The 72,089-nt window shown below is 34.0% G+C and overlaps 1 protein-coding gene across 1 annotated transcript; it reads right to left on the reverse strand.

Annotated features, from left to right (window-relative positions):
- Positions 1–11,558: 11,558 nt before the first annotated feature.
- Positions 11,559–38,120, reverse strand: LOC149417785 (pfs47 receptor-like). The gene is made up of 4 exons (XM_089639421.1): positions 34,146–38,120; positions 21,983–22,182; positions 18,644–18,787; positions 11,559–12,001 (listed from the first exon to the last, which is right to left on the reverse strand). Exons 1-4 carry the CDS (start codon positions 34,150–34,152, stop codon positions 11,915–11,917), a joined length of 438 nt encoding a protein of 145 aa, XP_089495547.1. The 5' UTR covers positions 34,153–38,120; the 3' UTR covers positions 11,559–11,914.
- Between the last annotated feature and the right edge of the window lie 33,969 nt (positions 38,121–72,089).

Below are 72,089 nucleotides of genomic sequence, written 5' to 3' on the forward strand. Positions count from 1 at the left end.
TCCCTTGAACACTTTAAGTATCTAAGTTCTTAAAAAAATATATGCTATTTTTCAAGATATTATCTGAATACATTTAGGGCCGAAACGTTAATTACATAAAATTCCCTCGATAGAAAAAAATTGCAAAGTATGCTCCAAAAAATATTATTTACACATTTGTTTCTGTTATATTTCAAGTTACAGGTATGAAAAAATTCACATTGCTTCTTTAAATGCTACTTAAGATGTGTTTAAAGAAAGTTTTGCTCTATTGTAAATAAGTCGTGTTTAATTAAATATTTTCACAACTGTCGCTTACGCCTATTGCTTTAAATCATATTTATTATTGCCCGCTCGCTCTGACTTGAAGATTAACCTATCTTTCTTTGAATACTTCATTCTAGAGGTGTGAATAACGGTTCTTTTCCGATACCTAATATAACAAATAACACCCCAACCCAATAACATAATATCATACCTGTTATTTAATAACATAGTATTCCAAGAATTTGGATAAGCTTGTAGATACGTAATAACGAACGGCATCGTTATTCGTTGCTGTGGCCGAGCGGCTGAGTCGATAATGAAATGTTATAATATGTTATATTCATATTAGGGCAGGAGAGGAGCATTAAATAAATAATGTTTAAAATTTGATGATTTGTATTGCTTTGCACTTTTCTAGTGACGGTTAGTTTGCATATACATTATGAAGTACATAAAATTGTTGAATTAATTTTGAATAAATACCTCAAATAAAAAAATATATTTTTACCACTGGAGCGATTACAGAAATAAAAAATATTCTCCTTGATTGCTTGACATTCCTACGCGAAAAAAGTTCATTCCACATTAAAAATATCTTACCGCCGAATTTGAATATGGAGACACACAAAACTGATTAAATTGATATCTAGGCAATGAATCTAACTATATTTTATCATATATTTTTATCACATATTTTTAGGATTTAGCTATTAAAAAATAATAAACTTTTTATTTTTTTTACAGAATTTATTCTCAAAGCCACAAATCAATCCGAGACATTTAAAATAGTATATAATAAGTAAATAATGCCACTAACGAAAGGAACGGAATAACAAAATTATCAAACAATACTTCGTATATCTTCGGTGATCGGGAATTACCCGAATTACGTTCTTATCTTCTTAGAACTTGGAACTTCCAAGTTCCAAGAAGTTAACATTATTTCATAATTTTGTTATTCCGTTCCGTTCGTTATTCGTTATTCGAATTATTTAGTTATTCAGTTATTTTACAAGTCACCCGTTCCATGTCAGAACGGTCGACTAGTCGACTTATAAAATAACGGGAAGTTATTCAATACTATGTTATGCGGTACTAGAGTAACAGGTATGCCATTATTTGAAGATACTATGTTATCCATACCTGTTAACGTTATATTAGGCACACCTCTACTTCATTCGCCGACTCGAGGGCTTTGGGGGCAGACGTGTCGTTCAACGTTTTATGATCTACAGACATGCGATTACCTGCAAATATTTGAATCTATAAAGATGATTTTTACGCGTGTAAAGTTTATCAGTTAATAAATATTGTTTTTTCAAAGATGGGAAATACACGAAAGACATCCCGTATTTCAAGGAAAAAATGATATCTCATAAAATTATATCCTATCTAATAGGTGAGAAGAAAAAAATACAATATTTGATTTATAAGCTTATATTTATTATAAACGATAATTTACTATAAAAATTAATAATTCATATTTTATTTATGTATTGTGTAGTAAAAAGTTATTATTTTATTTTTTTCAGAATAGGTACTTTGGGAAATAAAACTAATTCCAATGCATTAGAAATTACGGGGTAAATTTTTATTAATTTATTTTTCTTGTTGAGGAATACCTATACAATTGTGATTTATTTGTGAATTAACTTTCTACGTACAAAAACACACGCGTCACTTCACAACTGCTCTAATGATGGACACTGTAACGATGTCCGAAACATAATATAATATGTAATAATAATATATGAGCCATCTATTCCAATACTCGACGGTGCAAGCAATTATTATTATTACTCCAAGAAGCCGCCAGAAGAAATAACGAACGTGCGAGCGAAAACAGCCATTGAAAGTACTGAAACTGTGGGGAGTTTAATTTAATTCAGTGATGTTATTTTTTTATATCGGAGGGAGGCCCTCAAGAAAATAATTTCCCTCAGAGCCTGTGTCATCTTTGAGAATGCTGTGTAGAGGGTCTCTTTTGAGGACGAGGGAGTGAACCTGTCCTGAATGTCAACTGTACAATTTCTACCCAGCATTAACTTTATTGTACGTTTTTTAACTAACCGTACCTAGGTGTTCTATTTTCAATAAACTCTTTAATTATGTTTCAGATGTGAAATCTATACTCCGCTACAGAATCTTTTGCCCGAGTCTTGTAAAGATGTTAAAGCGCGGAGGTAATAATAAAATCATTTGAGCCCTTTACTGTTATTTAAAAGGTCACTTGAAGTGCAGTTATAATCAATGTTTTTATTTTTTTCTAGCTTCCACGAACAATCTGAAAAGGCATCACCTAAGGATTATACTCTTAAGGAGAATATAGAAAATGAAGAAAGGTGAAACGGATTTAAGATTTTCGATGAAATTATTGTGTTGTGAAATATTTATTTTGTTATTTATTACTTTATTTTTTTTTACAGTTTATCTGATGTACGTGTCTACGTAAACAAGAATGTACAATTGAAATCCATATCGGACCATCCTCCTTTTGGATGCGGATTTGGAAATCTTATTGTCATATCTGAGAAAAGATTTGGCCTTATGTTCAAAATACTGTTTGAATGTAACATGGGTCGCGCCAAATTTACAGTCAACAAATGCGACCCAAAACCTAAACATACCATGGACGTCAATGTAGCAGCAGTATCGGGGATGAATCCTGCAGGAATTGGACTTGCTGAACTGAACTGTCCGAACTTTTGACGTCTGTTAACATACCCCCGATGTCCCAAAAATTGTTCAACAAGAAAAATGTGTTAGTGTCAAGGGAGTGGGAGAAATGCGCGTTAGTCGCCATGACTGTAAATTTGACGCGACACATGTCACACTCCAACAGTTTTTTTGACGTTAGGCCAACTCTTTGCTCAGATTGATGATAAGGTTTCCAGATCCGCATTTCGCTCGAAGCATGTTTAGGGTAATAAGTTTATAGTTTAGGGTTCGTTCACCGTATTTATGGGAACATTTCGGAACCACCAATCCTTCATTTTGAGTGAATCTTGTTTTTGTGATTAAATTATATTTGACAATTTAAACATATAATATTTAGAGAAGTTAAAAATAAAATTGAAAGTTCACTGAAAGCTCAAACTATTAAAAGTAGTAATTTCATAAAAATGTAAATAAATAAAGCCCCTTTCACATTTTAGAAAATAATTTTATGTTGCATACATGTTTTATTACTCTTTATAATTATTGAATTGTTTAAATGAATAAATAATTACGAAAAGGTCTTCTGATTTGTAAGTCCTTAGGAGGCACTAAGAGTCTTTCTATCTATTTTTATAATATAATAAATTTGATAAGCATAAAAATGTAAGCGTGTATATAATTTATATAAATGTACAGAAGTAGATATTACATGTGTATAAATATTATACACATGTGACCGGTCAGTGGTTGAGTGAGCATAGCGCTTGGGTCTCACCCGAGCGTCGCGTGTTCGATTCCTCGGCTGGCTAAGTCCTCCATCACAACACAAGCAACATTTTCGGCTTTCTGTGGTGGTAGTAGGAGATTTTCAAACATTGTTGGGTTATTCGTAACCCGGGAATGTTTGTCTTTCTTTTAAAAAAAATAAATTATATTACGCATATTATACAAGATGATGGGGGTAAAGTGCATAAACTTCGGGAGGTGATTTTACTTGATAGTACAAGTAAAAAAGAAAAAAACTTTTTTGGAATTTCAACGTTTTAAGATAGTTTTCGGGTAAAAAAGTTTATTTTTTTGTAAAGAAAAAAAATAATTTCTTCTACGGAAAATAAATTTTTGTGGAAAAAATTTGGAAATTGGAAAAATTTCCATTTCTTTTTTACTTCTACTAGCATTTAGAATTACCTCCTGAAGTTTGAGCACTTTACCCCCGGACACCCTGTAAAGATAACCATGTAAGAAAAACCTTATTGATATATAAATATTAATAGATTTTATAAAAGTTATAAATTTACTTTTTTAAAAGTATTTTATGAAGTATTTTAGTAAAGTAAAGTAATTTTTTATACGTTACCAAATTACTTTTTTGTGAAATTTAAAAAAAAATTTAATTAATTAAATCCGTAATAAACCCATATTTTGAGAACCATCTTCATTTCAACATTCGTTCTAATTTGCTCGGTGCTAACTAAAAATGGGTTTGTTTTTCTAAAATGGCAATAGATGTCGGTAATTTAATTCCGTCATTTAAATTATTATCTCCAAAACTATTCCTAATACGAATTCAGATAGTGACACCTCTGTCGGATTCTTTTAAAACTAAATATTGTTTTTTTTGTGGATCCAAATTCTTTACACAGAAGGCGCCCTCTTAATACACAATGACAAATTATTTTTCATAATATTGTCTATTTTTCAAAATGTAGAATAGAATCATTATTATAACTAAACATTTTTTCAATGTTCCTCCAGCGCCTAGTGTCAATTGTTGAAAACTGCACAGTGTTCTTTGCCGTACCAAATTAGTCGTACACAAAGAAAAATGAAGCTTATGCGCGACGCTGAAGACTGGATTACGCTGTCAAAAAGAGCCGCAAAAGCCCAAAAAACAAGCGCAGGTATTACATTAATTTATTATTATTTTATAATTATTATAAAGATAGCGTAAAAATAAATATGTTATAGTTATATGTAAATACACTTTTCAAATAAAAAACAAAAAAAAAATTGTAAAATTTGTGCATCAATTTAACACCTATACATTTTATCTATTGCACCAACAATTATAACGGGATTGTAATTACTGATTATCTCCGCGTGATAAACAGATTGGTTTTAAATTAAAGTAAATTGGTTTAGACATGGTCATTGATCATTTTTACGATTAAACAATGTAAAAATATGTTTATGATTCATTACAAGAAATGCATTGGAAAATTTTATTTGCCTTGAATGTTAGGCAATTTATTTTGTTTTTTTGTTGTATTCTAAACGCACTCGAATTAGGTTAGTAATCAATGTCCGTAGCGTATTAGTAGATTGTGGATACTAATAAGAAGACTACACACATTCTTATAAATGACGTAGCGTTTATTTATGAAACAACAGATTGAAAAACTAGCCCTCTGGCGGCGAAATTTGAAAACTTATGTTAAAAATAATGCACACGTTAGAGTAATTTAAAAATTTTTTCGCCCTAGATATTCTTTAATCGTTAGAGATTATTTTCTGGACACTTTTACGATAGAAGATTACGATAAGGGACAACGTACCTGTTTTGGCGAAGCAAATTCAACAATCACAAAATTAACTTTAAGTCATTTTCCTTGTGTTGAGCCGTTATATAGCACTATTAGATCATAAAACAAGGTTGCCACACTAATAAAAATATTTATTTAAAATTAAAGTATTTTAATTGTATTTCATAGAAATCTATAAAATATAGTGAACGATTACCTACTAAACGATCATCGCTACACGTCCAAAACTAGTTTTTCAGTTGACCAAAAACGCCTTTGATCATCAAAATAAGTTGACTATATACGAGTACATATTTTTAATCATTAATCGTATTAGATGTACGTTGCTTTAATTATGAGTCTTATCACCTTACGTATACCTACGCGTGACACTCGACTGACTATATGATTACTCTATATAAAACTCCAAAGTCTGCTAATAATTATTTCGAAGATTCGCCAATTCAAAGGCAACACAGATAGTCATGCACACCTTTTATCACTGTATTAATTTAGCTATTTTCTGTAAAACATACATTCTGTAAATACAGCGAGGGGGAGAGGTACTTCTCGCTGTCCGCAAACCGCTTGCATCGATGCGTAGTTGTTAAATCTAACTTTACCGTACTCATATGTGTTACGTATTTTTATTGCTCAGACGGTACTGAAATTAGACGTAACTTCTATAAGTTTTTTGTAGCAATTTGTTTCGCTAAATGGACATAATTCGAAAAAAATCCCAGTGAAATCTGGAATTCCTCAAGGGTCTAACCTCGGACCGCTGTTGTTTCCAATACTAATAAATGACATCCAAAACTATGTTAAGAATAGTAAATGTCTACTGTTTGCAGATAACTTGTATTTTACGTGCTTGTACTCGTATATTTCAAACTCAGATTTTTTTTTAAATTTGTTATGTACTACACTTATTATTGTACTCCTGAACAACTAACCTCTAGCAATGTATACATGTAAAAACATGGAACAAATAAATAATTGCCTAAAATGTTTTGGACGTTTAAAAACACTTTTCAATCATTTGATTTACAGTAGGTACAGATCTTCTCACTATGCACAACTTGTTCTGAAAAGGGTGTAGACACCCGCGATGAGTACCGAACTCTATCCGCCAACTGCTAATGGAGTGTCCTTCCTACAACTGGGCTGTCGAACACCTCATATATGATGTACATTTTTTTGCATAATTTAGTGTAAAGGTGGTACTGTAAAGTGAGGTAGCAGTTATTTCTAACAACAAACCTGTGCCATTATTTACACAATTACATGGCAATTTTGGTAAATTTACATATTTTTAAACGTTTTTTGTTATAAGGAAGTTATGAGAAAAGAGGAATCGAATAAAGTTGGAAAAGTCATATTTAAGTCAACAGAAATTACTACTTGAGGAGAATAATTTCCTTCAGGCCCTGTGTCATTTTGGGGATGCTGTGTGGAAGGTATTTTTAAAGAAAAGAAAAAGAAGAAGTTCTGGGCAGTAAAAAGGTATGAGGGGTGGGTACGATTCTAGGGATGACTGTTTCCAGGAGTGACGGAAGTGTGAATATATCCCTACCGCTGCGGCGCAAGGCGATAGGCCGAGGGACCAGTTGGAGAGGTCAAAGAGTCTCCCCAAACCAGCCTCTCTCGATCTGGCACACCACACAGCTGGTGGGCAAGCACGTCCTGAACACACCTCACCCGATGAACCCGGGCACCCCTGCTGAATCACCAAATCCAACAAATAGTTCCCGGGGCGGCGATACCCAAACCCGCCTCCCAAATTGACAAAACAAGACAATTCCAACCCTGCTTTCAAGTTATTAATAACAATTTCGGCACAATAATATTATTCCCCTCAGGTCTTTTTAGGCAATCAAATCATAGAACAGAACAGATTAATCAATAAATAGAGTCATCCATTATCAGTTTCATGAAAACGTATTTCGATGTAAATATAAATACTATCTCTTTCTGGGCGAATGATGAATGCACGACATCGTGATTACGATCACGTAGCGTTAATTTTTACCTACCACATGAATTTGTTTTACTTTGTAAATATGATTAAAAAAATCTATTTCTTCCTATTTAAAACTATTAAAATCTTAGTTTTCCCATAAATCCTTAATAATACCATGCCTTCTTCCTACTGTAATTTGGGAGGTGTATTATTGTACAACCAACACCTTTGCCGTAGGTCACCTCAAGTGACAAGCTAAGTTTGCTGAATTAGCAGGAGTGCTCGGTTTCATAGGGTGAATCGGAAAAAGCCGGTCGATGGAGACCTCTACAGCCGGGCTCTCTCGACCCATTGCCTTGCACCGCAGCGGTAGAGATGGGTCCGAGAAACGTCCGCCACTCCTTTACACAGATTCCTGCCCACTCTTAATACCGTTTCCTTTTCAAAACGTCCTAATTACTTTACTTAAAATACCATCCACGCCACATTCCTAAAGGCATGGACGGAGCTATTCGACAACAAATTTTAAGCCGCGGGGTCAGGGGGAAGAAGTATGAAAATTGTTGAAACCTACTTTTTTTAATTACATAACCCATTCCTTGTCTCATCAAATACCAATCATAAACCGTTATAACTGCATTAACAACACAAAAATAAAATTACAATAGTTCATTAAATCATTTCAAAAGTTTGTCATACAAAATGACTGCCAGGCATTTCCCCTTACCGTAGATTTGGCTTCAATGCCATTCATGCAAAATCGCACGTACGCCCTCTCCAGAGCTTTTTAGGTCTACGCCCGAAAGTGACCTATGCACGAAGGTGACCTAGGCCCTGAAGGAAATTAAGTCTATGCCCGAAGGTGACCTCGGGCCTGAAGGAAATGATAATTATTAATTGGAAAACCACATGTTGAAATAATCTTTATTTTTTACAGTTATGATTACATGTTATTTCGCATTCTTGGAATAATGCTATCTGCATTGTAAATATAATTAAAAATTCAGAAAATTCATGAATCTTATTAATTTAATATTTACTACAGATATTAAATATTTCAAGGTGTGTACCTATGATATGTTTCTTTGTAATGTCTTACAAAGAAATATATGTGTATGCGTGAGTGTGTGTGTTTATGTATACGCATTGAACATCTTATATCATTGATGCTCCTTTTAATTTTGGGCTGGAACGACTGTTTTTTTTGTTTCCGGCAGGTTCACCATTTTACACGTAAATCTTCCAACTCATATTTTTATCAAGAAATTCTAAGACCTCATCAATTGCCACAATTTCAAAATAGGAGTGTTTAGATAAGAAAAACAATCAGGTATTTTTTTTTATGAATATGTGATGAGTCACTGAAAAGATAGATTTGAGACATTTGAAGAGGGTTACGAAATAATCAATAAAATTGAAAGAAAAATAAAACAGACAGTTTTCTTTTCTATGCGTTAGTTCTACATGAAATCTTTATCAATAAACTCAAATTTAATTGTCATTTTCAAAATTGAAACTGAGTGTGAGAACTGATTCAGAGAAGCAATAATGTACCTACTTGTATTTTAAAGAAATATTTTAACAGAAAATTATTTTAATTATATATAAATTAATTACTTTTTATACACCACTTTCAATCAATATAAATCTACATGTTTCAACGCCAATGGCTTCTTCGTCAGAACAATTAAAATTAATTCGTAATACGGGCATGTGCCTTGTATGGTGGCTGTAGAAACAAAAAACTGTAATCATTTAAATTTTTATGAATAAAGAAACACTAAAAAAAAGTATTAATTTTTATTATCCTGACGAGAAACATTGAAAACAAAACAAAAAACAAACATTGAAACATTTTGAAACATTTTTATTGAAGGAAGTGAAAAAGAAAACAAACAAGTATTTTGGTTTTTCATCGTGAAACGATTCATTTATTATAATTATAATGTACACAAAAAATCTTACAAATTAAAAATTCTAAGTTTTTCTTTTATACATCAAATAAGTAATATTATTATTAAATTTCCAAAAAAAAACAGATTATTTATAAAAAAATTCTGCTGTGTAATTATTATTACGTATGACAACAGTTTAGCCTTCTGAAATATAGACAGGCATTAAGGCGAAACAGCTGTCATGCGTAATAATAACTACAGAATAGATCTATTACCAATTTACTGAGAATAGAAGCGAATATACCGCACAGAGTTTTGGCGGCCGGGCGGAAAGAGCCGACGAGTCGCTAGCGTCGTTCCGTACAAGAGCGTTTTCGCGTAGGAGCGTCGTCCCGTCTTGCCACCCTTGCTATGCGTCGGTTTTACCCCCAGCCTAAAAGCCGGCAGGGCAGTTTGACAACATATCCTTTTTTGTTTTCTCTTGTTATTTTGTTTTACTTAACCTCGCTTTTTTATTTTTGTACTGTATTTTATTTGAAACTATATTTTTGATTTAACAAAAATCTATGTAAAATTGTATTTATTCCATTATGAATTGTAATTAACTCGGGTTCTAAACTGAGTTTTATAACTCATCGGGATTTCTATGTAGTAAAAAATAAAAACAATTTTAATAAATCGACGAAATTGTAGCCCAATAATTAAAATTGACGAAATTGTAGCCTAATAATAAAAATTGATGAAATTGTAGCCTAAGAATAAAAATTGATGAAATCGTAGCCCAATTATTAAAGTTGATGAAATTGTAGCCTAATAATAAAAATTGATGAAATTATAGCCTAACAATAAATAATGATGTGTTTCATGTTTGCAAGGATGTCGTTAACCATTTTCCGATTCAGTTGGACCTTCGCTGGAGAAACTATCCTTATACTTACAAACGGAGGGGCCGTTCTAACCTTTTTCATCCCTAAGTTTGAATTTTTTTGTCTACCAGGTGGTAGTTTGGTTCGAATTGGAGTTTTCTTTATCTACCGGGTTGTCGATCGTGGAGTGTTAACTCGTAGACATGGCGTAGACCCCGTAATGATAAATTCAAAGTACCTACTTAAAAATAAAATCAAAAATAATATCATCGCGCGTTTTAGGGATTGTCTAATTTCATTTTAGAGATTTGTTTTTTTTTCATTATACCTGGATGGTGAATCTGTTATAAAAAGACATGAGTCATCGAAACTTAAGCTACATTCAACTTTAATAATTTATTACTACTCTAACTAAAAATGATTTTTTAATTAAACCAAGTTAAATTGTTATATTTATAAAAAGGCTTTAGTTTTATATGTACTGTTTAAAGTTGAGATACATTTATACAAATAAATGTTTATTATAATACTTCTACAAGAGTCTTCTCCTTCTTTTGTGTGGTGGGGGGTCAGAGGGGGACACCTAGGTCTGTGAGCCAGTCTAAGGCATCAGGCATTGCCCTGTAGACCTCATAAATCCCTGTGTGATTCCTTTAACGCCTAAATAAATTTGAAGTTATAATGAATATTACACCTTAACAAAAATAATGGCGTCGTTTCGCTTTAAATTCTTTTCTTTCAAAATTAAATTCGTATTTCTACTTCTTTTCTTCTGCCTTGGTATAATAACGTAATATATATATTTAAAATTTATAATTTATTATTAGATATGTGTTAAATAACAAAAAATAAAGCTATTAGTTTCTTAGAACAGGCACTGCCTAATAAGAAATTAATGTTGACTAGGCCATACTGTATTCACGCCTGCATTGCAGCTTATCCTCAACGTTCCTTGTACCTCTCATTTTATTAATGTCTTTGTTCAGATATCCAATATCCTATAGTTTTATTTGATCTAATATGTTACTTATAAATTTTCAATTTTTCTTATAAGTTTAAAAATGTATAATATTAATTTTTTAAGTAACACCGGTTTTTTGATACAATAAAAACACATACTTTTGTTTTTTTTTTATTTATTATTGAATTTTTTTATACATACGTGGTTAGTTACATAAAATATTGAAAACTGTATAAAAAATATTGTTACAAATGTACGTAATTAAAAAAAATCCCACGAAGGCGAAGCCTGGGTGTGGGTATTATAAGTATTTTTATCTTATTTCCATTGTTTAAGTGGAGATACAATATCAAATATAAATTTAAGTTATTTTAAAAGAGTTACTGTAGAGATGCAATACAAGAAACTTAGGCATGAAATATGTAAGAGTTTTAAAATAACACAAAAAATAAGGTAAATACTAGTTTTTAAAGAAGACATCTTAAAAAGTGAATTAGCTGACAAAGCATTACAAACAATAAAATATATCCGCTGTTTTGTATGTATGTGAAATAATAAAAAATAATCTCTCGATGGATATAAATGTTTTAGCTTTGCTAAAACTTATAAGAAAAAAATATCTAGTTCAGTGTTTTTTAGCCAAGATTTGATGTGCTTTTAAAAGATTGAAGATTTACACACGTTGTCCTTTTATAGGTTGTACGTAAAGAATAATAATTAGTTAGTTCAGTTAATTATTTATTCGTGTCATACAGGGGCTTAGATTAAAATATGTATTAGCAAGGAATGGGTGGTGATATGATAGCTTATTGCTGAACGAGGACTTCGTAGGCGGTGGATTTCTTCTCTTCTCCGTCGAAGGGGAAGTAGCAGCAGCCGTGACTGGGGTGAACCTGGAAAATATTCAATAAACATATTTATTTCTATTTTCGCAGTTTACATGAAGAGTACCAGTTATACAACAAACATTTACAATCATTATCTATATGGGTTAAAATAAGTGTTTTGTGAACACCTCACAAGGCCATTTCAATTTGAACAATTCATCAAATTTTAAAGTTAATTTTCAAGCTCTGTGAAAGTTCTTTTCAAATTCTGATATCATTTTACTATGGTCCAGTTTCTTCACAAAACTCAAATAATAACAAAACTTTATAGTTTACATATTTTATAATTTTATAATCAAAACAACTCATTCTAAGAGAAAAGGGTCTCAGGTGTTCTCATGTATTATTTATTTATTAATTGTTATCTAACATTTACAGACTATTAATATGGAAAACACATTATGAAAAAAAAAATATGAAAAGGGGTAGATATCAACAGTCCACTTAAAAATGTTCACATCATGCACAGTTTAAGTATCATTATACACTATGTATTAACAAAAAATATAAACAGCAAAACGTGAACAAAGGCAAAAAAAATAGATATCGAAACAAAACATGCAGTTCAATGTATGATCCAAAAAACAAAAGCAAAAAAAAAACAAGAAGAGTAAGTAAAAATAACAAACAAACATTCACAATCTATTGCTTATTTGCTTTTTAAAATAAGCCAGACTATTTGCATGTATATTTATGTGGTTAAATTCAATAGAATTGTACAGACGACACGTTCGAGACAATGGATTGAAGTATGCTATATTGTTCTTAAATCATTCTAGATGGAATATATTCTGACTCCTTAGATAACGTCTATTAGGAATTTTAATAAGAATATTGCTCAGACAATGAGTTGTTTCAATCTTGTCATGAATAATTTTGTGTAGACATATTAAGTCAGCAAATTGACTTCTTTTATCCAGGGTCGTAAAGTTTAAGTATTGGAGACGTTCCTCTTAAGACTGGTTTATGGCATTTAGTCCATGTTTAAATGATAACAATCTTAGAATTTTTTTGTACAGATTCAATAGTTTTTGAATATTTTAAGTAGTGTGGGTTCCAGATAACACTACCATATTCCAATTTGCTTCTGACCAATGAGTGGTACAAGGTTATGGATTGGGGATTTTTGAATGGTTTCGATATGCTATGTATAAATCCCGTCATTTTCAAGTTTTTACTCGTGATATCACTGATAACATTAAATTTTGAATCAAGAGTAATTTCTAGATCTCTAATAGTGGCGACTGCATTTAATTGAACATTATTAATGAAATATGCACGTTCATTTCATCTTCTGTTACGATCGAAAGTTATGATGTAACATTTATCAATATTTAGAAACATATCATTTTGAGTACACCAGCTATGTAGTGTGTAAAGATCTTGAAGCATAAATTGATCAAAATCAGAGGAAAATTTGGAGATCATCAGCAAATAAAACAAAATCACAGTATAGTAATAATGATTAAAAAAGCAGAAGGCCAAGATTGGATCCCTGGGGTACACCTGAGGTTACAGTTATGGGAGGTGACTCATACCCATTTATAAGTACTAGCTGTGTTCTGTTTTCCAAGTAAGATTTAAGCCTATCTTAATAGATCACAGTGATTACCTATACGATCAAGCTTCTGTAGTAGAATAGAATGGTTTACTTTATCAAATGCCTTTTTAAAATCTGTGTGTATGGCATCTACTTGAGTTCTTTCGTTAAAATCATCGCAAACGTAATCACAAAAGTCGAGAAGATTAGAATTAGTGGATCTGTTGGGAATAAATCCATGTTGATTATTGCATAATTGTGGATTATAATGCATAAGTGTGTGAATATGGAATTATACATTATAGATTCAAAAACTTTTGTAAAACATGATAAAATACTGATTGGTCGATAATTTATCACAAAAGATTAATCACCAGATTTATGTATTGGAACAAAATGTGCATTTTTCCATAAATCTGGGAAAGTTTCTGTAGATATTGATTCGTTAAACATAATGAAAAGTGGCTTAATCAACGCGCTAGAGCAACATCTTACAAACAAGGGAGGTATTTTATCTGGTCCTGGGCCTATATTTACTCATATATCTATTCTTTCTAAACAATATTTGATAGATCCCATGTTTACATTAAGTTTACTAAAATTAAATTGGTTGAATAGAGGAACATTCAGTCCGGAAGTATTTGATGTGGGATTCGGCTGAGTATAAACTGATCCAAAATAGTAAGAGAAGATGTTAGCAATCTGCTGTCCATTATTTGCAGACATAGAATCCATATACATTATTTTTGGAATAGAATTTGTACTACGCAATGATTTAGAATAAGCCCAGAAAGTCTTTGCGTTATCTTTTATCCCTTGCTCAACTAGGTAAATGTAACGTATCGTTGTTTTATAGGATAGAATACTGGGCCCTTAATCTCCAGTATTCTAACGAGGATAGGATCTGGTAATATATTGAATAGTCGTAGATTCTTATATACGGACGTTGTTCAATTCGGAATATAATAAACTGACAATACAAGTAACAAGTTGCCTAAAGGCCGTCTAGCGAGAGAAAGAGCTCCTCGCGAGCCGACAATGTAATCGGAGGCCGTTGGTAGCGTTTGGTTATGTTCGGTAGAACTCGAACCTGCCCGAACCTAAATCACCAAACACTACAGTAAATATAGGATGTGTAGCATTCTTTAAGTATTTTTTTATATATTTTTCTCAGAGTAGCAAACTCGGCATGGTCTCTTAAGTTATAGTGTTTTTTAGCCCGTAATCTAACTTTATTTTTCTCTTTGAGGAGCATTTTTAGAGATTCGCTAAACCAATTGGGATAGTGATTTCTTATGTGAGTTTTTTTTTGGAATGTGTTTATCTATAATATCCCATAGTGTATTGTAGAATAACTGTACCTAATTGTTGAGATGACAGTTGCTGAAAAGTGAGATCCAATTTACATTTCTTAAATCCTGACAACATCCTTCATAACACCTTTCTTGAAGTTGTATTTAACGGGATGGTGATTTTCTTGTAAGTGTTGCATTTTTTTCTAAATTTACATTTATTTCCAAACAGGGATGATGGTGATCGATTTTGATAAGTTTGTTGTCGCTGAAATATTAATATTGGTTTTATCGGATAGAACAAAGCCAAGAATATTTCAATTTTTGTTAGGTAAATGATTAAATTGGTGAAGTTTGTACACTGAGACTAAATTGACATGGCAATGAGCTAGTATTTTGTTATTATATGCTATGTCAGGTGTCCATTTAATTCCAGGTTGATTAAAATCAACGATGATTATAAATTGAGATTTGGGATTAATATGTTGCAAATAAATTTCCTTTTTGATTCGATTACAGTAATCATCAACAGATAAGTTAGGGGAATTTAAAGTACACATATGTAGATGAATGAGTTATTATGATATTAGTTCGTCACGCATACGAGGGCTGGGTAGAGCTAGAATAATATTCTTAGGTCGAGAACCCGGAACGGCATTTGGATGATGAGGTGTACGGTTGAAGGATTTAATATCATCTTCCTTTAATGTGTAGTTGACAGCAGTACAAAATTTTAGCACTGACGTTTTAATAACTTCAACCCTCTTATCAGGAACCATCTGGATCTCAACATTGCAATTCCTGTTCGTCTGTTCGATATCATTTAATTTGTTGAATGATATTGATGTAACATTTAATCAAAAATAGACTAACAAAATATCTCACAACTAATAATATTCTCACGCCTCAACAATATGGGTTCAGAAAATTCTCCAACACGAAATGTGCTGCCTTTGATTTTATACTTACTCTTCAAAAACACTTAGATCAAGGAAAATATGCAGCGGGCATTTTCATAGACCTCAAAAAAGCGTTCGATACGGTTGATCATAAGATTCTGTTAGAAAAGCTTGAATATCTGGGCATCGTGGGGAGCAATCTAAAACTTGTATCTAGTTATCTTAAGGGTAGGTGCTCTTCGGTTGTTATTGGAAAAGAATCAAGTGATCATAGAAATATAACATGTGGTGTACCACAGGGCTCGATTCTCGGGCCTTTATTATTTTTGATTTAAATAAATGATATTGCAAAATGGGGGTTGAAAGGTACCCTTCAACTTTATGCTGATGACACAATATTATTCTATCATAATACTAATTTAAACTAAATGGAAAAAGACATGGAAAGGAATTTGGCTCATCTAGCCGAGTGGTTGAGAATCAATAAACTTAGCCTTAACATTAAAAAGACTCACTATGTGCTATTCGGGAATAGGAAAGAACAACGCCTAAACATTTCCCTGGGAATAAACAAACTGGAACAAACAGATGTCACGAAGTATCTAGGACTTGTAATTGACTCACGGCTTACATGGAAAAACCATTTTGACCATGTTAAATCAAAGATTGCTCCGGTGACCGGTGTAATGTACAGACTACGTAGATTGCTTCCCACAGTCATACTGCGATCATTGTACTATGCTATGATTCACTCCCACTTGGCATATATTTCGAGTATCTGGGGCTTTGCTACCAAAAAAATGATATCGAAGGTGCAAATAATCCAAAATAGAGCCATGCGTAACATTTTTGGCTTGCCTTGGGATATACCTGTTAAATATATTTACCGTTACGCACTTGTTTTGCCATTTAAGATGGTTCCTAGCTTTGAGATAACAAACACCATTTTAAATATTATTCAGTGTAACACCCACACAAATATAAAACTGAACTATAACATCGATGTTCACCAATATAATACACGACAACACAACAAACTACATATATCAAAAATACACTCAACAAAGTTCGGACTGAAATCATTAGAATATATTGCCTACACTAACTTTAACAAATTGCCTGAAGAATTAAGACAGGCCTCTAACAAATCTCGAAACGATATATTGAAATCCTATTTTTTCAAAAGCTATTCTGAAAACGAGCCATAAGTAGGTACAAACTCTGTTCTGATAGCCATCCTAATTATCTCTAAATACCAAACTTTGTACATCCAGAGATGATGGGCTTTTTAATGTATTTTCCTGATTTTATTTTTATGCATTTCATGTCCATCATTGAGGACACTTTTTTTAACTTTTTGACACCAACAGTACATAAATCAAATGAGTGATTATAATAATTCATAAAGTCTTATAAGACAATTTTTTTTGTGACATATCTGTAAAGTGATTCTTCATATGTTGTGTCTGTATGTTGCTTCTGTGAAATGTTTTGTAAATGTTTTCTTCTTACATTGTGTTTGCACATTGGGTTGGGTTGGGTCTAATTTTTCTGTACAAAACTCTTTTTTTTTTTTTTACTCTTCTATTTTCAAAACTGCCAATTGGCGATCCCTTAATGAGTTTGATAACTCATGGGAGTGCAACATCGTTTATTGTATGTTTATAAAAAATAAAAAAAGTAATTATCCTTCGTTGTTCCCAGACATTGGAAATGATAGCTCAGCGAGCATTGACAGCATGGCATTACTTCATTATTTTTTGCTTGTAGCTTGCATCCTTTACAATTTTACATTATACGTGGTTTTTTATGACGATTGAATAATAATACAATTCAATATTTTTATTTATTTATGTTTAGTTGATAAGTTGATGAGTTGCGCCTGTCAGCTGTCAAGTAGGTAATAGGGCTAACTTGCCACAGTAAGTAGGTTGTAAATCAGCGTCTTGATTTGGATGATCTGCTTAACTCGTATATCTTGTTTCACAATTATTTAAATAATGTTGCGGGAAAAAAAAAAGAAAAAACTTAGTATTACTAGTAATCGAACCGAGGACCTTCGGATCTATGTGCGGATTCGTTCACCATTAGGCTAGCGGCCGCTTATGGCTGACTGGAAATTAATACAAAATTGTCTTCGCACAGGTATGTTTACATTGTTTACGGTGACTAGAATAAAAGGTTATTATTTCGACAATAACACTCTGATACTCCACAGTTGAATTAAACACTTGTAAACTCTGTAAAATTAGAGCGTTAAGATTTTACAAACTTCGATTATTCTCTTTACTGATCTTCGGGGACCTGTTTATAGATAAATTTTATGGATATCAGCTTTTGAAGACTTTAAATGTTGTATTTTTTAGTGGAGTGATTTTTGACATGCACTCTGTTGATAAAATGAAAAAATATGATGAAAAATATAATTTACAAATTAAAGTAAAGTAAAAACCTATAACATTTAGGGTGCCTCCAACATGTTGCATAACCTCACTTTCAATAATCGCTGTTTTTGTTTTTGTTTACACAGGAGTCACCCTATGTAATCTATAGGATGCGCGTGGAGGAACTTTTTAAGGAAACGAAGGAGAGGAAGTTCTGGGAAGGAAAAAGGTATGAGGGGTGGGTAGGTTTCTAGGGATCAGTGTGTCCAGAAGTGACGGACGATCAAATATATCGGCGCAAGGCGATTGGTCAAGATAGACCAGTTGGAGAGGTCAAAGGGTCTCCCCAAACCAGCCTATCCCGATCTGGCACGGCACACAGCTGGTGGGTAGGCGCATCATGAACACATCTCACTCGATGAACCCGAGCACCCCTGCCAACCTATGGCAGAGGTGTTGGTTATCCAATAAATGGTACCCGGAGCAGTGGTACCCACAACCGCCCCGCCCGATATAATGAAATAGGATCATACCTTTCCAGGAGTGAGGGCACCATCGCTTTGCACGCGGCCTAGGTACAGGACCTCTCCATTTTCAGTGTGTCCAACCTCAATAGCTCCATTGGGCACGTTTCCGTTGGACGCTGCCTGCCAGCAGATTTTCTTCTGGACCATTACCTTCAAATTAACACATCTTTAGCTTTAGGCTTCAATAGCAACACTTTTACATGGTTATGTTGGTGAGAACTCTTATTAACCAATTTTTTTTATGAGAAAGTGGGAGAGGTTACGAAAGATCTCTCAGCGGTATGTCCTTAAATGCCTGGATACTAATTCCTAATAATAATTCCTCGAATACAGCGAATATTAAATTTTGTGGTTTTTCATGACATTTTATAATTTTTTATTGCTGTGGTAATGAATTCGGGAAATTGTGTTGGTAAATATTCGGAATAGCTGGCCACGGATAAAACGAAATATTTTTAATTGAATACTTTTGATTCACCTTAATTACTATAAAAGGAAACTGACTGCATTTGAGAAATTTTTAATTACGTAAATTTTAAATACACTTTTGTTGTATGGGATGACAGCTGAAATAATTTCTGTTGATGACATTTTCGTTTGTTGGTATTCCTGAGTAGCTAGAATTTTTACCATTTACTCTATGCAAATACTAGGTAGGTACTATTTTAGCCGAACTCGAAAAATAAAATAAAGGTATTTAGGTATGCTTTACAAATAAAGAAATATAAAACAGGTAAGGTTAATAAAGGTTAGGTTAGGTTAGGTTAGGTTGGGTTATTATAACAATGTTTCGAACATCTGTCTATATTGCCAATTTGATAAGGTTCGAAAAACGTATTTAACATATATAAATTTTTCGCCCATTATTGTAATGAAATATCATGCAAATCCAAAAACATGCATATTTTTAGACTGGGTGAGAATAAGAGGCATCGGCATATAGGTTCCGACGCGTATTTATGCGCGTAAGCAACTACATGTATGAAAATATGTAATGAACAATATAACACACATTAACAATTAGTAGACATTCAAGGACAACGGGACAACCCGTATATGGGGCATACAAATGAAAACCAGCATCCAAGACAATCAAAGCAATTAAAGTGATTATGTGCGAATTTATTTATTAACGCCTTTTTTCGGGGCTTTTACATGAGAATATTATGAAATATACATTATTTTTTGTACATAACTGAATAGCTTCATTAACAACATTTGTTTAAAGATTAATTGAAGATGTCCACTGACTTGGTATAATTGTTTCCCTCCATTAGTATTCTGGGCAAAGAGGAATACATATTGTAGTTAGTCCCAGAATTTCTGCACTAAAATAAATTTTGATTTCTAGTATTACGTTGTGGAATCCGAAAGCTTATCAATTCTAGCAATACCGAACTATCAACTTAATCACTTAGAATTTTATATAGAAATACCAAGTCAGTAAAAATTCTTCTGTCTGGCAATTTGAGCATATTCATATAATTTAACAGAATGATGTAGTTCAACATAATTGCTGGAATACCTATTTTAAAATTTATAAAACGTAAGAATTTGTTTTGTATTTTTTCAACAGCTTGTACATGTATATTATAATGTGGGTTTCAGACAGGAGAATTGTACTCAAGTTCACTTCTTACATAGGCAAAATATAACAATTTAATACACTTTATATTGCTAAAATTTCTGGTTAGCCTAGTTATAAATCTCAACATTTTTAAACCCTTATTAGAGACTTCTGTTGTGTGATTAACAAATGAAAGATTTATTTGAAAAGTGATGCATAAGTCTTTAATTTGTGTTAATGTCTCAAAAGCATTTTTATCAATGTTTTAATCAAAAATCACTGGAATTTTTATTCGATAAAATCTAACTGTTTTACATTTTGAGATATTTAAATGAAGTCTATTTTCACTACACCAAATTAATAATTTGTTGATATTTTCTTGAAGAATGTTGCAATGGTAAATATTTTGAATAGTTCTATAAATTTTGAAGTCATCAGCAAAAAGTAAGATAGATACATCATGAAATATTTTTGTAAGATCATTTATAAACAAGATAAATAATATTGGGCCAAGGTGTGAACCCTGTGGAACTCCACCTGTTGCATTATTTTTTTCCGACAGGAAGGATTTTATTCTAACAATTTGTTGTCTTCCAGTAAGATAGCTTTTAAACAAGGCTAATATATTGCCACGTATACCAAGCTTTCCTAATTACCAAATGAGAATTTTATGGGAAATTGTATCAAAGGCTTTACTCAAGTCAGTCTATTATAAAGATATTAATATGTACCCCGAAACTGCAGCAACAAGATGAAGGTTTTAGTTCATCATCAAAAAGTACCTGTATCATCGAAAATGTATTCTAGAATCACTTTAACTGCTTTGGATTATGCTCTAATTCCAAAAATCACAATAATCATTATATTTTTATTGCGCAAAAGTATGATGTATAAGTATGTCTTGTATAAGTTTTTTAGAGAAGACGTGTTCGTGTAGACAACACAAAATAAGATCACAAACAAGAACAAAAATATTTTCTGCATAAATATTCTTCAATATTCGAGATAGTAAAATTGAATAGAACTACTGTAAATCTGAGTTTTTTTTCTTTAAATACAAACAACCGAACCGAACAAAACAGTAGAAAATATTCATACGAAAAAAAAAAGATAGTAGAAGAAGGACAGAAAAGAAACTTGCTAAAGTTTCTCCGTAGAATATAGTGTTAGAAGAAAATGATACAGAAAGAAATGAAACCTGAAACAGTGTGTTCCCGAGTACATAAAACCGTGATTCAATTTGTATGGTATAAAATAAATAGGGTAAGTCTTTAGAAACCCCAAAAATGTGAAATGAAACTAATTAATATAAACGCTTGAAAACTCTACAGGCTGAGCCAATATTTGTTCATATTTCAATTTTCATTTGTGTTCTGTGGTCTTGGTGTTTAAGTACATTCATAATTATGAAGTGAAAAATTAGTAATTTTGTAAAAAATATATATCAAGTTGTTTGACCTGTTTCGTTTGTAAATACAACTCTAAGTTTTGAACAAAAGGACCACCAAAACAACCTATTATTATTATTTGCTTATTTACAGGGTCAGACATGAATATCTTTGTTATGTAATGTATCTCCTAAAACTACTGGATTATTATTTTTACAGTTTGTCAAGCGTTCATTTTCGAGAAATCTTCAATTCGTCAAACTGTCTTTCTTTCTGGCGTCCATTAACTCACTTATTAGAGGTTAGGAGAGAAATAGGTCACTTTGTTTGATTATGTTAAGATAGGTTAACGAACTTATATTATAAAAAATCATAAAGAAGGGTTTGTACCTCGAAATTGTCCTTGACGATTTCCAGACTGCCGAAAGCGACGTAGGCTTTGCACTTGGAGGGAATGACCTTAGCGGGGAGGACTTCTCCCCTATGGTTGGCCCTGCCGGCGTAGATGGGAGACCCATCCTTGTCGTGTCCAGCTTCGATGGCTCCGGGGAAGTTGCAGTTGGAGCCGGAGGCTTTGACCCAATGATAATCTGAGAAACCAAAACTCCAACAATCATTTGATGTTTCCTTGAATAGCATTTATACCTTCGACACACTGTAATAATATACATAATCTATCCAGGTTCAAACAAAATTTAGAGGAAAAATAAATAAACTTAAGTTTCCGTTCACATATCGGTTGAATCTCATCAGTTTTTACTTTAATGTTTGCAAATGTATCACATATTTGTAAAAATATATTAACATTGATATGAAACCCAACGATATTTTTTTATTAAACGACAATAGCAAAAATTGTTTCATACATAATAATAATTTCTTATTGAAGTGAAACTTCTTTAGGCGCGTAATGGATTTTCGGGGACGGAGTAAAACCGAGTCAGGATCGACACGAAAATGCGGGTACCCCCACCACCGCTCACCGTTCACTGTCCCTCTCTCACCATATGCGCTTGTTGAGGTGGGGGAGCCGCTCACGAACGTTCTCTCTCTTCTCTTCTTTCCTCTCTCTCAGACACCAGCGAACTGCGCCACGCCAAGCATCAGCTGCTTGGTTAGTATACTGCGTCGTGAGTGTAATACGAGTGAAATACGTAATTGATTGTGGTTCATACGGTTTGGTACAGAATTTCAGTGTTAAAAATGAGTAGTGACGAGATAGAGGTGATGAACACATCAGTGGCACAAGAGGAAATATCCTATCAAATCCATGCTTCGTCGTTGAATTATTTAACCTCTAATTTTCAAACTAACCTAAGAGAGAAAATAGAGATGATGAAATGAAAATAGAGAGAGAGGAATACTAGAAGTTTCACTTCTGTCTTGCGTAGGCTTGACACACCCACTTTTTTTTTTTAATTAAGATAACATCTATGTGAAGTGAAATCTGGCAAATTTTATAAAAGCTCGGGTGTCACGTGCACAATGATGTAGGGTAAAAATGCTAGTGGAAGGTGTGCCGCAACAAAAGAGCCTGAAAATACAGCCGAACCTTCTACTCTACGACCCGGAATATTGTTCGTATGAAATATTCGTATTTAACGTCTTCGCTACTGTTAGGGAGTTCAGTGTACGTACATTCCTAAGAGAAAACTGCCACTGAACCTTGATCACTTATGGTCTTGGGTGAATGAAGGCGGATATTTTATCATTTTTCCAGCCCCATACACAACGGTGTAACCAAATAACAAAACCCGTTAACAAAATCCTCAAATACGTACTGATCATAAAACACATTACTGACTAATGAAAGTGTATTTAGGTAGACTTTCTTTTAATAATAGGTTTTTTTTCTCATTATTTCTGGCTTTCACCCCTCAAGGGTGTTTTTGCCCATCATTTAAAATTATTGAGAAATGAAAGGTGAATTTAAATATTAATTTTATTTAAATAGGCAAATTTCAAAAGTATAATGAAAATTGGAGTCGAGTTCAGACATAGAAGAGATGAGATTTTGAATGGAGGGGAGGCAATTTTAGATAAGGCTTGATAGAAGAGAGGATATTTGTTTAGAGAGGGACAACCAAAAAAAATTTTTTTTTTTTGTAATTATTATTTTTTTTTAATAATATGTTTACATGGTACATAATTCATTTTACATCTTGGGTCTTTTTACTACTCTTCCATTGAAAGCATTTGCTTGTGTATAGAAGGGGAGTGTACATAAATGTTGTTGTTAGTTAGTACTTAAATAATAAATTGTACATAAATGTATGTTTGCAGTAGTATTTTTTTTGATAGTAGTGAAGGAATATATATTCATATAATAAATTTTAAAAAAGAAAGGAAGTTATGGAAAACTAAGGATATTTGTGAGATTAATTAAGTGACAGTAGTTTTTTTTTTCAGAATATTTTTAAAGTGTCTCTTGATAGAAAACAGTATTCGGGTTTTATCATTAATGCTTCTGATTTCTTCTGGTAGACGATTGAAAAAAGTTCTTCCCTGGTAAGTAAAATGATGTTGTGCAAAAGACGTATTTAGTTTTGGGCATAGAAAAACATGTCTAAGTCGCGTTCTGTTTTCATTTAAAATTTGATATTTATCTTTTTCTTTATAATTTGGATTAATGAGTTTTTAATATATAGGTCCTTAAATGTAGGTGCTTGAAATTCTTCAAACAGGCGTTCTGTTGTGTAGTCAAAGGATTTTTTTAATATATTTTTAATAATTGTTCTTTGTATAATTTCAATTGGAAGAAGGTTACATTTATACGCGGATCCCCAACTAATAATAGCGTATTATAAAGTGGATTGAACTAATGCATAATAAATTAAATATAGATTTTTTACCGACAAAAGTTTCGAATTCTTAAAAATATATACATTAATTTTCTAATTTTGTTTACTACTTGACATATTTGTTCCTTCCATTTCAGATTTTTATCAATAATTACTCCTAGATATTTAATTTTATTTGTTGTTTTTAGTACTGTACAGTTTGATTTGAAATAGTTTTGGCTGTGAATTTTAGTATTATTTAGTATGACAATGTTAAAATTTTTAGGAGTATCATTTGTATGGATTGCAAATGGAATTACAAATGTCTTTTCATTATTAAGTGACAATAAATTAGTGTCGAAAAAATTCTTGAGCGTATTGATGTCTTCTGTGGCCCTTAATTCTACTTTTTCCCCAAGTCTTATCACTTATTGTTAATACTGTATCATCGGCGTATGACGTGATTTGACCATGTAAAGGTTGAAAAAAAATATCGTTTACATATATAGTAAATAGAATTGGTCCAAGCACTGTACCTTGGGGGATTCTAAAGCTTGTAATCTCTTGATCACTATTAACACGATTGATTTTTACCACTTGAGGACGGTTTTTTAAGTAGTCGGTGATCCATTTAATCACGTTGCCTTTTATGCCGATATTATTCAATTTTTTTAATAGCATCTCATGGTAATATGTGATCAATATGTGATCTAAAGTTCCCACTTCTAGACCACAGAATGTACAATCTGGGGAGTCAACGACGTGAATTTTAAAAAGATGGGAAGGAACGGAACAATGTCCGATCCTCATTCGAATGAGTGAAGAAATTTATTTTATGGAAAAATGAGGGAATTGCTGAAACCACGGTTTTGATGGAATAGTCCTTTGTATTGAGCATAGCAGGCTACCTTGGATTGACTAGCAATGTGCCAATACTCCGACCAAACATTGCGGGATCTATCTTTGATGATGGAAAATATGTCAGATAGGGGAATGTGGTTTACGAGGGTAACAACAGGGTTGGACGCTCCTTGTTTTGCCAAGGCATCCGCAATATCATCCTGGACATGTTGGTATCATTACCCATGATACCAACATGTGCAGGAATCCAAATCAGAGTTACAGTTTTACCAGAGTTTTGAATGGAGGCTATCATCACTCGAATAAGGCATACAAAGTGATCATCAGGATGAAGAAGAGGACTGGATTTAAGTTTTTGGAGGGAACTAGAGAGTCAGAGTGAACGAGGGAATGTTCAAATGTATCTCTCAAATATATAATGAATTATTTTTGAAAATATAATTATGATTATATTAAATAATTGATTATATCTCTCAAATATATAATCAATTATTTTTGATTATATATTTGAGAGATTCTATTATTGCAATGCACTCGGCTGAAAATATTGAAAATTGATTTGAAATTGAATGAAATATTCTGTCATTGGAATTATTGTGGTAAAAGTTAATACCTATACCACAGTTAGGAGAGTCGGGAGATTTGGATCCATCAGTAAATAAAAGAGAAAAGTTGGGCCATTAAGATGAAATAATGTCATTGAACATATTATTGACAGTTCGGGCCGGGAGATTGAAATGACTTATAAGGATTCCGATCCCTTCTAATATTGTTGGGGATAGGGTGACGTGACTATATTTTAATTTGTATAAGGGAAGTAGATCATTTCGGATGATGTGAAGCTCTGAGAGAGAGATAAATTTTTTACAGATTTCAGGAAGAGGTTTAGTTGAATCTCTGATTGTAGATGAATGGGTTGAGTCAATGAACAACGAGACGCTGGGGATAACCTGATGACATTTAGAATTTAAACACTTAAGAACAAATTTGTCAGCAAATAATTGACGCCTTAAATAAAGAGGAGGATCAGAACATTCTACTGGAATTGAATTGATGGGTGACGATAGCATCGTTATTATTCGCAAAGAATTAGATTAATTTTTTTCTAATTTATAATAATAATAAAAAGTACATTTTTTGAGGCAGTACTTAAAAGTGGGCAGGCATAGTCGAGATTGTTTCGAATAAGTGCGTTGTAAAGCAACTTAATGCAAGTAGGGTGAGCTCTCCACCAAACGCCAGATAATGATCTGATGATATTTAAAAATTTTCGCATTTAGTAACTAAATTATTAATATGGGAAGACCATTTAAGTTTCCTATCAAATGTTACTCCCAAAAATTTTACTTCAGAAGTGTTGGAGATTTTTAAATAAAATTTGAACGGGGGGGGGGGGGGTTTATGGCGGTTTGAGAAGGTGACAGACTGAGTCTTTTGGATTGAAATTTCAAGACCATTTAACGTTAGCCATGGCTTCGTTTAGATATTTGACGGCGGTAGGGATGATTTTGGATGATAAGAAGAAAGCTATGTCATCTGCGAACTCAGTAACTTTTACTTGTGGGGGAATAGTGACATGCATATTGCATATCATATGTGTATATATTATACCGTAAGGGGGACAATACATCGCCTTGTTGTAAACCCTTCCAAATAGACCTACTTTGAGGAGAAATATCTGGAAATTCAATGAAATTTTTTTTATCTTTAATAGATTAAGGCGACGCACTACGTCGTGTAATATATTAAATTCAGCCGCTATCAATAACAACCCATACGTAGATGGCGATAAGGTTTAAATTCCCGCTTAACACCATCCGCCTGTTTTGATTTATGCAAGAAAAAAACATGGCCAAAAAGTGCCTTTTATTTTATTTTGTGGATGTTCAGGCAAAAATATTTAATTTGTTAACGATCATTTTATAAATAACTTAATTTTTCATATTATACAATAAAATTATAACCGAAAATGGGTTCGTAAGTATGAGATTTTGAACTTTTAAGCAGTTTTCATAGGCCTTATACATTATTTTTTTCTGGGCTTATAAAAAGACTTATCTAAAAAATACTCGATTGTTTCAAAGTCCAAAATATATTCTATTCGCAGTATTTAATTAAAGCATCTGAAACATTTCTAGGCGACCAAATTTTCAAACCAAAAACACATTATTTTGCATTACTACGTATGGCATCGCCTTGATAATAGCCAAATCTTAATAATCTGAAATAAAATTCAATAATCTGAATAGCCAGGTACTTCCCCACCTTCCTCTTCCCCATCTCCCTCCCCTCCCCAATACCCTCAGCCTCACAACATACCCCAATTGGGGATGCCATAGTCTCACTGGCTCCAGACGGGAGCAGTTGGGACTCTTGTGCGGTAATACTGTAAAAAAAAAAAAAAAAAAAATAGATTCGACAATCATGGGGGGAAGGCCAAGGCCTAGAAGTTCATTTTCAGGATTGGGATGGAAATATTGTCAAAGGCGCCTTCTATATCTATAAATAACGTCCGGCGTACCTCAAGGAGCACATCTAGCACCGCTTCTTTTTAACTTGTTTATAAACGACATTATTAGTATTTTTTCTCATACACGCTTTTGGTTTTTTGCGGACGACAATAAGATTCTAAATATAATAAAAAATCACGATGACTGCCTACTTTTCCAATCGAACATCGACTCTTTCAATGATTGGTGTAAAATTAATTGCTTGAAACTAAATGTCGATAAATGCAAAATTATGTCCTTCGGGAAAGAAATGACCTCATTTGCTTCTTCAAAATTATAAATGGTATTATTTATTTATTTTATTTATTTATTTATTTATTTAACGCCCAGGGGGCTTTTACATGGTTGGTAGTATAATTTTAATTTGACAAATACTTTCAAACATAAAAAATAAGAATAAAATTACATTTGATAAAAGCTATACAACAAGTCATACAAACACAAGAAACAAAAACAGAAAATTACAGCTATTTGTTGGTTTACATGATTTGTTTAGGAGTATTGTTGAAATAAATGTTTTAAATGATCCACAAAACTTGCCAAGTTGGTATTGAATATGTCAACATCACCCAAGTAATGATTTCCCATGGTGTGAAGTCGTTGTATCGGAGAGTGGGCAATGTAGTTACGCTTATGTGTGCTGCTGTAGAATATTGTATTTTGTCGTGTTGTTACTGTGGGTGTATGTATGTTTATAAGTTGCAGGAGTTCACAACAGTCGAATTTAGAGTTAAGTGATTTGAATAAGAACGTTAAATCGTTTATTTTACGTCTATCTTCTAATGTATGTATTTTTAGAGTATTTAGTAAGAAATTGTATTTTAAGTCTTCGACAGGGATATTTAATTTAAAATTTATAAAACGTAGAAATTTTTTTTGTATTCGCTCAATGTTGTTAATGTGAATTTTATAAGATGGAGACCAAACTACTGAGTTATATTCAATTAGACTTCTTACTAGAGATACGTATAATAGTTATTATTATTATTATTGATTCACCTACGCTACTGCAACTCATTCCCTTCAATATCCGCTCGCAAAGACTCAGAAATAATGAACTGCTCTTTCTCAACCATCATTCGACAAATTATGGATATTATTCACCATTTTCCAGAATGTGTTGACTGGTCAACTCAAGTCAAAACCTTAACTTTTTTGGGATAAATCTAAATAATTTTTGCCAGTCGCTAAACAAGTGACGGAATATTATAAGTGTCCTGTGGTCCTGACCCACGGAGTATTCTTGACTTGATTCGACTTGTCACTTTATTTTCTTATATTATATCTACCATATGTCTTTGCTTTCATGTACCTTTGTCTACTCCTATATTTTTCATTTTACTTTATTCGTGTTATTATTTTGTAATTTGGACGATGTTCGTTAATAAATAAATAAATAAATAAATACGGCAAGACAAACTTCCTGTTTAGAAATTGATAAATTAATATCAGTGCTGATGATGCAAGGTTATCTTGAGTGGATTTTTTTTCCTAAATCCAAATTGAGATGGAGAGAGAAGTTGTTTACTCTCGAAAAAAAATTAAATCGGTTTTTAATTATTTTTTCATAAAGTTTACTGAGGGTGGATGAAAGATCGATTGGCCTGTAGTTGGATCCAGAATTTGGTGACTTGTTTGTTTTAAAATAGGGTTGATTATTTGAGAACTCCAGTCATCAGGCATTATACCAGTCTGGAAAATTTTATTTTATTTTATTTTTATTTTTTTATTTATTCTTTAATATATTTGTTAAACAATGGTATAGTATATTGTCCTCCACGCTAGGAGTTCACCTGTGTTGTAGATGCTTTAGAAGTGGTTTAGAACGACGGCCGGCATAGTCCAGTGGTAACGCATTGGACTGTCATTCCGAAGGTCGCGGGTTCGAACCCGGCGTGCGCAAATAAATTTTATTTGATTAATTTGTGTTATTTCACAATTAATTAATTAAAATAATATATAGTATATTTGCGGCACGTTCCAGAGTGGAAGATACTACCAGTATCGCCCTGGTGTAAGACCACCATTCAGAATCGAAACGTTGCTCCAAATGGCTTTAGCCGTGTTTAGTGACTAGATCTGAATAGCCAGGTACTTCCCCACCTTCCTCTTTCCCTTCCCCACTTACCTTCAGCCTCACAACATCCCCCAATTGGGGATGCCATAGTCTCACTGGCTCCAGACGGGAGCAGTTGGGACTCTTGTGAGGTATTCACTATAAAAATAAAAAAAAAGAACATTATCATTACTATTTTTGATTATGCTGTAAGGTATACCATCTCTGCCTGCAAATGAGTCCTTGACTGTTGATAACCAATTTTTTAGCTCAATTAAGGTGAATGGAGAGTCTAGCCCAAGGCTGCCCAACCTTTTTAGCAGTCGAAATTGACGATTTTGAATCACTGGCGGGCCACTGAATACCTGACGGTTCCTATTTCCATGGGGGGGGGGGGTTGTTAGAGAATTTCTATAAAACATAATTCCCCACAAACAAAAATCTAAATAAGTGCTCCCCACAAAATATTTGAAATCCATGGGGGGGGGGGGTTGTTACGGAACTTCGCTGAGATATGTGATACCCCACAGCAATTTTTCGAATTCCATGGGGGGGGAGGGGGGGGGGTGGCTACAGGATTCCATTTCGACACAAAAAATATTATGTCGAAAACCCGTGTATTTTTGTTTCAAAAGTAAGTTCAACAGGTTAGATTTATTCGTCGCTGATTCTCGTTCTGAGTAGCTTAAATAGCGACACTTTGTCAAATTGGCGGGTTTTTTGAAAATGTTTCACGCGGGCCACTTATAATTCGTTCGCGGGCCACATTGTGGCCCGCGGGCCTGGGGTTGGGCAGCCTTGGTCTAGCCAATGATTAGACATATGAGTATAGATGTAGACATATGAGTATAGATGTAGACATATGAGTATAGAGTATAGATGGGCGTTATTTCATCTAATTTAGGTACAGAAGGGGGGTAATTTTGTCCAAGAATTCATCTATCCATTTAGAATGAGACGCTCGAGGAGATGGTGAACTGAAGGAGGATCTAAATCTTCGGATCATAGACCAAACTTCCGAAATTGGAGTGTTCGGAGATACTGAACTGCAGAAGTTGTACCACCCGTAACTTTTTTTTGACCTCAATACGCTTTTGGCATTGGATTCAGCGTTTTTGTATTGTTCTCCATAGTCATATTGTAACGATAGGAAAGAGATTTAGCTTTCCGAATTCTTACTACTTTGGAACATTCCTCATCCCACCAGGGAGTTTGGAGGGAGTTTTTTTAAAAGAGATTTGATTTGATTTATTTATTGCAGTTATGAGCATTGATTTGAAGTTATTATAGTCATCTTTGACGGAAAATATATCGGTGGCGGGTAAATTTAGTAGGAACTTGTCCATATGAGAGTAAAATTCATCCCATTTGGTGTGATTCGTTTTAATCTTTGTCGAAATATGAGACTTGTCTGATTGGAAAGAAGTTTGATAAGTAATGGTGATCGGGAAATGATCACTGGAGCAAGGGTCGGAGGACACCACCCACGAGGAGAAAGAAGCCAGACTAGTAGAGTATATCGAGAGATTCACTGCACTGGGGTTTGTGCTGGAGCGTGAGATCCTAGTAGGAGATCTGTCATTCATAAGGAAAATGTTGGATTGATCTAGGAAATCCATCACACTTCAACCATCTCGGTCGGAGAAAGCAGAACCCCAGACGGGGGAATGGGCATTAAAATCGCCTAATATAAAGAAAGGAGGGCTTTTATTTATTTAATTATTATTTATTTATTGTTTGAAACATTTACAGAGTGTTAACAATTATTACATTTATATTATTTGGGTGGGAATGTGCACAGATATTAACACCCCATTAAAAATGTTCACAGCATGCGTAAACAAGGTTTAGTTGATATTAGGCGGAGATGCTAGTAGTGAAAGAAAAATAATACATATATAATAATAATTAAAAAGAAATATAAAACATGAATATTAAATATGAAATATAAAATATAGTAAATGTACAGAGAAAGGATAAGGAAGAAAGGTAAAAAAAATAATAAAGCAATTATATCTCTTAACTGTTCTCTATAACATATCATGGTAGAATATTGTTAATTTGTTTTTTAAAATATGCGAGACTGTTTGCGAATATATCTATAAGGTCGCATTCAACTGTATTGTACAGACGACACATTCTAGATAGTGGATTGAAATATGCAATATTTTTATTAAGGCTGGCCGCATACATACGTTTTCCGTATTCGATATCCGAATTCGTTTTCCGTATTCGGAATTCCGTGAGACTAGCGCAAACGTTCGTTTTTCTTCATTCGGAATGTATAAACGTCAGAACCAGTGTTGCCAACAAGGGCGATATATCGCCATTTAGGCTACTCAGAGCGAGAATCGGCGCCGAAAAAATCTAAAAGGCGACTGGTCCCCAATTAAGCTACTTCAAAAAAAAAAACAAAAACATTTCCCGAAATTCTCTAGCCACCCCCCCTTTTTGTATTATTCAAGGGCACTGTTTGGCGATGAACCGGAGCCAATATTTTAAAGGATTTAAGATTTTTAATGAGCTACCGACAGATGTTAAAGAAGGTAAAAGCCTTTCTACTTTTCGTGAGTTATGCCTAAGTACTATAAAAAATATGTTTTAGATGTATTGTAAAGTGTCCTTAATATCATAGAAATAAATTGTCAAATGTTTATACTAGTTATAAAAATGAAATTTTTAATAACTAAATAAAAACATACAAAAAATAGTCAATAAATGTTGATGATTCTCTTCCTGAATTCATTCTAAGAAAACGTTGATTATTTTCCTATTAATTATTATATGGTTCCCTGAAATATTTAATAATTTTTTCGAGAAAAATACGCTGTGGATCCCAGATTTATTGCTATTAGACTAATTATTGCTATTGAGGTTTCCGCCTGTTGGATAAATTAATTTATTAAGGCACAGTAAATAATCTTTAGTATAAAGCAGAAAATTTGTTTGTTTGTCCCACAAAACAATTAAACTGAAAGCACGAACAAAAATTGAAAAATTTTATTCTTCTTTTTGAAATTTGAATGCCAATATTTTCAGCAGAAAAAAACGTATTTTTTACAATTGTGCTTCAACGAAAATTACATATATATTAATAAACCGTTGAATTCGGAAGTCTTCTTGTAATATAATGCATTTTAAATTCTCTCTTAAATGGGAATGGACCAAAATGAATAATATTATTAATCAAGAGAAAAAATATTCAAAATAAAAATAATATTAAATAAAATTAACATGTATTCTTAAAAAAAAATCCCTGCAAAACCCGGCTAAGAAAAAAATGTATTTAATAATCCGTAATCATCAATCAACATTATTAACTGAATTATAAATGAAAGATCGAAGTCCATACAAACGAATTGACTGTAAGCATACAGTAATACTAAAGATTAAAAATTCTGTTGAGCATTTGAATCAAACCCACATAACATCATTTTTTTATTTTTTATTTTTTTATTTTTTATTTATTTATTAAATTTAATATAGTTACATTTTATACAATATAAGATATGGGTAGTCCCACAAAGCTGTGACAATCAGCTTGTCTGTAGGTTCTACCATTTAATGTTATAACATAATACACATTAGCTTAAGTTTAAATATAAATACCAAATATAATGTTTAGGATAGATAAACGTTTTGTTCATTTATTAACCACTTTTTTGTCAGTTTAGGGCAAGGTTCCTCATTATTTTTCAAGTTAAATTTTTCGTTAAATTTGTTATAAATCACAGGTATCAAATAGTCAAGTGTTCTGCTACCATACTTATTTGATATTAGTGGAATTTTTAGGCCTTTTTTTTCAGTAAATCTTGTTTTGTGACTATGCACCAATGGCTTTTTGTACGCATTTTCTCCCGCATTATCCATAATTATAATAAACCAGAGAAGCCCTTTAATTGGGAGTAGGCCCTCAGAGCCATACAGTAATTTTAAGTTGTTTCTTCATGAAACATGCAGCAACCTACTTTAAACTCATATTTTAATTGCTGTATTCTAATAAATAAATATCTACAAACACTATATTAATCTCGAGAAAGAAAGAACAGATTTATTTGCACAGCTGAAGTACAAACGTTAATACATAATTAACGTTATAGGTCTGCTATCGATTACGCGTTATGTAATACCAAGTACAATTTTTTTTTTTGTATTAGGCAATTCACCCTAAAGAGAGTGCTTTGTAAGTACAAATTTCAATCAAATTTAAAAGTTTTATATTACAAAAGTAACCTATCTTTTTATTCTAGAAAATTAGATATTTTACATCAAGTTCAGTTTTTACAGTTAGTTTGCAGAAAATGATGGAAATGAGACAGTAAAAATAAATAATTTTGAAAACTCACCAGCCATTTTGCTTTTTTCTGTTTTATCTCAGGCACTGATGACTTGAAACGAAAATGTAATACTGAACTGTGGCAGTTTGAGTTAGGCTTATATTGGATGGTTTTATCAGATCTCTTTATCACCTTTTAGTACATAGGTTCAGTCGTGTCATCATTTCACCCACAAGACTTACAATGTTCTGGAAATATGAAAAACAAGGAAAATTTTGATGCGTGGAAAATTGCATACCTTGTAAATCGGGGGTGTACGGCTAAAGAAAATTGATCAGATTTTATCTTAGTTAATCAAGGAGATTAAATAGTATATACTTTTCACCTTTTAAACACTTTTTATTTTTTCCTAAATCAATCTATTTAAATTTCACTTATGTTTTCGGGAATGAGTGACTGCAAATCTAGGAAGCAGAAATTAACCCACTTCTCGACATCCGATCAAGCTGAAACTCGACGGATAGACTTGTTGTCAATGACAATGCATTCTAACAACTTCCTGAAATAAAGCATTATTATTATTATTTATTATTATTTGGTGACTACGACACGCGGACATATACGCATTTCTCTGAAATCGATAACATTACAGCATTTAATATTTTATTTTATTAAAACATGATTTAGAGGGTACATATGGTTTTTGTGATATTTCACCCTACATGCTAGGGATGACCCTGTGTTATGGCGGGTGAATTTAACAGTTTGTACAGAATCTTTACATTACTATAATATGAAAAAGAAAAATGATGTAAAGCTAGTTTGGGTTGCAAGAAGAGAATGGAGAAGTTAGAGAATTATAAGAAGGTGAAAAATTTATGAAATTATTAGCAAATAGACCACAGTAATTAATTATGTACATACTATACCGCTAAGTTAGGGAATAAGGATATATTATGTTTTGTCTGAAATGTGATTAAATCGACATAGTGTGGAATGAATCTTAATATAATACAATATACGAAATAAATGTCGGTCCTACCCGATCGGAGACTTGGCGAGGTTGCTAGAGTTGTGGACTCCAGTTTCTAGATAAGAAGGTTCAATACTACAGCCCAAAAAAAAATTTTTAAAATAGATGTATAATAGTAAAACAAAACTATGTTTTATCTAACTATCGATTAATAGTTTAAGATTTCTTATTTTAACATTCTTAAAATTTAGGAAGATTGGTATACAATCAGGTTTTAGGAAGATTGGTATACAATCAGGTTTTAGGAAGATTGGTATACAATCAGGTTTTAGGAAGATTGGTATACAATCAGGTTTTAAGGTTGTTTAAAAAGTAATTAAATACGAGCACATAAAACCCGCTGCCGCGGTTTGAACCTAACCTGACCTACCCATCAAGCCGTTTCACTGCAGGGGTGGGCAGAGAAGACGGACCGCCAAAACAACTCGGTCTTGGCACACACTTCTTGCCTCATTCACATTCATACATCTTCTCATACATAATCTTGACATGGCCCGACTCAAGTATCTGACTCACTTGATCGTGCCATGTCTTCCTCAGGTGTCTCCGATTTCTGCTACCATTCACATTTACATCATATGTTCTTCTTGCACTCTGTACGGGACGTGTTTGCCTGCACAAGAAAAGACTGTAAATAATAAGCACCGGCACACATCAGTCCTCAACCTGGGTAATGATTTAAGTAAAACACCGTGAGGTGTTCTATCCAAACCATCATAAAAGAAAGACCATTCGAATCAAAATTCACATTTTAATTACAAGTATTGTATTGGTATACAGAACGTACAAAGGGGTGTAGCTTATAGGTACTTCCTATTTTTTACAGCCAGCCCAATTCACAAGAAATAGTTATATGTATTTCAATACAACTGGGATTTAAAACACAGATAGAAAACTGATACAACCGGAATCCTTTCAGCGATAATTTCAGATTGGGGCACATTGTGCATCACCGCGCCATACGATACAGTAAATGGCGTGGGCGACTGCTGCAGCAGTAGCCAGTTCAATTGATAGCCAGCAGGAATCGGCCAGCTTCTAGGTTGTCAGCATCAATGGCTAATTTAGTCGGTAGCCAGGAAGAATTGGCCAGCCTCTAGGTGTTCAGCATCAATGGTTAATTCAGTTGGTAGCCAGGAAGAATTGGCCGGCTTCTAGGTTTTCAGCATCAATGGCCAATTTAGTTGGTAGCCAGGAAGAATTGGTCAGCCTCTAGGTTATCAGCATCAATGGCTAATTCAGTTGGTAGCCAGGAAGAATTGGTCAGCCTCTAGGTTATCAGCATCAATGGCTAATTCAGTTGGTAGCCAGGAAGAATTGGCTGGCTTCTAGGTTTTCAGCATCAATGGCCAATTTAGTTGGTAGCCAGGAAGAATTGGTCAGCCTCTAGGTTATCAGCATCAATGGCTAATTCAGTTGGTAGCCAGGAAGAATTGGTCAGCCTCTAGGTTATCAGCATCAATGGCTAATTCAGTTGGTAGCCAGGAAGAATTGGTCAGCCTCTAGGTTATCAGCATCAATGGCTAATTCAGTTGGTAGCCAGGAAGAATTGGCTGGCTTCTAAGTTTTCAGCATCAATGGCCAATTTAGTTGGTAGCCAGGAAGAATTGGTTAGCCTCTAGGTTATCAGCATCAATGGCTAATTCAGTTGGTAGCCAGGAAGAATTGGTCAGCCTCTAGGTTATCAGCATCAATGGCTAATTCAGTTGGTAGCCAGGAAGAATTGGCTGGCTTCTAGGTTTTCAGCATCAATGGCCAATTTAGTTGGTAGCCAGGAAGAATTGGTCAGCCTCTAGGTTATCAGCATCAATGGCTAATTCAGTTGGTAGCCAGGAAGAATTGGTCAGCCTCTAGGTTATCAGCATCAATGGCTAATTCAGTTGGTAGCCAGGAAGAATTGGCTGGCTTCTAGGTTTTCAGCATCAATGGCCAATTTAGTTGGTAGCCAGGAAGAATTGGTCAGCCTCTAGGTTATCAGGATCAATGGCTAATTCAGTTGGTAGCCAGGAAGAATTGGTCAGCCTCTAGGTTATCAGCATCAATGGCTAATTCAGTTGGTAGCCAGGAAGAATTGGATGGCTTCTAGGTTTTCAGCATCAATGGCCAATTTAGTTGGTAGCCAGGAAAAATTGGTCAGCCTCTAGGTTATCAGCATCAATGGCTAATTCAGTTGGTAGCGAGGAAGAATTGGCCGGCTTCTAGGTTTTCAGCATCAATGGCTAATTTAGTTGGTAGCCAGGAAGAATTGGCCGGCTTCTAGGGTTTCAGCATCAATGGCTAATTCAGTTGATAGCCAGGAAGAATTGGCCGGCTTCTAGGTCTTCAGCATCAATGGCCAATTTAGTTGGTAGCCAGGAAGAATTGTTGAGCCTCTAGGTTATCAGCATCAATGGCCAATTCAGTTGGTAGCCAGGAGGAATTGGCCGGCTTCTAGGTTGTCAGCATCAATAGAGCAGGGATTGGCCAGCCTCTAGGTGATCACTGGCAGTGGGCAGTTCAGTCGGTAGCCAGCAGGTATTCGTCAGCCTTTAGGTTGTCAGCATCTGTGGCTGGTTCAGTCGGTAGCAAGGAGGAATTCATCATAATCTAGGTTGTCGGCATCAATGCAGCAGGGATTGGCCAGCCTCTAGGTGATCACCGGCAGTGGGCAGTTCAGTCGGTAGCCAGCAGGTATTTGTCAGCCTTTAGGTTGTCAGCATCAATGCAGCAGGGATTGGCCAGCCTCTAGGTGATCACCGGCAGTGGGCAGTTCAGTCGGTAGCCAGCAGGTATTTGTCAGCCTTTAGGTTGTCAGCATCAATGCAGCAGGGATTGGCCAGCCTCTAGGTGATCACCGGCAGTGGGCAGTTCAGTCGGTAGCCAGCAGGTATTTGTCAGCCTTTAGGTTGTCAGCATCAATGCAGCAGGGATTGGCCAGCCTCTAGGTGATCACCGGCAGTGGGCAGTTCAGTCGGTAGCCAGCAGGTATTTGTCAGCCTTTAGGTTGTCAGCATCAATGCAGCAGGGATTGGCCAGCCTCTAGGTGATCACCGGCAGTGGGCAGTTCAGTCGGTAGCCAGCAGGTATTTGTCAGCCTTTAGGTTGTCAGCATCAATGGCTAATTCAGTTGGTAGCCAGGAAGAATTGGCTGGCTTCTAGGTTTTCAGCATCAATGGCCAATTTAGTTGGTAGCCAGGAAGAATTGGTCAGCCTCTAGGTTATCAGCATCAATGGCTAATTCAGTTGGTAGCCAGGAAGAATTGGTCAGCCTCTAGGTTATCAGCATCAATGGCTAATTCAGTTGGTAGCCAGGAAGAATTGGCTGGCTTCTAGGTTTTCAGCATCAATGGCCAATTTAGTTGGTAGCCAGGAAGAATTGGTCAGCCTCTAGGTTATCAGCATCAATGGCTAATTCAGTTGGTAGCCAGGAAGAATTGGTCAGCCTCTAGGTTATCAGCATCAATGGCTAATTCAGTTGGTAGCCAGGAAGAATTGGCTGGCTTCTAGGTTTTCAGCATCAATGGCCAATTTAGTTGGTAGCCAGGAAGAATTGGTCAGCCTCTAGGTTATCAGGATCAATGGCTAATTCAGTTGGTAGCCAGGAAGAATTGGTCAGCCTCTAGGTTATCAGCATCAATGGCTAATTCAGTTGGTAGCCAGGAAGAATTGGATGGCTTCTAGGTTTTCAGCATCAATGGCCAATTTAGTTGGTAGCCAGGAAAAATTGGTCAGCCTCTAGGTTATCAGCATCAATGGCTAATTCAGTTGGTAGCGAGGAAGAATTGGCCGGCTTCTAGGTTTTCAGCATCAATGGCTAATTTAGTTGGTAGCCAGGAAGAATTGGCCGGCTTCTAGGGTTTCAGCATCAATGGCTAATTCAGTTGATAGCCAGGAAGAATTGGCCGGCTTCTAGGTCTTCAGCATCAATGGCCAATTTAGTTGGTAGCCAGGAAGAATTGTTGAGCCTCTAGGTTATCAGCATCAATGGCCAATTCAGTTGGTAGCCAGGAGGAATTGGCCGGCTTCTAGGTTGTCAGCATCAATAGAGCAGGGATTGGCCAGCCTCTAGGTGATCACTGGCAGTGGGCAGTTCAGTCGGTAGCCAGCAGGTATTCGTCAGCCTTTAGGTTGTCAGCATCTGTGGCTGGTTCAGTCGGTAGCAAGGAGGAATTCATCATAATCTAGGTTGTCGGCATCAATGCAGCAGGGATTGGCCAGCCTCTAGGTGATCACCGGCAGTGGGCAGTTCAGTCGGTAGCCAGCAGGTATTTGTCAGCCTTTAGGTTGTCAGCATCAATGCAGCAGGGATTGGCCAGCCTCTAGGTGATCACCGGCAGTGGGCAGTTCAGTCGGTAGCCAGCAGGTATTTGTCAGCCTTTAGGTTGTCAGCATCAATGCAGCAGGGATTGGCCAGCCTCTAGGTGATCACCGGCAGTGGGCAGTTCAGTCGGTAGCCAGCAGGTATTTGTCAGCCTTTAGGTTGTCAGCATCAATGCAGCAGGGATTGGCCAGCCTCTAGGTGATCACCGGCAGTGGGCAGTTCAGTCGGTAGCCAGCAGGTATTTGTCAGCCTTTAGGTTGTCAGCATCAATGCAGCAGGGATTGGCCAGCCTCTAGGTGATCACCGGCAGTGGGCAGTTCAGTCGGTAGCCAGCAGGTATTTGTCAGCCTTTAGGTTGTCAGCATCAATGCAGCAGGGATTGGCCAGCCTCTAGGTGATCACCGGCAGTGGGCAGTTCAGTCGGTAGCCAGCAGGTATTTGTCAGCCTTTAGGTTGTCAGCATCAATGCAGCAGGGATTGGCCAGCCTCTAGGTGATCACCGGCAGTGGGCAGTTCAGTCGGTAGCCAGCAGGTATTTGTCAGCCTTTAGGTTGTCAGCATCAATGCAGCAGGGATTGGCCAGCCTCTAGGTGATCACCGGCAGTGGGCAGTTCAGTCGGTAGCCAGCAGGTATTTGTCAGCCTTTAGGTTGTCAGCATCAATGCAGCAGGGATTGGCCAGCCTCTAGGTGATCACCGGCAGTGGGCAGTTCAGTCGGTAGCCAGCAGGTATTTGTCAGCCTTTAGGTTGTCAGCATCAATGCAGCAGGGATTGGCCAGCCTCTAGGTGATCACCGGCAGTGGGCAGTTCAGTCGGTAGCCAGCAGGTATTTGTCAGCCTTTAGGTTGTCAGCATCAATGCAGCAGGGATTGGCCAGCCTCTAGGTGATCACCGGCAGTGGGCAGTTCAGTCGGTAGCCAGCAGGTATTTGTCAGCCTTTAGGTTGTCAGCATCAATGCAGCAGGGATTGGCCAGCCTCTAGGTGATCACCGGCAGTGGGCAGTTCAGTCGGTAGCCAGCAGGTATTTGTCAGCCTTTAGGTTGTCAGCATCAATGCAGCAGGGATTGGCCAGCCTCTAGGTGATCACCGGCAGTGGGCAGTTCAGTCGGTAGCCAGCAGGTATTTGTCAGCCTTTAGGTTGTCAGCATCAATGGCTAATTCAGTTGGTAGCCAGGAAGAATTGGCTGGCTTCTAGGTTTTCAGCATCAATGGCCAATTTAGTTGGTAGCCAGGAAGAATTGGTCAGCCTCTAGGTTATCAGCATCAATGGCTAATTCAGTTGGTAGCCAGGAAGAATTGGTCAGCCTCTAGGTTATCAGCATCAATGGCTAATTCAGTTGGTAGCCAGGAAGAATTGGCTGGCTTCTAGGTTTTCAGCATCAATGGCCAATTTAGTTGGTAGCCAGGAAGAATTGGTCAGCCTCTAGGTTATCAGCATCAATGGCTAATTCAGTTGGTAGCCAGGAAGAATTGGTCAGCCTCTAGGTTATCAGCATCAATGGCTAATTCAGTTGGTAGCCAGGAAGAATTGGCTGGCTTCTAGGTTTTCAGCATCAATGGCCAATTTAGTTGGTAGCCAGGAAGAATTGGTCAGCCTCTAGGTTATCAGGATCAATGGCTAATTCAGTTGGTAGCCAGGAAGAATTGGTCAGCCTCTAGGTTATCAGCATCAATGGCTAATTCAGTTGGTAGCCAGGAAGAATTGGATGGCTTCTAGGTTTTCAGCATCAATGGCCAATTTAGTTGGTAGCCAGGAAAAATTGGTCAGCCTCTAGGTTATCAGCATCAATGGCTAATTCAGTTGGTAGCGAGGAAGAATTGGCCGGCTTCTAGGTTTTCAGCATCAATGGCTAATTTAGTTGGTAGCCAGGAAGAATTGGCCGGCTTCTAGGGTTTCAGCATCAATGGCTAATTCAGTTGATAGCCAGGAAGAATTGGCCGGCTTCTAGGTCTTCAGCATCAATGGCCAATTTAGTTGGTAGCCAGGAAGAATTGTTGAGCCTCTAGGTTATCAGCATCAATGGCCAATTCAGTTGGTAGCCAGGAGGAATTGGCCGGCTTCTAGGTTGTCAGCATCAATAGAGCAGGGATTGGCCAGCCTCTAGGTGATCACTGGCAGTGGGCAGTTCAGTCGGTAGCCAGCAGGTATTCGTCAGCCTTTAGGTTGTCAGCATCTGTGGCTGGTTCAGTCGGTAGCAAGGAGGAATTCATCATAATCTAGGTTGTCGGCATCAATGCAGCAGGGATTGGCCAGCCTCTAGGTGATCACCGGCAGTGGGCAGTTCAGTCGGTAGCCAGCAGGTATTTGTCAGCCTTTAGGTTGTCAGCATCAATGCAGCAGGGATTGGCCAGCCTCTAGGTGATCACCGGCAGTGGGCAGTTCAGTCGGTAGCCAGCAGGTATTTGTCAGCCTTTAGGTTGTCAGCATCAATGCAGCAGGGATTGGCCAGCCTCTAGGTGATCACCGGCAGTGGGCAGTTCAGTCGGTAGCCAGCAGGTATTTGTCAGCCTTTAGGTTGTCAGCATCAATGCAGCAGGGATTGGCCAGCCTCTAGGTGATCACCGGCAGTGGGCAGTTCAGTCGGTAGCCAGCAGGTATTTGTCAGCCTTTAGGTTGTCAGCATCAATGCAGCAGGGATTGGCCAGCCTCTAGGTGATCACCGGCAGTGGGCAGTTCAGTCGGTAGCCAGCAGGTATTTGTCAGCCTTTAGGTTGTCAGCATCAATGCAGCAGGGATTGGCCAGCCTCTAGGTGATCACCGGCAGTGAGCAGTTCAGTCGTTTGATTATAAGAGCCGGCACACGGAGACGCCCCATTCTTGTAATGATGACTGATGCGTCCCACTCAGCTGATAAAGTGCCGGCCGTAAACAGCTCGTTAGAAATAGTTGTAATCTTTAAAATGATTGTGCCGTGATGGAAGAACAGAAGCGACTACAGATTTCAGTTAACACTCAGGAATTTATAATTATAATTTAACAGATCGCGTTTTAACTGTTTAAGGTGTTCCGTCCACTCGTGTTAATTTTTGAAATTTGACTGCCCAATATTGTAGTGTTTTTAGCTATTTATAATATCTCTAGCAAGCCCTCTTGTGACGTCAATATCTTTTCCACAACTTGTTTTCGTTTCAGACGCAGGTGTTTTTAGGTGAGAATAATAATTTCGCACAGCGACTGGTTTGTCAATATTTTGATTTTTCTCCGGCTCGATTTGCTTAGAAACCGATAATTGTGGTGCATTTTCAACTCGTAAACATTATTTCTCAGAAAAATGGGTCATCAAACTTTCCAGGTGTTTAACCTTAGTCGCAATTGAGTCAAAGCAGTACATTTTGTTTTCACGTTCGATACACACTCCATTCTTCGCTCATTCGCTCTACATGCCCAAACCATCTAAGCGTCCCTTTCTTAATCTTATTCATTACGCTTACATCAGTCAAATAATTTTCGGCGTGCTTCCAATGTGTTTAAATCGAGCATTCCTGTTAAGAACAAGGATGGATACAGGATCGATAATACATATATTCTCTCATATATAGATAACACATAAACCTAATTTAAACTTTTCTATTTCTAAGATATGGTTTTGTTCAAAAGGGACCCAAATATAAGCAAATAAGTAAAATTTGTCGACATAAAATAAAAGTAAATAGCCTCAGTTTAGTATTTCTATTAAATTTAGGAGGAGGTTTGCTGCTTTTCTTGTTGTATTGATTATGTAGAATAAATGAATTTCGAGTCAAATGCATTCGTATTCCCTGTTGAATACAGCTGAACAAACAAGGTAAATTATTATTCATTGTAGAATAGTGCATTATATTACCTCAACGTCAACATGTTCAGTACAGTTTCAATATAGATGTGATATCATTATTGACTATAGATGGAACTCAAATACTCTGTAATACAGAGTATTCTGGATTGAATCCAATGAAAATGCTCTGTATATCTAGAGAATGGTTTATTTCTTGATTCCATCTAAAAAAAAATTGTGGTATACCAGAGCATAAGGTTGAAGGAAATGGGAATTTAAAAAAATATATTATTGTCATTTTCAAAATCGTAACCTACCATGTTTGCATTAAAAATTTTAATATTTCAAAAGCTTATATAACGTGATTTTGACTTACAAATGGATATTATTTATTTATTAATGACTATTTAAAAACACAAAGTAAAGTATTTTACTGACAGTCGTCCTCACAAGGAACTCCTGTTCCGAGGCGTACTGTAGGTTGTTTGTTGTATGGGTGTTCCGTCATGTTTTCCTCATCTTCGTGTATGTTGATTTCCACAAAATGATGTCGATGTTACTTCATAATTTTGAAATAATTCATATTTTTTGTCTGCAAGTTGTGTTGATGTTCCTTCATAATTTTATTTATTTCCTCGTCTTCATGTTTAGTTAACCATATTTTGATGTTTTTAAACTTGTTCATCTCCATTGTGTTTATTTTTATTGTCTACTAGCTATACCCCGCCACGAGTTGCTGTGACTCAGCCTGTGTGTGCAGATAGAAAAAGAATAGCGGATGTTGCTTTTACTTCCAATAGATGGCACAGGTTATATCAATAAAATGGTTCCATGATAACCCAACACAGTGACAATTCAACACACTTTTAAAAAGTGATATTTAAAATCAAAAAAATTTAACCTAACCTATGTACTTAACCCAGTTAATAAAGTTTTTGTTTCATCACTTTCCATGACTTTATATAACTTTTTATAGATGTGATGAATTATCATTGTGATGATTTATCCGGTTACCCTATAAAACATATGCATATTCGAATGAAACATTATGTCAAAATTTCAAAGCAATCAGTGAAAAACTTTCGGTTATTTAAGATTTTGAACAAATGAACACTTAGGTACATTTTTATTTATTCTTGTGTTTATTGTTTTTATATATGGTGTATGTTTTTATTGTTTATTTTTGTCATGTTGACTGTTTTTTATTTACAATATATTTACCTACATGAAATGTATGTTAATGTACAAGATATCTCAAAATATACGTAATTTTAAATGATTTACAGGCTTTCCTAAATATATTATTATAATGTATAATACACCTCTCAAAAAACACCAATTTTTAAATAATTTACAGCTTTTTTATGTAATTTTTAAATCAATGATCATACCATTAGGAAATACAATTTTAAAAATGAAATAATAGTCATGCTTTATTTGTATCGTTGGATTAATTTGAATGAAATACAAACATTACTAGCGGTTGTTGGTTTCAGACGTAGAAAACGAGATTGGGTAAATAAAGCAATCGGGACATGAATTTGAATGAAATACAAACATTACTAGCGGTTGTTGGTTTCAGATGTGGAAAACGAGATTGGGTAAATAAAGCAATCGGGACATGAATTTGAATGAAATACAAACATTACTAGCGGTTGTTGGTTTCAGATGTGGAAAACGAGATTGGGTAAATAAAGCAATCGGGACATGAATTTGAATGAAATACAAACATTACTAGCGGTTGTTGGTTTCAGATGTGGAAAACGAGATTGGGTAAATAAAGCAATCGGGACATGAATTTGAATGAAATACAAACATTACTAGCGGTTGTTGGTTTCAGATGTAGAAAACGAGATTGGGTAAATAAAGCAATCGGGACATGAATTTGGACAATTTTCAATATAATATAGGTAATAATGTTTGATAATCCAGCAGATAATCAACGATTGCAATAACATTGAAGATTCTTATAACCCATTTGCATCGAAAAATTGTAATAGTTACATCACCATACAGAATAATAACATTAAACCTTGTACCAAACGTCACTATCTCAATAGTAATATTACTAATGTACTAGTAGCTATTATGTATAGTGTACAGTTAATTAGTCACGCCTCATAGCCGGCTTAGAAATCATTTCCGATGTGACACCGCACACATTTCAACGGAAAGTGACACTGAAAAATCATCTAAATACGCCCATCTACATGATTTAGGACGGATTGTTTCACAGAATTTGAAGAAATCATCAAATTTCAATGATGATTTTCAAGTTCTGTGAAGGTTCTATTCAAGGTCTGTTATTATTTCAGTTTTGTGAAACAACTGGTCAGTAATGATAATATAAAACAAAACTTGAATAGAACTTTCACGGAACTTTAAAATAAACAATGAAATTAGATGAATTGTTCAAATTTTTTTAAATAACCCGTTATTAGACTCTACTAAAGAGAACCCAAATTTGCATATGTAAAAATTTAGCATCTCTATGTCAAACCATTCGAAAGCTATTTACATAAGGTTTCAACGCTAGAGATGTCTACACAAGGTTTCAACGCTAAAGATGTCTACATAAGGTTTCAACGCTAAAGATGTCTAAATAAGGTTTCAACGCTAAAGATGTCTACATAAGGTTTCAACGCTAAAGATGTCTACATAAGGTTTCAACGATAAAGATGTCTACATAAGGTTTCAACTCTAAGAATGTTTACATAAAGTTTCAAGGCTAAACATTGAATGATTGAAAGATGGGTGCGCCTTACGTCACCTGTGATAAAAACATTGCTTCTTTTTAACTCCATCCGGAGAAAACTTATTGATAAAAAATATTGCTAATTGAATTCCTTCAAATTATTAGTAATCCGGTTAAAAACGGGACAACAGGTCCATAGCGAATGAATTGATAGGTTTCCTGTTAAACTTTTAGTAAAAATGGAATTTACTATCGTGATGTCGGAACACATGTTCATAAAAATCTTCGCATCGCATCATCGCATTTCGTCATTTTATATTATCAAGGCAAATGCAGGTACATGAACACATGTTCCGATATATTAGGAATGTACTAAAAGTTTAACAGGAAACTGCCTTCACGCCCGTTTTTAACTGGATTTTAATAATTCAGCAATACTCTTGCACACTTAAATAAATGAGGTTTTCCTCAGTGGCTGTTTCATGTTTCATGTTGGGATGCTATTTGGAGGATTCTCTATAAAGTGGAGATCGAGTGGACCAGGAGTCTGCAGAGTTCCTGGTTGTGGAAGAGGCTGTTGGTAAACGTGGACGCATGTTGGACACGTACACGCGTAAAAGTGTCTCAACACTCTAGACTGTCATTCTAATGAACAAACACAGTATATACAACGATCTAATCACGTCCTTTTTGTTTTCGGGAATCTCCCAGGGATCGTCTGTTTTTGAAAACAACATTATTTACTCAGAGTAGATAGTCATACAAATACATATTTTTATTATCGTCAATAATTGTACTTAATTTACTCAATGCAATAATCAATAATGTTGAAACAGTATTCCGTAATAACTTAAGGCCGCACCCACCACTTAGCAAATTATCAGTAGGTACCAATCAATAACAAATAATTATTCTGATAATTTTGCGTTTCCTTTAGGTAACTGATAAATAAAACCTACTTGGAACCAATCATTTCTGATTTAGCGAAGGTACGTAGGTAGGTAGGTATACCGGCTAATCCGCCTTTTAGTAATTATAATGTATAAATGTGAATCATTTCTTCCAGCGTTTTGGAATTTTTACCGAAAACACTATCGACCGACAATAACAAAGTAATTTGTATGAAATTGTATTACTAATATCTATTGATATTATTAGGAAATCCACATTTGCTTATTCACGTTATGTATGCATAGTGTCTAAACAATCTAAACTTATATTTAAAATTCTTATCGTTGTATTTGCTATATGGCGTATAGGAATGACGTCTTCTGTGGGTGAGGTGTAAGGCTCTCAATTAGCAATCCAATCCTTCAAATTAAATTTAATTAATTTGGTAATGTTTCAAAACTAATTCATTTCAAATCATAAATAGTATATTTGCGGCACGTTCTAGAGCGGTAGATGCTTTCACCCTGATGAAAAACCAACATTCATTACTGAAACGTTGCTTGAAATGTATAATAATATATATAATATAATTCTATCGAAAAACCAATACGGCTTTCGTAAAGATCTGAGCACTGAGGATGCCATTATGAATTGACAAAAAATATTTACACATCTATCGATAAAAAAAAAAATGTCTTGCCATATTCCCAGATTTAAGAAAAGCTTTCGACACCGTTAATCATAATTTACTCATTAAAAAAATAACTCGACTGGGCTTCAAAAAAGACACACTAAAACTACTATCAAACTATCTTAAAGACAGAACACAAAAAACAAAAATTGGGAATAATTATAGTTCAGAGACACAGATAAAAAACGGAGTTCCGCGGGGAACTGTGCTTGGCCCGATTTTATTCTTAATTTATATAAATGATTTATGTAATTTTGTCATCCCTGGTAAAATTGTTTCTTACGCCGATGACACGGCAATAATAGTGGATGGTAATAATTGGACAGAAACTTTTTCGAAAGCAACTGAATGTATTTCACTTGTTTCAAAATGGTTAAAATACAACAAACTTGTCTTAAACTACAGCAAAACATTTTACTTACCTTTTTACAAAAACATAAAAAACAAACCAAAAGACAACCTTAAAATTAGAATCCATAATACAACTTGCAATCAAGAAATGTGCTTCCTGTGCAACGAACTCGCTAATGTCAAAAATATAAAATATTTAGGAGTATCAATAGATATTAATCTAAATTGGAAATCACATATTAATCAAACCACTTCCAAACTAAGATATCATACCTACATATTTTATAGACTCAAGGAAATTTTAAACGCTGAAAAATTGAAAATGATCTACTTCTCCCTGGTGCAATCTGCAATCACTTATGGCATAATAGGATGGGGTGGTGCACCTGATACATTAATTAAGCCCCTACAAATAATTCAAAAACACATAATTAAAGTAATATATAAAAAAAATAAAGCATTCTCAACCGACCTATTATACAAAGAATCTAAATTATTTAGCATTCGTAAATTATTTATATTACAAACAATGAAATATTTATTTAAAAACAAAAATAATTTCAAAATAAATGAAAACAGAATGAGCAAAAGAACAAATAATATATTTTACACCCCCCAAATAAATACTAAATTAATGCAGACACATAGCAGTTTCATTGGTCCTCGTACATTTAACCTTCTACCACTACAAACTCAAATGATAAATAAAACAATAGAATATGTTAAGGAGGTAAAATTATGGCTGAATAACGCAGATATTGAAACGTTTTTTATATAAATTTGTTTAATCTTTTCTACAACTCACTTGCTGAAACTTTATAAACTATTGTACATAATGTTTTCTCTTTACTTTTATAATAACTATAAACAAAAAAAAACTTTTTCTACTTATATATATTATACTTAGGTACTTGAAATGTAGTAATGGTTTTATATTACCCACACTAAGGCAGTGCCTTAGTGGGTTTTCATTTCTTGTGTATACAATTTTGGTAATATATATTATGTTATTATTTACTGTCTATTATTATGTATAATATATGTAAAGAAATGAAAATAAATAAAGTAAAAAAAAAAAAAAAAAATGTCTTTAGCCGAGTTTGGTGACAAGATCTGAAAAGCCAGGTAATTCTCTGCCTCCTTCCTCTTCCCCACTACCTTCAGCCTCACAACATACCCCAATCTGGGATGCCACTGGCTGCTGACAGTTGGGAGAAGTCAGCACTCTTGTGAAGTATTTAATTTTTTTTTTAAATAATAGTAAAATGTTTGAGTTAGGAGCTTTGACATTGAGCACGTTGGTTTCGAGTTAAAAATTAGAGAAGATGAAGTTAAACGTAATAAACAATCTTGAAAGAAGTAAATTGTTACCAAAAAATTATATAGAGGTAGGTACTAGTTTTAGTACCCAAGTTTTGGTTACTACCACCGAATTTTCTACTATTTAAAAAAAATCTTTTTAGCACGTGAAAAATATTTGTCCTGCTTTTTCAATATTAAATGTTTTTTTCAAAGTTTCACATCTCATTGCTGAAATGACGTTGGGAGCTGAAAATAGTCGCGTTAACCTATAAATACTTTTTTTTTCGAAGGAAGCAAATACTTTGGGGTGTGACATATTGAATAAAAAAAACATACACTTAGTAAGACACCACTTTATTTTTGAATCAATAACGATAGCCAACCGGGTTTCGCTTGTCCCAAGCTTCATCAGGGCTAAATATCAACTAAAGCTAATTAGATACAGGCACATATATATCGGTAAATGAAAACAATGAGTGAAAGAGATACAAAACAGATAGAAAGAGATGCAAAATAGAAAAGGTGGAGACAAATTATTAAGGACGAGGAGGAGGGAGGGGGGGGAGGAAAGTACAGTTTCAGCGGCGGAATAAATTTAATATGGGACTATCAGATAAAGTAATTTGGTTATTTATTATAATTAAATTATTATTAACTGCTTTTTTTATTTCAAGGGCTTCTTAGTTGTTTAATCTAATTCCAGATTCATTTTTATGCAATATTTTAGTTCCAGAGATTTTATCGAATGAATGATTAGATTCTATTAAATGATTCGCGAATTCTGAATAGGCATTATTGTTTAAACATCGTATATGTTCTTTTACTCTTAAGTTGACATTCCGGGCCGTTTTTCCGATATAAAAAGCAGAACAATCATTACAACTAGCAGTTAAAAACCCGCTCCGCGGGTTTTTTTCTGCTAGGCCCTGCGGGCGGCACTTAGTTGGCCTTCGCCCAGTTTAACGGCCCTCGCTACTAAATGTTTCTAGCGCGAATTCGAATATCTAACTCGCTGCACCTGGCAGCTGGCCGGTGCGTTCCATTCAATACAAGACACGCACAGAGCAAAACAAATTATTATTAATTAAAGATATTGTGATTATGAAAATTATGTTAAAATATATTTTAGAATGTAATGCAATATTACAAAAGCTTGATTCATGGAGGAGGTTCTCAGTAACAACATTTATTATAACTTTTTATTTGGATTTTTTTTTTGATAAATACAATTATAAAGAGTTACAAAAGGCTTCCCTTTGTTCCAGACTGGTTTTGCAGTGCGGCGGGGCACTGTTAATACTAAATTGTATAGTTTAATTTGAGGTCACGGGTTCAAAAGCCGGCGAGGACAAAACAAATTTAATTTAATTTATATAAGTATGTCATATTATAGAATTAAAATAAATTTTATATAGTTACATATAATGAATCTGTACCTCGTTCAAAAGTGGAAGATACGTTCAGTATCACCCTGGTGAGAGACCATAATTCAGGATTGAAAGTTGCTTGAGAACGGCGTAGATATGTTTAGTGACTAGATCTGAATAGCCTGGAACTTTCCAACCCCCCATCTTCCCTATCTCTAAAAATGTAGACCACATACATAAGGAATATAAATGAAATTTCTTTTGAGGACACTTCAATGAAAATGTTATTGATCTTCTTAAAAATTCTTACATGTTTTGGTTTTAGCCGAAACCAATTTTACTTTACTTCTTTTCGGTATTATGCACTTTGAATTACTCAGGATTTATAATAGGCATGCAGCGATTATGTCCAGGATCAATTAATTCGGGTAGCATGCAAAATATGTAAAAGCGATTCAGCTGTTCAACCATATTAGTCTGCCGAAATTCGTCATCCCGTAAAATTTTTTCGATTTTTATCCGAGTTCAGTCCATACAACAAACATACAAATAGCTTTTTTTGTTACATGTAATTGGCCCTGAACCTGGTAAAACCAATCGTAAGATGTATTTACCAGAATTTCTCCATTTTTGCTAACATAATTTTTTTGGATTTTACTGCTTCTTATATGAGCATGCTGCGTGCTGCGAAAGGACATTTAATTTCAATCACGGTGTATTCAGAAGAAATTCCATCTGGTGTCGCACCCATATACGGATACTCTTCATGTATGAAAAGACCACACTTTTCTATGGTAATGCTTTCTAGTTCTGCAAGCTCCTTCAGGACATTGTATTCATGTTTGACTTTGACTTTGGACAATACCCTCAACACTACATCACTTGTTCCTGTATTCTCTCTGAAACCAAACTGATTGCTAGAGAGTATATTATATGTTTCTAAGAATGATACCAATCTCGACATAGCTAATCTCTCTATTATTTTTGAAAGAGTATTGAGTAAGAATATAGGTCTGTAATTATTAACATCTAGACGATCTCCATATTTAAAAAGGGGAATTACTTACAATGAGAAGGGAACATTCCACTCTCGAAGCTAATACAGTGTTTTCCAATAAGAGGTGTTATTTTGAATAGCCCGCTATTTCGGTAGATGTTACTTTTGAAGCTGTTATTTTTTGTCATTCGACAAGTAGAAACAACGCCATTAATAAAATGGAACGATACACGCTTCAACAACGCATTGAACTTATTAAAATTCACTTGAGTGAATCAAATGCAAATCATTTTGAGTGATGAGGCCCATTTCCACCTCGGTGGCTTCGTCAACAAGCAAAATCGTCGCATCTGAGGCTCGAAAAACCCAAGAGTTATTGTTAAAAAGCCTCTTTACACTCAACGTGTGACTGTTTGGTGCGGTTTATGGTCCGGCGGAGTCATTGGACCTTACTTTTTTGAAAATGAGGCTGGAGCAACAGAATGGACAACAGTGAATGGACTGCGCTACCGAAAAAATATGAATGATTTTTTATGGCCGGAATCGGATGGTATTAATCTGGACAACGTTTACTTTCAACAAGACGGCGCTACGTGCCACACAAGCAACGAAACCATTGATATTTTACGATTAAATATCAAAATTACACCTCTTATTGGAAAACTCCTGTATTTACAAGGTGAGATATGAGACAAGCTAATTCGGATACTTACATTTTATACACCATAACACTTAAAGAATCAATACCGCACGAGAAAGACATTTTTAAATCATTTATCACATTTGTGACTTCAGAAATGCTAGTTGGTTTAAAATTAAAATTGTCCCCTGTAACGTGAAGTTCAGATTTAAAATCATTCACCAGACACATCTCAATAGTTTTATAAGCACTGCACAAATTACTAGCGAAGCTTGGACCAATGTCACTGAAGAAGTAATTTATATGATTAGTAATTATATTTGGACTCTCTTCTATTGAAGTAATAATACTATTAATTTTCAATTTTTTAAGGTAGTTTGTTTCTTTAGTTGTTTAGTGACTAGATCTGAATAGCCAGGAACTTTCCAACCCTCCTTTTCCCTATTTCTAAAAATGTGGACTACATACATTAGGAATATAAATGAAATTTCGTCTGAAGACACTTCAATGAAATAAAATGTTATTGACTTCTTCGAAACAATTCCTTTTTACATGTTTTGGTTTTAGCTGAAACCAATTTTACTTTGTTTCTTTTCGCTATTATGCACTTTTCTAAATACTCAGGATTTCTAATAGGCATGCAGCGATTATGTCGAGGATCAATTAATTCGGGTAGCATGCAAAAATTGTAAAAGGGTTTCTTGACATTATCATGCTCGAAGTCATATTGGGTACGTAATTAGTGTCGCCAGTATCCCGTTTGCAAAAGTATGCCCGTTCCTTGCATAGTGAGTGGTCTCCAAATACATGTTTTGGACCATTCAATATATTCAAATAAAACTGTTTTATTTTTCCTAATTCATAGTCTTCCGGTACGTTATTGCACAACGTACAGCCGTTTTCAGGCGTAAAATACGGCTTGACACAATCTTCCTCAATGCTAAGGGATACTTCTAATAGTGATTTAAGTTTTTTGCAATAATTTCGAAGTAAGTGATTTCGGCATTCGATCTTTTCGACTGAAACATTTTTATACGATGTGCTTCTTTTATTTTATTGTAAGTGCAGGAATATTTTATATACTTTTATATTTTAAAAACATCAAATTGTTTATTACTATATTTATTAGAAACCCGAAAAAAAGTTAACAATAAATTAATTCTTAATAATATAAAATTGTTTATTACCTATAAACCCGAAAAAATGTTAACAATATATTAATTCTTAATAATATTAAATTGTTTATTACCTAGAAACCCAAAAAAATGTTAACAATAAATTGATTCTTAATAATACTATTTGACACTACACAGCTTCGACGGAAACGCACAGATGAAACATAAAAAAAGGCGACACACTATTATAGTCCCTACGCGCAACGCATAGAGTGGAATATTGTTGAAACGTCTCATGGAAGTGTAATAATTACGCGGAATTTCGAACTTTGAAAAAATATTGACACGACGGACCGTAGAAAGCGTGCATTCACGGCCACCTCATAGAGCCGAATGAGTAGGAGAATTCTTAGATGTTCATTATATAGTATTTAACGAAAATAAATTGTTAGTAAAAACATATATCTCGACAGAAAAATGTATTTATGATAGCCTAGCGTGGCTACATTATCGATATTTTGACGATTAATAACTTAGATTGTCGTTTGAATCTGACAATTCATGATTCTTCATACAACGATTGAGATCGCTAGTAAGGAAGGCCCTTAAGTGATACTAACAACAGTTACATTTAATAGGTAGATATTAGGTCATTCACAGAGAGAGGGTGAGTATATATTGTTAAAACACGGAACAGGAAGGCGTTTAGGCTTAATAATAATGACAGTTGTTCGGGTAAAACTTTACCTTTCCCGAATAATTGCCTAAATGGCTAAAGGTAAATTAATATAGGTAAATATTCGGAATCGCTGGACACGGAAAATAGAAAATATTTTTAAATAATACCTTCTGATTTACCATAATTACTATAAAAGGAATCGAACAGCATTTGGGAAAATTTTAATTTTAGCTTTTTAATTTTTAATTACGTAAAATGAAAATTCGCTTTCGCTGTATGGGATGACAGTCTGAATAATTTCTGTTGATAACATTTTCTTTTGTCGGTATTCCTGAAATGAGCGGCTAGAGACAATTGAAAAACGTAAATTTAAAAAAAATATAATGTAATACAATATTCCGGCAAAATAGTGCCTACTTAGCACAAATGATTTATTTGACTATTATTTTATTTAACCTCACCTATAATAACCTAACCTTACCTATAATAATCCAGCCTAACCTATAATAATCCAACCTAACCTATGTCCTAACCTAACCTAAAATAATCCAACCTAACCTATATCCTATCCTAACCTATAATAATCTAGGGTGAATTGCCTAATACAAAAAAACCTATAATAATCTAAACTGACCTAAGCTTACCTCACCTATAATAATCCAACCTAACCTAACCTATATCCTAACCTAACCTATAATAATCCAATCTAGCCTAACCTAACCTAACCTAACCGAACCAATCCTAACCTAACCTATCCTAACCTAACCTAACCTATACAAATCCAACCTAACCTATAATAACCCAACCTAACCTAACCCATAATAACCCAAACTAACGTTACCTAACCTAACATAACCTGACTTATCCTAACCTATAATAATCCAACTTAATCTAACCTTACCTATAAACTAACTTGAACTATACTAATCCAACCTAATCTAACCTAACCTAGCATAACCCAACCTAACCTATCCTAACCTATAATAACCTTTTTTTAATATTTCCTTACTTGTAAAAGAAACCAAAATACCAAAATAATATTTGCATAGTAAAAATTCTAGACACTCATATCAGGAATACCAAAAAAAGAAAATGTCATCAATAGAAATTATTCCGGCTGTCATCCAATACAACGAAAGCAAATTTTAATTTTACGTAATTAAAAATTAAAATGCTAAAATTCCAAAATTCCCGAATGCATTCAGATTCCTTCTATATTAATTAAGGTTAATCCGAAGGTTTTACTTAAAAATATTTCGTATTATCCTTGTCCAGCGTTTCCGAATAATACCTTAATATATATTATATAAATATTTATACCTGGCAAAATGATTGTTTTATTATACATTTAAGCAGTGGCGGCTCGTGACTTTTGGGTGCACTAGAGTGCTAATATTAAAAAAAATGGCATTTCTGATGTTGTTATAGCTGAAAACGATTTTTAATATTTTTTCGAAAATCGATTTTTTGTATGAAGATTTTCAGGAAATTTCAGTACAGCCGTGCGCCGCACGGAATTCCTGAAAATCTTCATACAAAAAATCAATTTTTCGAAAAAAAATAAAAAACCGTTTTCAGCTACAACAACATCAATAATGCCATTTTTTGTAATATTAGAACTCTAGTAACCCAAAATTCACGAAAAGGATAGGTCGGGGAGGTCTTCATTCAGCAGCAGATCAAGAAAAGGATAGGTTGGGGAGGTCTTCATTCAGCAGTAGATCGGGAAAAAGGTAAGTAGGTAGGTACTAAAAATATCATATGAACATTTATAAATTGATTAGAGACAATATTTTATATGGAGAAAAACTTGATGACTACAATTAGTTTCTAAATGTGGGGTATGTAATTATTATTTTAAGAATGTGTTTTGTTAGATACAGTGCAAATGAAGTTGTAATAATCATGTCGAGTCTACAGCATCCTCGCACTTCTTGGTCCCGCTCTCATCCGTCGCGAGGGAGTAGCTGACGATCTGTATAAAGGCCGCCAGCAGACTAAGCAGCAGGAAGAACTTCGGCATCCAGGAGATGGTGACAGAGTACAGGTAGTGTGTGAGGGGGATTACGCCGAAAGCCAGCACCTTATCCAGGATGGCCGTGATGGAGTTCAGCTTCCCTGGAAACACCAACTTACTGAGTGCAATGTGATGATTATCATAATTGGCAGATTGGTAAACTCTTTACATGTGGACATAGATCTCGCGATCATGCCTTGTTTTCCTTGAGCGTCCCCGACTTAATAACATTCTTAATTTGTTTTATACACTAACTAAAATAATATGTTTATTAATGTGGACATTACAAAGTTCCTACTAGGGTACTGATGATAAGTGAAAATCATCTTTTATTCAATTATATTTTTAATGAACATAATATGTAATTGATAAACATCGCTACGCACCCAATATCTTTGGGCATTTGAGGGGACTGTGGGCGGGTACCAAACTAGTACAGATAACTTTTTTGAAACTTTCGATTTAGCCGATGTGCACAAATACTCACATATCATAATTTGAGAGGCGGGTATGGGTACCTCCGCCCCAGGAACCATTTATTGGATAACCAACACCTCTGCCGTATATCATCCCAAGTGGTTCGGTAAATTTGGTGACTTAGCTGGGGTGTCCGTATTCATGCGGTGAGGTGTGTCTTAACGACGGATGCTATTACTCACCCACTGCACAGCGGGCCTGATCGGAGACCCTTCGACCTCTCCAACAGGACTCTATCGACCCATCGCATTGCTCTGCAGTGGAAAAAATGGATTCATACGTCCGTCACTCCTGGACACATTGAACCCCAGATTCCTACCCACCCCCTCATACGTGTTTCTTTCTCAGAACTTCCTCTCATTATTTCCTTAAAAAGACCCTCCACACGGCATCCCCAAAGATGACATAGGCCATGAGAGAAATATTTTTTTTCATGACCTCCTGTGTGGAGCTAATGTAAAAAAAATATGTAAACTAATCAGTCTAGGTCGGTTTTTAATGATTTCGTAAATTGTGTTATTTTTATATAATAAAATGAATTCATTCAAGTATGTCCAACTGCAGTAAATACGCGATGTTATCGCCTGATGAAATATCAGTATCATTCACATTTCTTTTATCTGTCAATCAAAATCCAGTATAAGATTACTTCATGTAATTTATTAATTAATCATTAAACCAGTCACGAGTTATTTTGGTTATTTTCTGCAAAAAGTGCTGACGAAAACCCATACAACTTATGATAATATGTTTTTATTTTTCCCAGAAAACGTTTTGTTTCGCAAGAATAAACCTAAACCCTACGTGATAAATGTTTTTTTTCAATTGGTAATCATTTTTTTTCCGATTACGTTAGCAATTATTCACATATAATTTCATATTCATTGATATATTTAAGTATTAATTCCAGACAAACGAAAAAAAGTTTAAAATATTCCAAAGTAGAAAAATCATTATTTTAAAAACCTTTACTCGAAGGTTAAAACCGTGCTCGGTGTCACATTATATACTTCATGCCCATGCCCTACTCCTTTCTAATATTTAAGAGGAAGATACAAGCCAAAAATGTGTATATTCTTGGTATACCTTATATTTTAGGTAATAGGCATAGACTAAATAATACATCAATGGTAATAGGCATTAAAATCGCTTGACAAACGGAGTCTAGAAACGTTCGATTTCAAGCACAAAACTGGTTTTTATTTATTTTGTAAATAAATTTATAAGAAAGCAAAAAAATTATTCAAGTGAAACTGTCACAGATAATCTTAGCTATAATACTGTGTTTTTTTAAGTTATTTCCTTTACGCGTTCATACATTTCTATTGAAATCATAGTTTTTTTAGTAGTTTACATTTATATTTTTTTATTGAGCAGTTAATTATGTATTTGTATTCTACTTAAGCGAAACGATAGGAAAACCTTCAATTTATCTAATGCATATTTTTTGGTATTCATAATGTACACCAATTCGTTATAAAGATTAATGCTTATGCTGTGTAGAGGGTCTCTTTTGAGGAGGAGGGAGTGAACCTGTCCTGAATGTCAACTGTACAATTTCTACCCAGCATTAACTTTATTGTACGTTTTTTGACTAACCGTACCTAGGTGTTCTATTTTCAATAAACTCTTTAATTATGTTTCAGATGTGAAATCTATACTCCGCTACAGAATGTTTTGCCCGAGTCTTGTAAAGATGTTAAAGCACGGAGGTAATAATAAAATCATTTGAGCCCTTTACTGTTATTTAAAAGGTCACTTGAAGTACAGTTATAATCAATGATTTTATTTTTTTCTAGCTTCCACGAACAATCTGAAAAGGCATTACCTAAGGATTATACTCTTAAGGAGAATATAGAAAATGAAGAAAGGTGAAACGGATTTAAGATTTTCGATGAAATTATTGTGTTGTGAAATATTTATTTTGTTATTTATTACTTTATTTTTTTACAGTTTATCTGATGTACGTGTCTACGTAAACAAGAATGCACAATTGAAATCCATATCGGACCATCCTCCTTTTGGATGCGGATTTGGAAATCTTATTGTTATATCTGAGAAAAGATTTGGCCTTATGTTCAAAATACTGTTTGAATGTAACATGTGTCGCGCCAAATTTACAGTGCGACCCAAAACCTAAACATACCATGGACGTCAATGTAGCAGCGGTATCGGGGATGACTCCTGCAGGAATTGGACTTGGTGAACTGTCCGAGCTTTTGACGGCTGTTAACATACCCCCGATGTCTCAAAAATTGTTCAACAAGAAAAATGTGTTAGTGTCAAGGGAGTGGGAGAAATGCGCGTTAGTCGCCATGACTGTAAATTTGACGCGACACATGTCACACTCCAACAGTTTTTTGACGTTAGGCAAACTCTTTGCTCAGATTGACGATAAGGTTTCCAGATCCGCATTTTGCTCGAAGCATGTTTAGGGTAATAAGTTTATAGTTTAGGGTTCGTTCACCGTATTTATGGGAACATTTCGGAACCACCAATCCTTCATTTTGAGTGAATCTTGTTTTTGTGATTAAATTATATTTGACAATTTAAACATATAATATTTAGAGAAGTTAAAAATAAAATTGAAAGTTCACTGAAAGCTTAAACTAAAAAGTAGTAATTTCATAAAAATGTAAATAAATAAAGCCCCTTTCACATTTTAGAATATAATTTTATGTTGCATACATGTTTTATTACTCTTTATAATTATTGAATTGTTTAAATGAATAAATAAATAATTACTAAAAGGTCTTCTGATTTGTAAGTCCTTAGGAGGCACTAAAAGTCTTTCTATCAAATTTGATGAGCATAAAAATGTAAGCGTGTATTTAATTTATATAAATGTACAAAAGTAGATATTACATGTGTATAAATATTATATTTCGCATATAAACAACGAAATAGACTGCTCAGAACTTCTATCCCAAATAAATTTTAACACCCCATCTAAAAGAACTCGACACACCAACCTTTTTTACACAACTAGTAATAATACAAACGCTGCAGCCAATTCCCCTATTTCTCGCATCCTTCAAACATTCAACTCAATTCAAACAAGCGCAAATACCGATATATTTTTTGATTCTCTCCCTCTATTTAAGAAAAACTTTTTTAACACACTGAATTCGCCCGCATAACACATACAACCACACACAGACACACATGCACACGTACACACACACACAAACACTCACACACACATCTCTCCTTCCCCAGCACACTAATTTAACTTAACTTAAAAATGTAACTTAACCGTAAAATGTATAATATACCTCATATGCATATATGTCAGCGACATGTCATTGGTACCAATTATTGTACTAACTTTTATAATTTTTTAACTATTGTCATCTATGTAATTATGTACTGTTTGTTTCTGCAATAAACAAAAATAAAATAAATAAAAATAAAATATTATACAAGATGTTGGGGGTAAAGTGCATAAACTTCGGGAGGTGATTTTACTTGATAGTACAAGTAAAAAAGAAAAAAAACCTTTTTGGAATTTTGACGTTTTAAGATAGTTTTCGGGTAAAAAAGTTTATTTTTTTGTAAAGACAAAAAATCATTTCTTCTACGGAAAATAAGTTTTTGTGGAAAAAATTTGGAAATTCGAAAAATTTCCATTTCTTTTTTACCTCTACTAGCATTTAGAATAACCTCCTGAAGTTTGAGCACTTTACCCCCGGACACTCTGTAAAGATAACCATATAAGAAAAACCTTATTGATATATAAATATTAATTGATTTTATAAAAGTTATAAATTAACTTTTTTTAAGTATTTTATGTAGTATTTTAGTATGTAATTAATTTTTTATACCGATACAAATTACTTTTTTGCAAAATTTAAAATAATATTTATTTAATTAAATCCGTAATAAACCCATATTTTGAGAACCATCTTCATTTCAACTTTCGTTCTAATTTGCTCGGTGCTCACTAAAAATGGGTTTGTTTTTCTAAAATGGCAATAGATGTCGGTAATTTAATTCCGTCATTTAAATTATTAAATCTCCAAAATTATTCCTAATTCGAATTTAGATAGTGACACCTCTGTCGGATTCTTTTAAAACTAAATATTGTTTTTTTGTGGGTGTTACCCAAATCTAAATTCTTTACACGGAAGGCGCCCTCTTAAGTAATCCTGCATCACAGAAGCCCGTAAGTTTGGGTATAGATAATATAAAAATATACAATGTGCAAAGATATTAGAAGAACGAGATGTGCTATGAGCAGTTCATACTGTGTGGAATTGTTTTGCCCAGTGTCACCGGTTTTGTTCACCAATACTACTGCACACCTTCGCTTACTCTAAGGTATCCGCACTAATGCATAGAACAGATTTCTGTGCGTACACGTCCCGATAGTATTCAAAGTACCCTAATTAGGTAGTACTCCGCCTACGGTCCGGCGGCCAACATAGCATATCTCGTTCTTCTAATATCTTTGATAATGTGGCAAGTCTAGGATAGGAAAAGGCCTTACCTTGTTCTGAAGCCACAATCTGTTTATTCAACACAGGTTTTTCAGCTATCAGCACTGCTCGACTTAATATTCCTAGTACAGAAGCTGAAATGCAACAATTAAAATTTATCATAAACTGAAACAATGTTATTTTTTGTTTTAAATACATTCAAAAATGAAACTAAAAACTTAACTAATACATTATTAATATATCTACAAATTACTACTTAGAGATTATGAAATTATTACTTAATGTTTCAAATTTTATAAGTAGATAAAAGAAAGATAATATTACAATCCATCATATTTTTTTAAAATTTTAATTGATGTCTTTCCGCTAAATAGGTAATTCGTTTTTCTGGTATTTCAATATTCTGGAAATCATTTAACACACTTTACATTGATCATTTTACTTCGATTTATTTATATATTTTAATTTTGAATTTTCTAAATTATTTAATTTAGCGCCGTCATAGATGTTTGAATTTTTAAGGATGAAAGACACAATCACAATAATAATCAATTACTGCTGTAAAAACAATTGATACTTAAACCAAAATCATATCAAAACAAACTTACTATTGTCACCAGTAGTAGGTTAGGTTTTTTAAAACTTTATTTGTAGTATCTCACTAAACATACTCGTAAATCATATTTTTTCTCATAAAAATCAACCTCACTAGGACTAAGCCTGTATCGAGGTTAAAAATTTACACTTGAGTGAAGCAAACATAGAGTAATCACAAATATAAAGTAATACTACATACAAACACAAATCATTTCAAAAAGAAAGAAAAAATATTTATTAAATGGTATACTAGATGGGTAATTTGACAATACATTGTCACAATATTTGAACCATAACTAATCATTATTCCCAAGAAGAAACAAAGTAGATAATAAAGACAGATACGGTGACATTCAGTTTTTAGCAAATGGGATTTATATGAAATCTTTTTTTTTTACATTATTTCTGGCTTTCACCCTTCAAGGGTGTTCTTGGCCATCATTTAAAATTATTGAGAAATGGAAGGTGAATTTAAATATTAATTTTATTTAAATAGGCAAATTTCAAAAGTATAATGAAAATTGGAGTCGAGTTCAGACTTAGAAGAGATGAGATTTTGAATGGAGGGGAGGCAATTTTAGCTTGATAGAAGAGAGGATATTTGTTTAGAGAGGGACAACCAATTTTTTTTTTTTTTTTTTTTTTTAATTATTATTTTTTTTTAATAATATGTTTACATGGTACATAATTCATTTTACATCTTGGGTCTTTTTACTACTCTTCCATTGAAAGCATTTTCTTGTGTATGGAAGGGGAGTGTACATAAATGTTGTTGTTAGTTAGTACTTAAATAATTCATTGTACATAAATGTATGTTTGCTGTAGTATTTTTTTTGATAGTAGTGAAGGATAATATATTAATATAATAAATTTTAAAAAAGAAAGGAAGTTATGGAAAACTAAGGATATTTGTGAGATTAATTAAGTGACAGTAGTTTTTTTTTCAGAATATTTTTAAAGTGTCTCTTGATAGAGAGCAGTATTCGGGTTTTATCATTAATGCTTCTGATTTCTTCTGGTAGACGATTGGAAAAATTCTTCCCTGGTAAGTATAATGATGTTGTGCAAAAGACGTATTTAGTTTTGGGCATAGAAAAACATGTCTAAGTCGCGTTCTGTTTTCATTTAAAAATTGATATTTATCTTTTTCTTTGTAATTTGGATTAATGAGTTTTTAATATATAGGTCTTTAAATGTAGGTGCTTGAAATTCTTCAAACAGGCGTTCTGTTGGGTAGTCAAAGGATTTTTTTAATATAATTTTAATAATTGTTCTTTGAATAATTTCAATTGGAAGAAGGTTACATTTATACGCGGATCCCCAACTAATAATAGCGTATTGTAAAGTGGATTGAACTAATGCATAGTAAATTAAATATAGATTTTTTACCGACAAAAATTTCGAATTCTTAAAAATATATACATTAATTTTCTAATTTTGTTTACTACTTGACATATTTGTTCCTTCCATTTCAGATTTTTATCAATAATTACTCCTAGATATTTAATTTTATTTGTTGTTTTTAGTACTGTACAGTTTGATTTGAAATAGTTTTGGCTGTGAATTTTAGTATTATTTAGTATGACAATGTTAAAATTTTTAGGAGTATCATTTGTATGGATTGCAAATGGAATTACAAATGTCTTTTCATTATTAAGTGACAATAAATTAGTGTCGAAAAAATTCTTGAGCGTATTGATGTCTTCTGTGGCCCTTAATTCTACTTTTTCCCAAGTCTTATCACTTATTATTAATACTGTATCATCGGCGTATGACGTGATTTGACCATGTAAAGGTTGAAAAAAAATATCGTTTACATATATAGTAAATAGAATTGGTCCAAGCACTGTACCTTGGGGGATTCCAAAGCTTGTAATCTCTTGATCACTATTAACACGATTGATTTTTACCACTTGAGGACGGTTTTTTAAGTAGTCGGTGATCCATTTAATCTCGTTGCCTTTTATGCCGATATTTTTTTTTTTTTAATAGCATCTCATGGTAATATGTGATCAATATGTGATCTAAAGTTCCCACTTCTAGACCACAGAATGTACAATCTGGGGAGTCAACGACGTGAATTTTAAAAAGATGGGAAGGAACGGAACAATGTCCGATCCTCATTTGAATGAGTGAAGAAATTTATTTTATGGAAAAATGAGGGAATTGCTGAAACCACGGTTTTGATGGAATAGTCCTTTGTATTGAGCATAGCAGGCTACCTTGGATTGACTAGCAATGTGCCAATACTCCGACCAAACATTGCGGGATCTATCTTTGATGATGGAAAATATGTCAGATAGGGGAATGTGGTTTACGAGGGTAACAACAGGGTTGGACGCTCCTTGTTTTGCCAAGGCATCCGCAATATCATCCTGGACATGTTGGTATCATTACCCATGATACTAACATGTGCAGGAATCCAAATCAGAGTTACAGTTTTACCAGAGTTTTGAATGGAGGCTGTCATCACTCGAATAAGGCATACAAAGTGATCATCAGGATGAAGAAGAGGACTGGATTTAAGTTTTTGGAGGGAACTAGAGAGTCAGAGTGAACGAAGGAATGTTCAAATGTATCTCTCAAATATATAATCAATTATTTTTGATTATATAATTATGATTATATTAAATAATTGATTATATCTCTCAAATATATAATCAATTATTTTTGATTATATATTTGAGAGATTCTATTATTGCAATGCACTCGGCTGAAAATATTGAAAATTGATTTGAAATTGAATGAAATATTCTGTCATTAGAATTATTGTGGTAAACGTTAATACCTATACCACAGTTAGGAGAGTCGGGAGATTTGGATCCATCAGTAAATAAAAGAGAAAAGTTGGGCCATTAAGATGAAATAATGTCATTGAACATATTATTGACAGTTCGGGCCGGGAGATTGAAATGACTTTTAAGGATTCCGATCCCTTCTAATATTGTTGGGAATAGGGTGACGTGACTATATTTTAATTTGTATAAGGGAAGTAGATCATTTCGGATGATGTGAAGCTCTGAGAGAGAGATAAATTTTTTACAGATGTCAGGAAGAGGTTTAGTTGAATCTCTGATTGTAGATGAATGGGTTGAGTCAATGAACAACGAGACGCTGGGGATAACCTGATGAAATTTAGAATTTAAACACTTAAGAACAAATTTGTCAGCAAATAATTGACGCCTTAAATAAAGAGGAGGATCAGAACATTCTACTTGAATTGAATTGATGGGTGACGATTGCATCGTTATTATTCGTAAAGAATTAGATTGATTTTTTTCTAATTTATAATAATAATAAAAAGTACATTTTTTGAGGCAATACTAAAAAGTGGGCAGGCATAGTCGAGATGGTTTCGAATAAGTGCGTTGTAAAGCAACTTAATGCAAGTAGGGTGAGCTCTCCACCAAACGCCAGATAATGATCTGATGATATTTAAAAAAATTTCACATTTAGTAACTAAATTATTAATATGGGAAGACCATTTAAGTTTCCTATCAAATGTTACTCCCAAAAATTTTACTTCAGAAGTGTTGGAGATTTTTAAATAAAATTTGAACGGGGGGGGAGGGTTTTATGGCGGTTTGAGAAGGTGACAGACTGAGTCTTTTGGATTGAAATTTCAAGACCATTTAACGTTAGCCATGGCTTCGTTAAGATATTTGACGGCGATAGGGATGATTTTGGATGATAAGAAGAAAGCTATGTCATCTGCGAACTCAGTAACTTTTACTTGTGGGGGAATAGTGACATGCATAATGCATATCATATGTGTATATATTATACCGTAAGGGGGACAATACATCGCCTTGTGGTAAACCCTTCCAAATAGACCTACTTTGAGGAGAAATATCTGGAAATTCAATGAAATTTTTTTTATCTAGAAATAGATTAAGGCGACGCACTACGTCGTGTAATATTTTAAATTCAGCCGCTATCAATAACAACCCATACGTAGATGGCGATAAGGTTTAAATTCCCGCTTAACACCATCCGCCTGTTTTGATTTATGCAAGAAAAAAACATGGCCAAAAAGTGCCTTTTATTTTATTTTGTGGATATTCAGGCAAAAATATTTAATTTGTTAACGATCATTTTATAAATAACTTAATTTTTCATATTATACAATAAAATTATAACCGAAAATGGGTTCGTAAGTATGAGATTTTGAACTTTTAAGCAGTTTTCATAGGCCTTATACATTATTTTTTTCTGGGCTTATAAAAAGACCTATCTAAAAAATACTCGATTGTTTCAAAGTCCAAAATATATTCTATTCGCAGTATTTAATTAAAGCATCTGAAACATTTCTAGGCGACCAAATTTTCAAACCAAAAACACATTATTTTGCATTACTACGTATGGCATCGCCTTGATAATAGATTCGACAAACATGGGGGGAAGGCCAAGGCCTAGAAGTTCATTTTCAGGATTGGGATGGAAATATTGTCAAAGGCGCCTTCTATATCTATAAATAACGTCCGGCGTACCTCATGGAGCACATCTAGCACCGCTTCTTTTTAACTTTTTATAAACGACATTATTAGCATTTTTTCTCATACACGCTTTTGGCTTTTTGCGGACGACAATAAGATTCTAAAGATAATAAAAAATCACGATGACTGCCTTCTTTTCCAATCGAATATCGACTCTTTCAATGATTGGTGTAAAATTAATTGCTTGAAACTAAATGTCGATAAATGCAAAATTATGTCCTTCTATAGATCAAAAAAACCGATTGTCTTCGAATACAAACTTAATAATATTTGCTTAACAACTGTTACATCTATTAAAGACCTTGGTGTCTCTCTTGATAGCAAGCTTTCTTTTCGGGGTCACATAACTGCAATCGTTAATAAATCGCTCAAACTACTTGGTTTCATCACTAGAATCACTTCGGACTTCAAAAACGTAAATACCCTTAGAACTCTTTACTGCTCCTTGGTTCGCCCCCATCTTGAATATGCTTGTGTTATTTGGTCTCCTTTTTATGCTGTCCACATTCGACGGATTGAATCTGTTCAACATCGGTTCTTAAGAGGGATTGCTAGGACGCTAGGTTTAGAAAAAGGCAAATACTCATATGATGAAATTGAACGAACTTTAAACCTTTCTCCTTTGGAAGTCCGTCGGGAAAGAAATGACCTCATTTGCTTCTTCAAAATTATAAATGGTATTTTTGATTCACCTACGCTACTGCAACTCATTCCCTTCAATATCCCTTCGCAAAGACTCAGAAATAATGAAATGCTCTTCCTCAACCATCATTCGACAAATTATGGATATTATTCACCATTGTCCAGAATGTGTAGACTGGTCAACTCAAGTCAAAACCTTAACTTTTTTGGAATAAGTCTGAATGATTTTTGCCAGTCACTAAACAAGTGACGGAATATTAAGTGTCCTGTGGTCCTGACCCACGGCGTATTCTTGACTTAATTCGACTTGTCACTTTATTTTCTAATATTATATCTACCATATGTCTTTGCTTTCATGTACCTTTGTCTACTCCTATATTTTTCATTTTACTTTATTCGTGTTATTATTTTGTAATTTGGACGATGTCCGTTAATAAATAAATAAATAAATAAATACAATATGTCCGGGTAATAATCATTTGGTAGGTAGGTAGGTTGAAACTATTGAAAATTATAAAATAAAATACTTTTTTGTTTTAAAACCACGATATTTATTAATTTAAGAACCGACCGGTTTCGCTTTACTTAAGCATCATCAGGGTACAAATTAATACTAAACAAGAAGTACATAATGTGTGTATATATATAACAAAATATAGAGGGAGACAACATGTTACAAATATAAGCAACACAAAGACGGTCATAAAATACATTAACATAAGTGCACAAGTAATGGAAAAACCGCCAGATAATTATGTAGACTAATTAGTTATACCAATAAATCGGGAGAAACAAAGCATCAACTGGCATGGTGGTAAGGAAGTAAGGAGAACTGGGAATTTTCTTTTTTATGGGTTTATTGGAAACAGACCTTATATTGGACTACTTGATATGTCTAATTGATTATTAAGTATCTGACTTTTGGTTTTTACAGCTTTTTTAATTTCTAGTGCCTCTAAGTTGTTTAGTCTGTTACCATGCCCGTTTTTATGTAAGATGTTAGCACCGGTGCTATGACAGAATGTATGATCTTTATCGATCAAATGATTTGCGAATTCGGAAAAACCGTTATTATTGAGGCAACGAAGATGCTCCTTTATCCTAATATTAACATTACGTGATGTTTTACCGATATAGAAAGCCGAACAATTATTGCAATTTAATTTATAAATCCCCGAATGACTTAATTTATCGTCCTTATCTTTAGAATTAATTTTACAAAAACAACAGAATTAATTTTAACATTTTTCGTAAACCCTCCTATACTGACGTTGTCATACACAGCACCTCCAATCACCCTATTTCACATAAGCACTCCGCATTCCATTCAATGGTCCATCGTTTAGTCACAATTCCAATGTCCGATAGTAATTTTGATAGTGAACTAAAACTAATTAAAAACATAGCAGTAAATAATGGCTATGAATCAAATTTTATAGATTTAATCTTAAATAAAAAGCTAAAACAAATAGCCATTAATCGCTACCTCTTCGCTAGTCCTTGTCCTCAAATCAATGATAATAATATTAATTATTAATAGCTGCGAATTTTATTCATTAATCACTTTTCTACCTTAAGTGTAAAAAACCTTCCTTCTGAAGTCAAACCGGCCTTTTATACCAATAACAATATAGGTAAATTTCTAATTAATTCTAAAGATAAGGACGATAAATTAAGTCATTCGGGGATTTATAAATAAAATTGCAATATATATCGTATTAATAATATATCGGTAAGACATCACGTAATTTTAATACTAGGATAAAGGAGCATCTTCGTTGCCTCAATAATAACGGTTTTTCCGAATTCGCAAATCATTTGATCGATAAAGATCATACATTCTGTCATAGCACCGGTGCTAACATCTTACATAAAAACGGGCATGGTAACAGACTAAACAACTTAGAGGCACTAGAAATTAAAAAAGCTGTAAAAACCAAAAGTCAGATACTTTATAATCAATTAGACATATCAAGTAGTCCAATATTAGGTCTGTTTCCAATAAACCCATAAAAAAGAAAATTCCCAGTTCTCCTTACTTCCTTACCACCATGCCAGTTGATGCTTTGTTTCTCCCGATTTATTGGTATAACTAATTAGTCTACATAATTATCTGGCGGTTTTTCCATTACTTGTGCACTTATGTTAATGTATTTTATGACCATCTTTGTGTTGCTTATATTTGTATCATGTTGTCTCCCTCTATATTTTGTTATATATATGCACACATTATGTACTTCTTGTTTAGTATTAATTTGTACCCTGATGATGCTTAAGTAAAGCGAAACTGGTCGGTTCTTAAATTAATAAATATCGTGGTTTTAAAACAAAAAGTATTTTATTTTATTATATTATCGAAGGAAGCAAACACTTTGTGGCTTGACATTATTACACAAATTAAAGAATAACTTTGTTTTAAACCACTTTATTACATTTATAGACGTCGACCGGTTTCGGTTGAACTCAACCTTCATCAGGACAGTACAAATATAAACTAAAATATAATACAGAGGAAGATTATTAGGTAAACAATAAAGAAAGAGAAAGTATATAAATGTGAGGGAGAGAGCATCAGGGCAGCGGAGTAGGTAGTGGGGTCGGGGAGGGGTGGGGATTACCCAGGGAGAAAGGAAACATCTTTAAAATAGGGCTTTTAGTGAGTTCTATCTGTTTGTTTAAAATTGGGTAATTATTTTTATTTTTACTTGCTTTTGAGATTTCCAATGATTCTAGATTATTGAGACGTATTCCTATTTTATTTTTATGTAGTATTTGAACTCCTGTCGTTCTATTAAATGTATGATTAGTGTTAATTAGGTGTTCGGCGAATTCTGAAAAACCGGTATTTTTTAAAACATTATTATTTTATTAAATATGTCAAACCACAAAGTGATTGCTTTCTACAATAATATTGAAAATTATTTTTCAACATTCAAGGCGTTGCCCATTGTCTGAGACATCATGCAGGTAGGTACACTACATTATATGAAAATAATTTTATCCAAAGAAAGTAAACACTTTGTGGCTTGCATTCTCCAAATGAAAAAAGTGCTGTGTTTTCAAAGAAGTTAGACCTGTATAACTCAAATAAAGTAACCCCTTGTAAAGGTGCATAATATACCAACCAATACATTTTAGATGTTGAAGAAGAAAGAAATTTTGTTCAGTGAGTATATTAATTAACGTCGCAGTTGAAACAATAATATCATTAGAAAAATCCAACCCTGATTTAAAGTGGCCCTAGCTCCACCTATCTATACGAGAAAGTGCTTTTAATAATAATGCCGTCAAATTGTTATCTACTATTTAGTGGAATACCTATTACTTAATCTAATCTCGGAACACACCAGATCAATCAAACAACCAAAGACAGCCATTATCAGTTATATGAAAAAAAAATTGTAATTACTGATTATCTCCGCATAATAAACAGGTTGGTTTCAAATTAAAATAAATTGGTTTGGACATGGTTATCGATCATTTTTTTTGTGTTGGGTCCGTGGGAATTTCTAAAGTCCTGGTTTTCAAAATTGGGCCCCGTGGAGTTCTGGAAGCGCTCTGTCTCCTCTTCCATATCGACTATGTGTAGTTTTTGAAATGGGAAAACGATATTATTATCTAGATTTTTCTGCTTCTCTATTTACAAATTGCAATGGATTTGAAGGAGTTGCACTTACTCTAAGACAAGCGTTGATAATCAGAGCAAATATATGTATACATTGTTCATATAAAACTCAAACATGTACATATTTATAATGCATTGGGTAATTTTATTTGTCTTGAATGTAATGCAATTTTTGTCTTTTTTGTTGTATTCTAGACTCGCTCGAATTAGGTTATTAAGCAATGTCCGTATCGTATCAATAGATTGCGAATACCGATAAAAACTACACACACTCATATGAATCTCGTACAGTGTTTATTTATGAATCAACAGATTGCAAAACTAGCCCTCTGGCGGCGAAATTTGAAAACGTATGTTTGAAACAATACACTAGTTACGAGTAATTTAAATTATATAAAAATAATTTACTCAATAAATTTCAATTATATTATATAATATCTAGATATTCTTTAATCATAAATAAAATTACGATTAGGGACAACGTACCTGTCTTGGCGAAGCAAATTCAACAGACAAAAGATTAACTATTAGGTCATTTTCCTTGTGTTGAGCCGTTATATAGCTTTAGTAGATCGTAAAACAAGGTTGCCATACTAATAAGAATAGTTATATAAAATTACAATATTTTATTCTATGCATTCCTATTAGTATTTCACAGAAATCTATAAAATATAGTGAACGATCACCTACTAATCAATCATTGTTAGACGTCCAAAACTAGTTTTTCAGTTGACAAAAAAACGTCTTTGATCATCCAAATAAGTTGAAGATATTTTTATCAATTAAAAATTGTTAATTACAAACGTGCTTTACACATTTATCAAACTGTATTATAGTAATATATTTTTTAAACAAGGAGGATTGTTAACAAATAAAAGAAATAAACATGAATCGTTTGTCGTATGTTTATTTATTTAATTATGTTAACACACTTACTTTAACCATTTCTCAGGTTCTCAGGCATTTGATAATTACATCGTTTATCCAAGTTTTTATATATTTCATGTTATGTTTTACACTTTGTTCAGACGAGCAACTTTCCACATCCATTTTATGAAATTTTCAGCAGCTGAATTAACATCTTGCGATGACAGAACTGACTGCCATTATTCCTCCTTTAATTTGGCCTTCAAAGGTGTGTTAACTTTGACTACACTACTGACATGATCTGTTATGTCAGTAGTAAAGACAGCTCCATGTGGTTCAAATTTAGATTATACCATAATTTTATCGATGCAACTTGAAATACAAGTAGTAGACGAAACTCTTGTAGGTGAAATTATAATTGGCTTTAAACCGTGAAAAGTGAGAGCTATTTTTGAGTTTTTATATTACTCAAATCCAAAGTATTAATATTGTAACGTCAAAGAATTGTGCAAGTTTGAATTGCCAGGGTAGTGCCCGATTATTGTTTTGTTGAGAGTTTTTTTTTCGGGTGGCTGCCCTGCGATTGGGTGGACGGGCGGGCAAAATAACGCGGGTAGGAAGATCGTGGACAATACCGGAGAGGACGATTCCGCGTTGTGCGTTGCGTTTTGCGGGACAAATTAATCTTGTACAAAAATGGAAAAGAGCACGCGAATACCATGAACCGATCCTTCGGAGACTTTCCGTGTAAATTAACAAACATAAAACAGACGTTTTGACTCCTGCGCGAGATCAGCCGGTTCTTTGTTCGAGTGGTATTGTTCGAAGAGATTAAAATATACAATCAGTTATTTGGATTAAAAAATGGTTTTATTTGTGAAGCGTAACTCCTTGGAGACTACACTGGATTACCAAGCATGCTGTCGAGGTGACAAAAGATGAATCATCATGGTTCCGTTAAACGTTCAATGGATGCTGATTAATTGAGGATGGCCTCGCGCACTCCTTCCGACGAATCTCTACCCGGCGCAACCTG

This window comes from Hesperophylax consimilis, chromosome 14, assembly GCF_061612785.1.
Source record: "Hesperophylax consimilis isolate HC1 chromosome 14, BYU_Hcon_1.0, whole genome shotgun sequence".
Lineage (NCBI taxonomy): Eukaryota > Metazoa > Arthropoda > Insecta > Trichoptera > Limnephilidae > Hesperophylax > Hesperophylax consimilis.

What these genes read in the sequence shown, in the direction of transcription:
- LOC149417785 (XM_089639421.1), bottom strand. An exon ending in TCGTCAAGGACAATTTCGAG is followed by an intron (nt 18,788 to 21,982) that starts GTACAAACCCTT and finishes GTTAATTTGAAG; the next exon opens with GTAATGGTCCAGAAGAAAAT. An exon ending in GTGCCCTCACTCCTGGAAAG is followed by an intron (nt 12,002 to 18,643) that starts GTATGATCCTAT and finishes AATATTTTCCAG; the next exon opens with GTTCACCCCAGTCACGGCTG.